The sequence below is a fragment of the Vulpes vulpes genome, chromosome 4, assembly GCF_048418805.1.
Source record: "Vulpes vulpes isolate BD-2025 chromosome 4, VulVul3, whole genome shotgun sequence".
In the NCBI taxonomy this organism is placed as follows: domain Eukaryota; kingdom Metazoa; phylum Chordata; class Mammalia; order Carnivora; family Canidae; genus Vulpes; species Vulpes vulpes.
Window position 1 is genome coordinate 60,849,587 of NC_132783.1, and position 72,089 is coordinate 60,921,675.

The 72,089-nt window shown below is 38.2% G+C and overlaps 1 pseudogene; it reads right to left on the reverse strand.

Moving 5' to 3' along the window:
- Positions 1–13,103: 13,103 nt before the first annotated feature.
- LOC140598747 (elongation factor 1-alpha 1-like) lies at positions 13,104–56,078 on the reverse strand (annotated as a pseudogene).
- Between the last annotated feature and the right edge of the window lie 16,011 nt (positions 56,079–72,089).

Here is a 72,089-nt window from a genome sequence, read left to right on the forward strand (position 1 = left end):
AGTAGTTGGCAGAAAGAAGGGAACATAGCAGCAAGTTAAGTGCAGTGGCTGTAAGATAAAAACTACTAGAGACTTACAGTTTATCAGGAAGTCTTCCTCCAATTAAGGAGGAAGAAGAAAATAAATGCATAGAAGATATTAGAAGAGGGCATTCACAAAGTAAGTAAAGTACAAATAAAGTGCAGAACAGAAGAAATAGGGAAAATGTTATCTTACCCAGAGATGGAGCATCACAAATTTTGAAATACCCACCAGAACAGATGAAATTTAACATTTCTGAATATGACTGCTTATGATTAGCTCAAGTATCTAACCCAGGAATACTCTATATAAATTGGAGTGAAATAATTTTGAGCATTTGAGAGGTCTACAGTTTTAATGAAATGAAAATGACTTTGAGGAGTGGTGATTTAAAAATATTTTATTAAGAAGCACCTGAGTGGCTCAGTTGGTTAAGACTTCAATTCCTAAAAAAAAAAAAAAAAAGACTTCAACTCCTGATTTCAGCTCAGGAAATGATTTTGGGGTCCTGGGATGAAGCCCCTCCTTGGGCTGTCTGCTCAGCAGGGAGTCTAAATCTACGTGAGATTCTCACTGTCCCTCTCCCTCTATCCTTCTCTCAGCTCACGTTTGCACACTCCTTGTCTTAAATAAATAAATAAATAAATAAATAAATAAATAAATAAATTTTTTAATAAAATAAAATATTTTATTATTTACTTTTTGGGGGAGGGGAGTGACAGAGTTTGTGGGAGAGGGAGAGAGAGAATCCCAAGCAGGTTCCATGTTCAGCAGAGAGCCCAACTCAGTGCTTAATCCCAAGACCCTGAGCTTATGATCTGAGCCCAAATCAAGAGTACCATGTTTAACCAACTGAGTCACCCAGTTGCCCCTAAATATTTTATTAATTTATAGTTTTAAGTCTTGCCAGGCACAGTAATGTGAATTATCATTAACATTAATTATCATTTTCCAATTCCCAGTTGTCCACTATTGCTTCCATTAAATTGAGATGGCAGATAAATCAATGACATTTTCTTCCCAAGGTCTGGTTGGACACTCTTTAAATAAATGAGCTGGATGTTACTTTAACTTTGGGGAATGCTAAGGTTAAGTCCACACCTAAGGACAAGAATGCATTTTCATTTACAAGGGAAGTAACAGGAGCACCTGAGTGGCTCAGTCAATTAAGGGTCTTGATTTGGGCTCAGGTCATGATCTCAGAATGGTGGGATCCAGCCCCAAGTCTGCCTCTGTGCTCCATGAAGGATCTCCTGGAGATTGTCTCTCTCTCCCTCTGCTCCTCCTCTGCTGGTGTGCATGCTCTCTCTCTCAAACAAATAAACAAAATCTTACAAAAAGAGAAAGGAAATAATACAAGAAAACATGCAACAAATCACAGTCTTCTTGATGGACTTTGGAAGCAAACCTCATTCTCTAGTTCCCTTTCAGTCAGAACAATATAATTTATTTCTTACTTCTCTGGAAGACTATCTTATTTTTATTTTTTAAAAAGATTTTATTTATCTTAGAGAGAGCATGAGCAGGATGGAAAGGGAGAAGCAGGCTCCCTGCTAAGCGAGGAGCCTGACATGGGGCTGATCCCAGGACCCTAAGCTCATGATCTGAGCTGAAGGCAGATTAACTGACAGAGCCACTCAGGTACCCCTTCAAGACTATTTTAAAGCAACCTTCAGTACTTACCTAAATAAGCTTACTTCCTGCTCAAAACTTAATTTTTTCTAAATCTTCTCAGATTCTGTTAAAACCAGGTGAACATTTACATTATGCTGTTAAACTTAAAAAGTATTCCTTAGAATAACTAGGGTGATAACTAATAACTGATGACTTTTATTTTTATTGATTTCTACATCCCTCAAACAGCATAGAACAACAAATATTCCTGTTATGCATTTTAGGAATTTTCCCAGGATATATGCAGAAATTTGAAATAGTAATTTAACATAAAAGGAAAAAAAAGGCAAGAAAGGAATTGGCATACCAGGTGGTATAGCATACGAAAATGGTCAAGAGTAGAGATAAATATGGGCATATCATTTACTGACTGTGACTTTGGACAACTTTCTTCTTCAGTTTCCTCTTGTGGAAACGAGACTTTCTTAGTACCTAATTCATGGAGTTGTGAGAATTTGATAAGATAATGTATATAAAGAACTAAAATAGCATCCTCTGCACATAAGTACCTATTTTTTTTCTATGATTGCTTAAGTTAAGCAAAGGATTGTTGACTAAATTTTATTGATAAATGACAAAAGAAATCATAATAATTTATAATTGAGAGATCTACGTAGTTATTAACAAAACTAACATTGTTTCTTAATTTGTGAAGAAATTGTCTTCCGTTCAGGCTGCTACAAAAATACCATAGACTAAATGGCTTATAAACAATAGAAATTTTTCACAGTTCCAGAGGCTGGGATGTCCAGGGTGGAGACTGGCAGATTTCATGTCTGGTGAGAACACACTTCCTGAATCATAAACTCTGTTCTTTCTGTGTCCTCATGTGGCTGAAGGGGCTATAGAACTCTCTAGGGTCCCTTTTGTAAAAAAGGTACTGGTCACTCTCATGTGATAACCACCTTCCAAAGACCCCATCTTTAGATATCGTCACACTGGGGATTAGGTTTCAACATGTGAATTTTGGGGGGATGCAAACATTCAGTCTATAGCAATAACCAAGAAAATATGCCTATGTGAATGTGAAGGTTGTCTTGTACAATCATGGTCCAGGGATAGTGCTGCTCAAATTCTGTGATGATTAGCATGTTCTATAGTCTCTACTGTCCAGTACAAAAGTGTGTAGCCTCATGTTGCCCTTCAGCCTTAAAATGCAGCTACTTTATTTTGTTTTAATTTTTATTTATTTATGATAGTCACAGAGAGAGACAGAGGCACAGGCAGATGGAGAAGCAGGCTCCATGCACCAGGAGCCCGACGTGGGATCGCCAAATGCAGCTACTTTAAATGATGAAGTAAAATTTTAATTTTAGTTAGTTTACATTTAGATAACCACATGTATTTCATGGCTATCATATGGAATATTACAGGTATAGAAGATATAATGGGGGGATCCCTGGGTGGCTCAGTGGTTTAGCGCCTGCCTTTGGCCCAGAGCATGGTCCTAACGTCCCAGGATCGAGTCCCACTTCAGGCTCCCTGCGTGGAGCCTGCTTCTCCCTCCGCCTGTGCCTCTGCCTCTCTCTCTCTCTGTCTCTCTGTCTCTCATGAATAAATAAATAAAATCTTAAAAAAAAAAAAGAAGATATAATGGGGAAATTGGAAATAGATTTTTGAAGTTTGGTTTTGTTTTGTTTATAGGTTACAAAAAACTGTGCAATATAGTCAACAAATTTTCATGCCATGTAAATAATAAGGGATTACCAATATCAGACAAATTCAAATTGACAAATATTCTACAAAATAACTGTTTAGTACTCACTAAAATTGTCAAAGATTGTCAAAATCATTAGGAGCTGGCTCAGATTAGAATACAATGTGGAAGGCTAGATTGGGTTCCAGGATAGAAAAAATACATTATGAGGGAAAAATAGTGAAATCTGAATAATATTTCTTAGCTTAATTAATAGTGTTTTGAATGACAATTATTCCCTTGGTATATAAATTGCTAACATGAAGGGAGGCCCAAAGAAGGGAATATATGAGCTCCATAATACTCTATAACTCTTTCATAAATTTAACTTATTTCAAAATTGAAAAGGTATTGCCAAAATACATTGCTTTAAGCATAGGCTTTCAGTAAATTTTCTTGAGCTGAATCAAACTCCAGTCAGTATTATGTACTTATATTCCTACTATTCCTCCCACCCATTGCTGTTTAGCTTAAGGGTAATGAGAACACGTATCACACAAGTTGTATGTCTGCAGGAAGATTGTTTAATCTCTCTGAGGTTTTGTTCCTTCACTTAAAAAATCAAGTAAAAATTGCTGCCTGCCTAACTCAAGGGATGGTTGCCAGATTCAGAACAGGTTTAAGAAAGTGAACTCTAGCCCTAATACCTTTGTTTTCTTGTTGAGCCTGAAACTCTAAACCTTGCTGATTTTTTTCTATAAATATTTAATGAGTTTCTAGTACAGCTTATAAAACCAAAGCTTTCAAAGTGTGCAAATCTAGGGGAGAAGACAACAAAGCTAACAGATAATCAAATCCTTTAGGATTTTCATGATAGGAAACTCTCATTCCAGATTTTGGATATCAAAAAATTTCCCAAAGGTGAATGTGAATATGAAATCTAAAGAATTAATAGGTGCTATCAGATGAAAAAAGATGTTCCCAAGTAAAAGGTTCAAAGATCCAAAGACATATAGGGTAACCTATTTAGGGAAGAAACTTTAACATGACTAAATAGTAATGAAGTGAACAACAGGAACTTTAATTGCTGTTATTTAACTTAAGACAGAAATTATATCATGAAGTCTCTTAAGTACTATGCTAAAGGATTGTTATTTTATCTTTAAGGTTTTGGGGAGGCAATACAGGTTTTACACCCCTTTTTTTTGCAGAGCTTCTCATTATATTTACACTTTGGAAAAATCATTCTTTTAAGATGTGGAAAAGAGATTGATGAATTTGTATGATATAGTAGGCTTTGGTAGAAATTGCGATTATTGGAGAGCAGGGAAGAAAAGAATCCATAGGTTTAAGGAAAAATAATTAGTGTACCTTTTGACTAGGTAGATACTAGGAATGAGAGTAGTTGATAAGTGGAATAAGGACAAACTACAAGGCTTCTGACTTGAATGAATAATGGGGAGAGTCATCAAACGAAGGAATTACATTGGTGATATAAAAATTGGACTTGTCAGAATGTAATAGTTTTAAACTTAAAAAAAATTTAAGATGACTACTGGTCAGTTAATTATGCAAGATTATATATATATATCAGGGATGAAGTTGTGTATGGGGGTGTAGATTTAGATGTTGCCAATCAATATATTGTAGTTGCAAGGAAAGAAAAACAAAAGATTACTAGTGGAAAGTATACACCAAGAAAAGCGATAAAGGCTGGAGGATGAAATCAAGAGTTTAGGGAGGAGTGTCAAGTAGTAGTGGCAAGGGAGAGCAAAGAAATATCAAACGTGGAGAGGGTTTTCAAAAGAAATTTGTTAATAATATCAAATACCGATGAATGGCCAAATTGTTGACTTGGTGCTAGGTTGTTGACTAGTGATCTGGAAAACAGATTTGGTAGAATGGCAGAGATTCAGAATGCATGAAGGATAAGAATAAATGTGACATAGTAAAATCAGAAACGCAACTACAGTTAAATCTTTCAAGAAGCTTTCCTAACTTTATTTTCCTAGTTAAACAAAATTGTTGACCTTAATTACCTTGAGGAACTCTTAGTAACTCTTAAATCCCATGTGAATAATAACAAATGAAGCCTTTGCATCATTTTTCTGTAAGTTGTGTATTTGCACCAAATGATTTGAACACTTCGATGGTATGATCTTGTAAGAACTGTCTTTTTTGAATTCTCTAATCAGCATACACATTAATGATGATCATGACCAAGGAGGCTATTAACATCTTCTTGTTTTTAGTTTCATCAGAGAATTTGATAAGGCTAAAAGATTCAACATTTTCACTATTCTCCATCCAAGTAATGATTATAGTTTTTAGCTTCTTTCTGTTTATTTTGCGTTGAAACATAAATAGAATGGAGTCTGAACTCTCCTTGTTTATTTAAATTTATCTTTAAAATAAAGTATTAGGGATTATTTTAAATGCCTTAAGTTTCTTTTAAAAGTTTTATCATTAAATAGTGAAAATGTGCAAACCCCATGGCAGACTCTGTTTCTCCAGTTCAACTTATAATTTTTCCTTGTAAATTCCTTAGCATATCAATCAATGACAAACATGAAGGAATAGCTTTTGCCAACTAGTATCATTGACAAGAAAGTGCTGGTTTCCTGAAATAGATGATCCAAGGTTTTTGTGTTGATTTCTTTACCCTTTCCTCTCTCCTGTCCTTCTTCTCGTCTTCTTACTCTCCTCCTCCCCCACATATGTACAAAGCCATAAACACAGGTATTTGATCAACTAGTTCATGATATCATGATTAAGCACTATACAGATCTATGTAAATATTTAAAAATGGCTTGTAAAACATTGGAATTTATTTTTATTTACTATTAATCATGTGCTCATTTTCCTTGGTTATGAACACATTTCTTTTTAGAAACTAGGTTATCCTATTCAAACATTTGTGTAGGCTCCATTCTTGCATCTACTTAAAGAAACATACTCTAAGGTTGTAGACTTTTACTAGGCTGCACTCAATTCAAAAGTGATTCTTTTTCTTTATAATTTCTTAAACATTTTTCTATAGATGTTACTAGCATAAAATTATTATGATGATGATAATGGTGATGAAGATGATAGTATGATGATGATGATTGTGATGACAATGGTGATAATGATGATGATGATGATGATGATGATAAAGATAACAAATCTTTGTATTTTACCACAGAGGAAAAATATTCCTATACGTGTCCAAAATAAATAGGATGTAGACTCAGAATTTTTTACAATTTCTTTTAGAACCACTCTTGAATTTGAAAGAATTAATAAATAGTCATTGAAAATATATCATACATAAGACCAAAAGGGATACTGATGCCAGGGCTCCTGGCTTGAGAACCACTTATTAAGAGCCATCACTTTATATTTATTTCTTCTCTTCTCTTAGCCTTTATATGCCATGCAAAAGTCATATTGGACTTCTTGGAAGTACTCAGTTATGTTATTGGTTTTTTTTTTTCCCATTTGTTTTTATTGAAGATTGATTTGCCAACATATAGTATAACACCCAGTGCTTATCCCGTCAAGTGCCCATCACCCAGTTACTCCCACCCCCCTGCCCACTTCCCCTTCCACAACCCTTTGTTCCTTTTCTAGAGTTAGGAGTCTCTCATGGTTTGTTGCCCTCTCTAATTTTTCCCACTCAGTTCCCCTCCTTTCCCTTATAATCCCTTTCACTATTTCTTATATTCCACGTATAAGTGAAACCATATGATTTTTCTTCTCTGATTGACTTCTCATTCAGCATAATACCCTCTAGTTCTATCCATGCTGAAGCAAATGGTGGGTATTCATCCTTTCTGATGGCTGACCAATATTCCATTGTATACATCTTCTTTATCCATTTATCTTTCGATGGACACCCAGGCTTCTTCCACAGTTTGGCTATTGTGGACATTGCTACTATGAACATTGGGATGCAGGTGTCCCAGCGTTTCACTACATCTGCATCTTTGGGGTAAATACCCAGTAGTGCAATTGCTGGGTCATAGGGTAGCTCTATTTTTAACTTTTTGAAGAACCTCCAGACAGTTCTCCAGAGTGGCTACACCAGTTTGCATTCCCACCAACAGTGCAAGAGGGCTCCCCTTTCTCCACATCCTCTCCAATATTTGTTGTTTCTATCTTGTTAATTTGTGCCATTCTCACTGGTGTGAGGTGGTATCTCATTGTGGTTTTGATTTGTATTTTCCTGATGGCAAGTGATATGGAGCATTTTCTCATGTGCTTCTTGGCCATGTGTATGTCTTCTTTGGTGAAATGTCTGTTCATGTCTTCGGCCCATTTCATGATTGGATTGTTTGTTTCTTGGGTGTTCAGTTTGATATGTTCTTTATAGATCTTGGATACTAGCCCTTTATCTGATATGTCATTTGCAAATATCTTCTCTTATCCTGTAGGTTGTGTTTTAGTTTTGTTGATTGTTTCTTTTGCTGTGCAGAAGCTTTTTATCCTGATTAAGTCCCAATAGTTCATTTTTTTGCTTTTGTTTCCTTTGCCTTGATAGATGTATCTTATAAGAAGTTACTGTGGCCAAGTTAAAAAGGCTGTTGCCTATGTTCTACTCTAGGATTTTGATGGATTCTTGTCTCACATTTAGATTGTTCAACCATTTTGAATTTATCTTTGTGTCTGGTGTATGAGAATGGTCTAGTTTCATTCTTTTGCACATTACTTGCTGTTCTTTCTCCAATTCCTTTAGGTGTGAGGTTAGCGTGTGTATTTGAGCTTTTTCCAATTTTTTAATGGAGGCTTGCATTGTGATGTATTTCCCTCTTAGAACCACTTTTGCTGTATCCCAAAGATTTTGAACAGTTGTATCCTCATTTTCAGCAGTTTCCATGAATCTTTTTAAATCTTCTCTCATTTTTCTGGTTGACCCATTCATCTTTAAGCAGGATGCTTTTTAACCTCCACATGCTTGAATTTCTTCAAAATGTCTTCTTATGATTGAGTTCTAGTTTCAAAGCATTGTGGTCTGTAAATATGCAGGGGATAACCCCAATCTTTTGGTATCAGTTGAGACCTGATTTGTGACCCAGTATGTGGTCTACTCCACAGAAAATTCCATGTGCACTTGAGAAGAATGTGTATTCAGTTGCATTTGGATGGAACGTTCTGTATATATCTGTGAAATCCATCTGGTCCTGTGTATCATTTAAGGCCCTGGTTTCTTTGGTGATGTTGTGCTTAGAAAATCTGTCATTTGCTGAAAGTGCTGTGTTGAAGTCTCCTACTATTAATGTGTTATTTTCTAAGTATCTCTCTACTTTGGTTATTAATTGATTGATATACTTGGCAGCTCCCACATTAGGGGCATAAATATTAATGATTTTGGGTCCTCTTGTTGGATAGATCCTTTAAATATAATATAGTGTCCCTCTTCATCTGTTTTACAGTCTTTTGGATAACCTTTAATTTATCGAATATGAGGATTGTTACCCCAGTTTTCTTTTGAGGACCATTTGAATGGTAAATGGTTCTCCAACCTTTCATTTTCAGGTTGGAGGTGTCCTTAGGTCTAAAATGAGCCTCTTGTAGACAGCAAATAGATGGGTCTTGTTTTTTTATCCAGTCAGATACCCTGCATCTTTTGATGGGATCATTTAGCCCACTCACCTTCAGAGTTACTATTGAAAGATATGAATTTAGTGTCATCATAATACCTATTCAGTCCCTGTTTTTGTGGATTATTTCTTTGGGTTTCCTCTTTCTTTTACAGGGTCCCCCTTAATATTTCTTGCAGAGGTGGTTTGGTGGTCGCATGTTCTTTCAGTTTCTGCCTATCTTGGAAGCTCTTTATCTCTCTTATTCTGAACGAGAGCCTTGCTGGATAAAGTATTCTTGGCTGAATGTTCTTCTCCTTTAGGACCCTGTATATCCTGCCAGCTCTTTCTGGCCTGCCAGGTCTCTGTGGAGAGGTCTGATGTTAATCTGATATCTCTCTCCATATAAGTTAAGAATCTCTTGTCTCTTGCTGCTTAGGTATTGTCTATTCATCTTTGAAATTTGCAAGTTTCACTATTAAATGTCGAGGTGTTGAACAACTTTTATTGATTTTTGGGAGGTCCTCTCTCTCTCTTGGATCTGAATGCCCTTTCCTTTTCCCAGATTAGGGAAGTTCTCAGCTATGATTTGTTCAAATATACTTTGTGATCCTCTCTCTGTCTCTCAGCCTCTTCTGGAATCCCAATTAGATGTAGATTCTTCCTTCTCAGACTATCATTTATTTCCCTATCAAGCTTTTCCTCATAGGCTCTTATTTTCTCTTTTTTCCTCAGCTTCCTTCCTTACCATCAACTTGTCATCTATGTCACTCAATCATTCTTCCACCTCATTAACCCCAGCAGTCAGAACATTTAGTTTAGATTGCATCTCATTTAATATACTTTTAATTTCAGCCTGATTAGGTCTCAATTCTGCATAATGAAGTCTCTAGAGGCCTTTATGCTTTTTTTCCAGAGCCACCAGTAGCTTTATAGTTTTACTTCTAAATTGAATTTCTGACATCATATTTAAATCCAAATTCTGTAACTGTGACAGAGTTTTTTTTTTTTCTTTTGTGGTGAATTCTTCTTTTGTGGTCAATTTGTCCAGTGCAGTGTGGCTGTATGAGTGGGCTTAGTAAAAAATATCAACCATGACCTAAGTAAAATATACCTTAGATGATGCTGAAGAGGTCAGAGACCAGAAAATAAAAAAAAAGAAGAACAGAACAAAATAAGACAAAGGACCACTAAAGGGAAAAACACATTTTAAAACAAAGTAAAAATAAAAAGCCAAAAACCAAAACCAAAGAAGATGATAAAAGAAAAAGGGGGAAAAAAAAGTAAAGAAAAGAGTAAAAAAAAAAAATGGAGGGGATGGTGGTGGTGAGGATGGTAGTGGAGAGAGAATGTTGTCTACCTGAGGAGTCTTAGAGGGTGATCCTCTTGGTTCTATGTGTATTAAGTTCTATATGTTTGAAGATGCTCAATCCCAAATTTATATAAATCAGAAATGCTTGTAGAGAGCCCCAACACTGACCACCAAAACATAAACAAGATAAAAGAGGGGGGCAGAATGGGAATGAAGAGAGAACATAATCTCACAGAATGAACCAGCACAGTGTTCCACTTGGTTCTGGGTGTATGTTGGTCGTATTTTAGAAGGTACTAACTTCCAGCATTGTAAAACAAAATGAGGCAGAAAAAGCAAAGAACAGGACAAAAACCCATATCTCATGTACCTCCCAAAAGTAAATTGAATATGTTGAAGGAAATCCAGAAATGAAAAATATATCTAAGACATGTAATTGTAGAAATATGAAAGTCAAAAAGGAAAAAACTTAAAATTGAAGAGCTGGTAAAATATTGTAGTTAGGGTGGGAAAAGAGGAAAAATATTCGAAGTTTTTAGTCTGATAAAAAAATGAGTCATAATGGAAAGAGGAAAAAAAAAAAGAAAAATAATAAGAACCCTCTGTCCTATATACTATTTTCCCTTGGTCCTGGAGCTTTCCAGCATTGCTTGGTTAATAAAGTTGCTCTTGGGGGATCCCTGGGTGGCTCAGCGGTTTGGCACCAGCCTTTGGCCCAGGGTGCAATCTTGGAGTCCCGGGATCAAGTCCCGCGTGGGGCTCCCAGCATGGAGCCTGCTTCTCCCTCTGCCTGTGTCTCTGCCTCTCTCTCTCTCTCTATCATAAATGAATAAATAAAAAATCTTTAAAAAAAAAAAAAGTAAAGTTGCTCTTCCCCTGTCCTTCAACCTGGGCTTCTGTGGGAGTGGCCTGTTGCGCTGATTCTCAGGTGTGTGTGCCTGCGCAAAGATGCCCATCCCCCACCAGGTGCCGGGCTTAGTGTGAGCTGTTTACCCTATGAGGCCCTCCTTCCCTGGAGTCACCACCTCTCCCCAACACCAGTGAAACAAAGAGGAAAACCACAGTGGTGACAGATTTCCAGCTCTGGAGCCGAGCTCCCCACAAGTAACTAACCGCAGTCTCCCAGTCCGCACTGGCCTAGATGCTCCCAGGGCCAGTGTGGGTGCATAGCTTGGGGGTGCCTAGTGGCAGGAGAGTTCTCTCTGTCCTGTGCCCTCCCCACTTCTGCCTGTCCCAGAGGAACACAGGATCACGGCTTTGCCTGCTCGGGCACCCTCGGATCCCGGACCCTGAGCTGCTGGACCCGTGCTCCCGGGAACCATCTCTTCCGAAGGAACGGGGTTCAGCCACCTCTGTCCTGCCACAGCCTGTCTGACCGATTGGCTTCTCCCAAATGCCCCGAGGGCTGTGGCGCTCCACCCTTTTACCAAGATCAGCTCGCAATTTGTGGTGAGCTTCCCCCCCGCCCCCACACCCCGGCGCCCCTCTTCTTATCGTGGCTCCAGGAATCTGGAGGCTTCACTGCCCCTCCTGCGATTCTGCCCCATTTCCCTGCTGAGCACTTTTCTGTCCAGGAAAACTCCAGCGCGGATTTTTAAAGTTCCCGCTTCTGCAGGGCTGGGCTTTCCTGCCCTGGGGGCTTTCATTGCTCAGCTTTAGTCGGGCTCCTCATGGTTCCCCTCCCTTACTTGATTCTTTTTTTTTTTTTTTAAGAATCATAAAGTTTACTGTTTCTTTTCTTTTTTTTTAATTTTATTTATTTATGAGAGACAGAGAGAGAGAGAGAGAGAGAGAGGCAGAGACACAGGCAGAGGGAGAAGCAGGCTCCAGGCAGAGAGCCTGATGCGGGACTCGATCCCGGGACTCCAGGATCATGCCCTGGGCCCAAGGCAGGCGCTAAACCACTGAGCCACCCAGGGATCCCAGGTTTACTGTTTCTTTCCCATCATTTGGCACATATCCAAGGCACAATAGAAAATTAGAAATCAAATTACTTTGTAGAAAAATAATCAGCCCCTCCCTTCTATACATACACAAGTATTTCCAAGAACATGCACAAAACCATTTCCATATTACAAAGTTATTCGAAAAGGTAGGTACTCAGGACAAGCCCATATCTGCGGCTGTAGACCAATTAGTAACATAAAAAAATAAGAGTATAATCTATAGAAATTTATAAAAAGGAATAAATGGCAATAAGTTCTAACTGAAAGTAAGTCTCTGACCTGGTTTGTGCTGCAAGTTTTGAATCGGAATCAAAAGACTAAGAAAAGATGTGCCAAATCTCTCTAGTTAAGTAACCATCCATCAGGAGGGACATCTAAGGGAGGTTTTTTTTTTTTTAATTTTTTATTGATTTATGATAGTCACAGAGAGAGGGAGAGAGAGAGAGGCAGAGACACAGGCAGAGGGAGAAGCAGGCTCCATGCACCGGGAGCCCGACGTGGGATTCGATCCCGGGTCTCCAGGATCACGCCCCGGGCCAAAGGCAGGCGCCAAACCGCTGGGCCACCCAGGGATCCCCTAAGGGAGGTTTTTAACGGACGGGGATGTCTGGAGAGACGCTGACACAGGTGCACGTGTGCAGTGATCAAATATCTGTACTTACTCTGTTGGAAGAAAAGTCACACGCAACTTTCCCCACATACACAGCGTAGTAGAGGTCCTCAATGTCCTTTTCACTGAAATGAACATCACAATGGCATTAGGCATCTTTGGGTTCAAGTGCTGCTTTGCAAAGGGACGTGTCCCAGGTCCTCTTGTCCGTTCCCCCGTGTGCTTTGGCCCGGCCTCCACACCATGGCACCTGCGCTGCTTCCCCGCAGCTTACCCAGGAGGAGGAGCTCTTTCCGCCTGTGGTTTGCTCACCTGTGCACATCACGGAGGTTAGCACCTTCCGTCAGGAGGAGGTCAGAATCTGGTGAGGAGGCCTCGCCCGGTCGCCAGGGAACCCTACTGCTTCGGTGGAAACGTCCGCCTGCTCTCGGATCTGGACCCCACTGGAGCTGGTGTGTGTTCCCTTCCCAGGGAACGCGTGAGCTGAGGAGAGGGAAGACCGGGTGATCGTTTTCTTGGTTGCATTCTTTCCCTCGGCCACAGAAACACTTTCAGGAACTTTCTGCTCTTCTTGCAAATCCAGCAGAAAGCCCTTTTCTCGTTCTCAGCCATGTTCCCGCTGGGCCCCTCCTTGCAGGGGACCCACTTCTTGGCAGCCGATGTAACAACTGCTATCACCGTTAAGACTGCGAAGCGATATCGGCCTCTGGGGACGTGCTTGACTTGTTTAAAGTGCAGTGCAAAATAAATAAATAAATAAATAAAGTGCAGTGCAAAATAAATAAATAAATAAATAAAGTGCAGTGCAAATGAACTGCTTGAATGGCACCGTTTCTTCAGCCAGGGAGGCAAACAGTCACAGGCGGACAGAGCAACCTGCCAGACCAGAGAGCAGACCTGAGACTGCTGACAGAGGAGGCGGTCCTGGGAGGCCTGGACCGAAACTTGATTCTTTTTTATTTTTTCTTCACCTTCCTACCTTGTGAGAAGTTTACACTTTTCCCTCTGTAGCATTCCAGCTGTTCTCTCTTTAGATCTTGAATTTGTAGGTGATCAGGGTGGTTTGAAAGTTATCTAGGTAAGTTGGTGGGGCCAGGTGAGTTGAGGACCCTACTCTTGCACCATCTTGCCCCTCTCTCTATGCTATTGGGTTTTATCTCTAGGCCTTATAGTCTTCTTATTCTACCTGAAGAACAATTATTATTACAATCTGAGTGAAATCGAGAGTCAGAGGCTTACTGGACTGAGCCACCCAGACGCCCTGTATATTACTGTATTACTCTTAATGGTATTCCCTGACTCATTCATTTGAAAACTCTAATCACAACTCACAATTTTTTTTTCAGCTGTTGTTTTAGAATGAATTCAAAAGCAAGTTTGTTGTGGTTTGTCGAAAGTATCTAAAACAATGTAAAGTCCCTAGAACCTAATAAAAATTTTCTTAAAGAGACAGAAAACATCACATAATGTTATAGTAAATTGGACACTGAGTATGTGTTACCTTGGTAAAACTACCTTTGTTTCTAAATGGTAAGAAACAACATTACCTAAATGGTAGGAGGAAAAAAAACGGAACCGTAAATCATATGAAAAGTTCTTAATTATAAGAAACTTACATGCAGAAAAATTGTGATTAAAGGGTAAAGGACTAGATTGTTTTCAGCTTAGAAGTTTTGCCAATGAGTAAAATGAAGACGAGGGAGACTAAGTCATTTGCTCTAAACCACAAAGCTATTTACTTAATGGCACAAGTTGAAACAGAATATTACTTTCTTTAACCCAGAATTATAACTACTTTTTCATTAAAATGCATTTCATTTGCATCATTATTCTTCCAAATTATGGTTATATTGGTGACAGACATTCATCTTTTCTAAATAAATATATTTAGCTTAATATGAATATTCATAGGTGAAAAGGGATTAGGTTTTCCCCATTAATAAGAGATTTAAGTGTAATTTTTGTCTAATAGGTAAGAAAACTACACGAAACCAAGTACACTTTACTGAAAATAATATATTCATTAGATGCAAACTCTAGAGTACATACATTACACTGAACTCTATAATGTATTGTACTGCACAACTCTACAATACATTGAGTAGAAGAACCATGAAAATATACTTATGAACACTTAGTATTTAAGAGTTGAAGCTTAATTGTTCTTTCTATAAAATGGAGGCATTGGACTACATGTTCCTTAAGATTTCATCTGATTTTTAAAACTTTCTAGCAGTTACCTCTGATATCAATATTGATTTTATGACAAAGCATAGAACATTAAATGTTAAATAATGGCACAATGTGTCTTTACAGTAGGATTGTAGAAAAGCTCATTTCTTCCAGCCTCTTTCTTCTTGCCATGGGCCTCTACAGCTGGATCTACCATCCACACTCTCAGAGTTTATAACTTTCTTAAAAAAAAAAAAAAGAACATAAAATAGAGAGGAAGAGAATGATATCAACACTTGAAAAATGCATACCTTGAGGTCCGCCTGGCATCTCAGAAGGCAGATGTTATTATTAAGTCTAAAAATGGAAGGATTGTTCCAGAGGGAGCAGTCAGACTTGTATGTTCCTTTGAAAGCTCTTAGAATTAACTAGATAGTATTCATTCTACCTACACCATTAGGGTGTCTGGATTTTCTTTCTGAAGAACTAAAATCTGAGAAACTTCAGATTTAGGATTATCAGGTGAAATGAAAGAAGTGTTTAGGTTCAGGAATATAAATGTTAAATGGAAGTCTAAAGCGTGGAAGAAAGTACTCCTTGCCCTCTTGCTTTACATTCTCCACAAAAATACACATAGCCAGGATAATCTTCTCCAGAGGAACATTACTGTATATATTAACATTTGGTATTCCCACTGGAAAATTAGCTCCCTGTTCATCTACAGAAAGGGTGGCATGTTAGTAAGTCTTGCCCAGACACATGATTTCTGGTCAACTCAATTACTTTGTAAAAAACAACAAAGAAATCTACATCAGGAAATGTGGCCAGCTAGTAAGTTACTCCCTTTCCCCTATAAACACATAGATATTCTTGATTAGGGATATTGCATGTTAAATTTACTCTGTTGTCCTTTCTTATTAAATGTATATTTTATTAGAATATCAATCAAAATCTCAAGTGACAAAGAAGGTAAGCAAATGTAGAACATTAAGGAAGAGCTGACGTCAAATAACCCAGATGGATTGGGCTCTGCTTCCAATTTTTTGTGATCATTTAGGCATAAATGTGATTCTGTTAATAGCATCATGTACATAGTAGTCCACAGTAAACATTTCTTTATTATAACAGATATGCAATAATAAACCTTGACCTAATATAATATTATGTATTTTATTTTATAATACTACAACATAATAAATATATATGTAATAATGTATACAAACATATACTAATTAAAACTATGTTATTGTAACTATGATGATTTCTATTCTAATGATGTATTTATGGAGTTACTTCCAGCAAATAGTCATGCCTCATTATTTTTCTTCCATATCAAGAAAAAAGTGAGAAATGCCATCTATGTATAAACTATTATCTTGACTGTTAGTCATTCTTTTTTGTTTTTTAACTTTAGCCTTTCTGTTAAATTATTTTGATGATCCTCCTTGTATAAGGCTAAACCACATAATTATAACTATGGTGTAAGAATTGAAGTTTGGTTTTTTAGCTAGAGAAAAAGTTATTAACATAAATCTTTTTCAAACCATTAAAAGTGAGTTTAGAAATGTTAAAATACTGATTTCAAGAAGATTATAAAGTTTAGTACTCTAAGTTTTCTGTATATTATTTTTGTTGTTATAAATAGCTTATTAAATAGGTTGAATTCATAGAGGGTATAAATGCCTTAATTTTTCTTCAACTACTGACAACTGTCATGAACACTCATGTCTTCCTGCTCTGGATTACATTACAGGCATACACCTTATTTTTCTAGAATTGAAATAAGTGAAGGAGTCAGGATAGGAAAGGAACAGGTTACCTGTTTGCTTGTTTGTTTATTCATGTTGTTGTGTATTCACATTCAACTGTCCTATTCTTGCCGGTTTTTCTTTATTGGTCATAAATGCTCAGTAGCAGTCATCCTACATGCTATTAGGGGATACAAGCATATGTTCTTTGGTGGGCCTTTGAGAAACATTATTAAGTATTATGACATAGATAATGGTTAACGTCTTGCCACCCACTTCCTATTTTGGTTCTTTGCCAGAAATAAAACTCATACCCCCTAAATAGTTGAGTCTCCCAATCTTGACATTATGCTTACTTGTAAAAATTCCTTTAAGGTGACTCAGCTCAGGGATGCCTGGGTGGCTCAGCAGTTAAGCATCTGCCTCCTACTCAGGGTGTGATTCCGGGGTCTGGGGATCAGCCTGCTTCTCCCCCTGCCTGTGTCTCCGCCTCTCTCTCTGTGTCTCTCATGAATGAATACATTTTTTTTTTTATAGGTGACTCAGCTTATGTACCAGCTATCATTCAGGGCATCCATGTGCTAGTGGACTCCCCCATCTTTCAATGTCAATCCAGGATACTCCCTAGCTTCCTTCTCTTGGTGCCACTGGGGTGTGCCTGAGAGTTTCTAAACTCAGTTTCCTCTCCTTTCACATATTCCAATCTCTGGGAAAGATATTCGGGGGGCCCTGTTTACTTTGCATGGCCATAACATTACATAAAGCTTGATACTTTATGAGATAAACCATCCACATTCATCAGCTTCAAAATTGACTTTGCTATTTTTTAAAAAAAATTTATTCATTTATTAATGAGAAACACACACACACACACACACACACACACACACACACACACAGTGAGAAAGAATGGCAGAAACACAGGCAGAGGGAGAAGCAGGCTCCATGCAGGGAGCCCGACGTGGGACTCAATCCCGGGTCCCCAGGATCACACCCTGTGCTGAAGGCTGCGCTAAACCGCTGAGTCACCTGGGCTGCCTGAAAATACAATTTTTTAAGCATTCTTTAAATTCAAGTTCTGAGAATAGTTGTCCCAAATCTTCAATTTGGCCACATTTTAGTAAAAAGATGGATGCTGGAAGAGATTGAGAGATCATCAAGTCTAATTACTTCATTTTTGGGTGAATACTCTTAGATATGCAGGTTTGGCTACTAGCCCAATGGAATACCTCTTATTCCTCTGCTTTTTAAAAAGAAGGTATTCCGAAGTAATTTGACTAAAGTATAATAATTTAGTCTACGTTTGTTCTATTTTAATAATGGACGTTCATTTTTTTTGTACTGACACTTTATTGAGAAATGCCAGAGCAGGAAAAAACAAACAAACAAACCAAAATAAAACAAAAAACAACAAAAGAAAAAAAAACCCAAAACAGGGCAAGGAAGAGTGAGAAATAAAGGCATGAGCATTCATCAGAAGTCCTTGCTTCCTGGAGAGACGCAAGCTTTTCCTGTTACTCACAACATCAACAGATCAGCTATAGAGAAAACCCCATGCTCTGAAATGGACATGAAAGGGAAAATGGAGAGGGATTTTTCTGTTTGTTTCCTCTTCCATTGGTCAATGTTTGCTCATGGAGAGTTCCAGTTTGTGGCTGACAGCATGCATGAGGAGTAGCTCTCCTCATCAGCAGTTAGAGATGAGCCAAGCATCAAGGGCTCCAAAAACAGGCAAAATGAAACTCTGAAGCAGCGCCAAACAGGTGTCACATAGTTGTCATCATTCCTGCATCAGATTTGCTTGAGTATGATGTGGTACCAAGTTCCCTTTCTTGAACCTCTTATGCTCTCATTTTTAGATTTCAAACAGACATGGGTGACAAAGGTCTTTCAACATCAGAACATCTGTGTAGAACTATCATAACACACTCTGAGGCATACACTGCAGATAACTGAATGTTGAAGGTAGATATTGACCTTCCAGTCTCGTTGTCTAGTCTTGAGCCTCACATAGAGTCACAGTTCTGGGTAATAGATTCCAGGACAGCATCCCTGGTAACACAGAGTTGTAGGCTCATACTAAACTTGAATGGGTGGTTTATGGTTAACAGAAATTGTTAATGTTCACCCTAGAGACATTCCTTTCAGTTATAAAGAATATCTTCTTAAAGCACATAGAACCCTGAGAGGTAAATACAGACAGGTTAAGAAGAGGTGGTAATTACACAGTAAATTATGAGGCTAGTCATTAGGGAAAGTAAATACACGATTCCTTTATATTTTCTCTTAAGTTGTCAAAAATGAAGGATGTTCTCTGAACTGTAACTTAGTTATTTTAATACAGCTTAAATGAATCAATTTCAGAAATGATTTGAAAACATTAAGTCATCATAATTGAGTCTCTCCCTGGATTTCTCTTAGTTTTCAACTATGGATTATGAAAATGAATTTGTCTAAGTTTTATCTATCTCTCCACTGTGCTCCAGTACAGGAGTCACAAAGAGTCCCTTCCAGCCTACTGACTTGCAGAAATAAAAACCCCTAAGCCAGATGGAGCTCTTTGGATAAAAGATGCTGGATATGCCTTGCATTTCAATTGGAAGAGGATTGCTGTAATTTAAGCTTTATGGAGAATCACCTCATTTCTTTTTCTTTCAAACATAAGTCATGGTTTTCCATTAGTTAAAAGTAAAGTGTATATATCCTGTCATTTTCTGTGAGTGAAATTATATAGTCTTACGCCTTGAAGAGTCCTTGGGATATTTTCTTTACTTTTATTTCCAGTGCCCCTGTGCTTCCCAACCTTTTCCATGTAATGAAACACACAGAAAATGAAATATTTTAAAGTCCACCGAATATGGCTGGTGGAGGAGGTTGCTCACAGCCCAATGTCTACCGAATCATAGCTCTGATCCAGGGCTCCTGGCCAGCTGCCCTGATGCCTGAGGGAATCAATGAATGGATACTTGTAGTCCATATGTCACAGCACAAATGATTGAGAAACTGTGCTAAACAGGACCATATGAATCATTTCACAAAGATGAAATGATGCATTTTAAGACTACCTCAACATTATTGCTTCAATAAACATTTTTAGCATCCACTGTCATGAATGATGCTGAGGCGGACTCTGTGTTCCTCTGCTTGGCTTCCCCTTGGGACCACACACTCATTTCCTCTATTTGCCGATGAAGTTGGCTGTTGGCAGTTCACAGATGAGTCTGTCCCCAGGGAATTGCCTCAGCGGAAGGGTACTGCTTTACTCAAACTTCTTTCCCTGGTGATAGCTCCAACCCAATGTTTTTTTTTTAAGATTTTATTTATTTATGCATAAAAGACACACACAGAGAGAGAGAGAGAGAGAGACAGAGACAGAGACAGAGATATAGGCAGAGGGAGAAGCAGGCCCCTACAAGGATCTGGAAGCGGGACTTGATCCTGTATCCCAGAATCAGGACCTGAGCCGAAGGCAGATGCTCAACCACTGAGCCATCCAGGCATCCCTCCAACCCAATGTTTGTTCAGTAGAAGTCTAAGAAGCCCGTGATGTGAGCCAACTCTGAAGCATCAACCTAGCCCCAGAGTTCAATGAAGCATCCATCTTCACCTCTGTGCAACTGCCACGCAATCTAACTTCTCCCTCTGCCCCATTCTACTTTCCACATTCCCTTAGAGAACTTGTTCCACAATATTCTCCAACAAACCTTCTACCAGCATATCTTTGCTTTGGTGTCTATTTCCTGGGGGATAAACCTAAAATGAAAAACAAAGCCAAATAAGGCTTAGAGTCTATCCTCAGACTCCAAAGGAAGGAAAACATCAGAATAAGTCAATATTATCATCATAAAGGAAGTTGTGGTATATGTATTAATGGAATATAACAAAGCACAAAAGAGGCGATAGGGAGGGGGGGTCTTCAGGGGGCATCTGGGCTGCTGATCATATCTTCTGGGTCATCGTTCTCACTGTCCAGGGGTGACACTGCATGCTAAATAAATGTTTACTGAGTTAATAAATTTGTGATAGTCTTAAAATCTATCATCTTATTATTTTTTAATAATAATTTTTTTTATTGGTGTTCAATTTGCCAACATACAGAATAACACCCAATGCTCATCCTGTCAAGTGCCCCCCTCAGTGCCCATCACCCATTCACCCCCACCCCCCGCCCACCTCCCCTTCCACCACTGCTAGTTCCTTTCCCAGAGTTAGGAGTCTTCATGTTCTGTCTCCCTTTCTGATATTTCCTACCCATTTCTTCTCCCTTCCCCTCTATTCCCTTTCACTATTATTTATATTCCCCAAATGAATGAGAACATATAATGTTTGTCCTCCAACTGACTTATTTCACTCAGCATAACACCCTCCAGTTCCATCCACGTCGAAGCAAATGGTGGGTATTTGTCGTCTCTAATGGCTGAGGAATATTCCATTGTATACTTAGACCACATCTTCTTTATCCATCATCTTTCGATGGACACCAAGGCTCCTTCCACAGCTTGGCTATTGTGGCCATTGCTAGAAACATCGGGGTGCAGGTGTCCCGACGTTTCATTGCATCTGAATCTTTGGGGTAAATCCCCAACAGTGCAATGGCTGGGTCGTAGGGCAGGTCTACTTTTAACTCTTTGAGGAACCTCCACACAGTTTTCCAGAGTGGCTGCACCAGTTCACATTCCCACCAACAGTGTAAGAGGGTTCCCCTTTCTCCGCATCCTCTCCAACATTTGTGGTTTCCTGTCTTGTTAATTTTCCCCATTCTCACTGGTGTGAGGTGGTATCTCATTGTGGTTTTGATTTGTATTTCCCTGATGGCAAGTGATGCAGAGCATTTTCTCATGTGCGTGTTGGCCATGTCCATGTCTTCCTCTGTGAGATTTCTGTTCATGTCTTTTGCCCATTTCATGATTGGATTGTTTGTTTCTTTGGTGTTGAGTTTAATAAGTTCTTTATAGATCTTGGAAACTAGCCCTTTATCTGATAGGTCATTTGCAAATATCTTCTCCCATTCTGTAGGTTGTCTTTTAGTTTTGTTGACTGTATCCTTTGCTGTGCAAAAGCTTCTTATCTTGATGAAGTCCCAATAGTTCATTTTTGCTTTTTTTTTTATTTTTATTTTTATTTTTTATTTTTTTGCCTTCGTGGATGTATCTTGCAAGAAGTTACTGTGGCCGAGTTCAAAAAGGGTGTTGCCTGTGTTCTCCTCTAGGATTTTGATGGAATCTTGTCTCACATTTAGATCTTTCATCCATTTTGAGTTTATCTTTGTGTCTGGTGAAAGAGAGTGCTCTAGTTTCATTCTTCTGCATGTGGATGTCCAATTTTCCCAGCACCATCTATTGAAGAGACTGTCTTTCTTCCAGTGGATAGTCTTTCCTCCTTTGTCACATATTAGTTGACCATAAAGTTGAGGGTCCACTTCTGGGTTCTCTATTCTGTTCCATTGATCTATGTGTCTGTTTCTGTGCCAGTCCCACACTGTCTTGATGACCACAGCTTTGTAGTACAACCTGAAATCTGGCATTGTGATGCCCCCAGCTATGGTTTTCTTTTTTAAAATTCCCCTGGCTATTCGGGGTCTCTTCTGATTCCCCAGAAATCTTAAAATAATTTGTTCTAACTCTCTGAAGAAAGTCCATGGTATTTTGATAGGGATTGCATTAAACGTGTAAATTGCCCTGGGTAACATTGACATTTTCACAATATTAATTCTGCCAATCCATGAGCATGGAATATTTTTCCATCTCTTTGTGTCTTCCTCAATTTCTTTCAGAAGTGTTCTGTAGTTTTTAGGGTATAGATCCTTTACCTCCTTGGTTAGGTTTATTCCTATGTATCTTATGCTTTTGGGTGCAATTGTAAATGGGATTGGCCCCTTAATTTCTCTTTCTTCAGTCTCATTGTTAGTGTATAGAAATGCTACTGACTTCTGGGCATTGATTTTGTATCCTGCCACGGCTACCAAATTGCTGTATGAGTTCTAGCAATCTTGGGGTGGAGGCTTTTGGGTTTTCTATGTAGAGTATCATGTCATCGGCGAAGAGGGAGAGTTTGACTTCTTCTTTGCCAATTTGAATGCCTTTAATGTCTTTTTGATGTCTGATTGCTGAGGCTAGAATTTCTAGTACTCTGTTGCATAGCACTGGTGAGAGTGGACATCCCTGTCTTGTTCCTGATCTTAGGGGAAAGGCTCCCAGTGCTTCCCCATTGAGAATGATATTTGCTGTGGGCTTTTTGTAGATGGCTTTTAAGATGCTGAGGAATGTTCCCTCTATCCCTACACTCTGAAGAGTTTTGATCAGGAATGGATGCTGTATTTTGTCAAATGCTTTCTCTAAATCTATTGAGAGGATCATATGGTTCTTGTTTTTTCTCTTGCTGATATGATGAATCACATTGATTGTTTTCGAGTGTTGAACCAGCCTTGTGTCCCGGGAATAAATCCTACTTGGTCTCATCTTATTTTTTATCATTTAAATCACTTCATTACTTCAGAGGAGACGCTGACAATATAGTAGATGTCAATGGTGTATATTAAATAATAAATAGGCCTTCATTAGAAAGTGATAAATCACATTTCAGGTAGAGAAAATAACATTTCAACAGCCCAGATTGGTGCACAAGTATTTTGGTATGATTCCAGGAAGGAGAAGATACAGCTGGTGTAGGAGGTAAGGGCTAGACTGGCAATGCTGGCCCTATGGCCTCAATTTGTAAGCCAACAGATGTTTTTTCCATTTTTTCCTTCACAAACTTCTAAAATTATATACTGAATGAAGTAACAGTGTTGGTTAAGGTCATTGTTTGATATAGTAATATAGAGTTCTCAGAATAAGCTGGCTTGCATGAGATTGAAATATTTCCCATATTCAGTTCAGAGTCAGTAGTACAAATGGGCAGAATGTCTAGCATTGAGATACACAGCTTCCTTCAGTCCTTTTAACTCTTCCTTTCCCTAATTTATACAGTGGAATCTGGGTACAACCATATCTGTGATCTAGCATTGGTAAGAGGAAATGGTGGAAGAATAAAATTTAAAAATGTTTTAAGGTTAAGTCTAAAGTTGGCAGTCACTTCCACTCATATGCCTTTGGCTTGAACTTGTAGCGTATCTATTTGTAGGGAGGCCAGGAGCTGGATGGCCAGGAGCCTAGCTTAGCAAGGTGGAGAGAGGGAGCATCACACGAATGTAAGAGGATGAGGAGCACTGTGAATGTTTAATGGGTTCTATCATAGTTGCCAATGTTTAATGACTAGGAAATTTCAAATCCTAAGCAAAATTTCTGGCCCCTGTGGATAATGTGGGCCTGCATTTTTTTATGCTTATTTTTTTTTTTTTTTTCAAAAGAGTACATGTGGGCAGGGATGGGGAAGGGTTGAGGGAAAGAGAGAGAGAGACTAGAATCCCAAGGAGACTTCATTCTCACTGTGGAACCCCAGACAGGGCTCTATGTCAGGGCCCTGGGATCATGATCTGAACTGAAACCAAGAGTCAGATGCTTCACTGAGCCCCCCAGGTCCTCTGTGCCTGCATTTTTGTATTGCACAGGTCAGGTAGTTCTGCTGGATGTCCTCAGCCTCAGGGCAAACATTCTTGGTTCAACATGGACATTTCTAAAGACAGAAGTACTAAGTAAAGAAAACTCTGGTGTACTTAAGGGCGATGTGCCCACCTTTTGAAAGAATGATACAGGTCGCAGTGTGCACTGGGCCCGGTGCTCGGGGGCGCCCGGCGGCAGGCGCGTCCTCCCTGTCCTGCCCCCCCCCCCGCCCCTGCCTCCGCCTGTCCCCGGAGGGCTGGGGAGCGCGGGGTCCTGGGCTGCGTCCGCTCGGCGCCCTGGGCTCGGGTCTGCGCTGCTGGTGCTGGGGTGGCTCCCGGGGCCGCGGCCTCCGAGGCAGCAGGTGCAGCCCCGCCCGGAGCCCCCGCCCGCGTCTCCCCCCAGGCCCCGCCGGCGCTCGGCGCGCTCTCCCGGGGCGCCCCTCCTCTGCTGGAGACCCGAGCCCGGGGGCCCCAGCGCCCCCCGCCGCCCCCCGCCGCCCCCATCGCCCCCCACCGCCCCCATCGCCCCCCGCCGCCCCCATCGCCCTCCACCGCCCCCCGCCGCCCCCATCGCCCTCCACCGCCCCCATCGCCCTCCACCGCCCCCCGCCGCCCCCCGCCGCCCCCATTGCCCCCCGCCGCCCCCATCGCCCTCCACCGCCCTCCACCGTCCCCACCGCCCCCCGCCGCCCCCCACCGCCCCCATCGCCCCCCGCCGCCCCCATCGCCCCCCGCCGCCCTCCGCCGCCCCCCGCCGCCCCCCGCCGCCCCCACCGCCCCCCGCCGCCCCCATCGCCCTCCACCGCCCCCCCCCGCCCCCCGCCGCCCCCCGCCGCCCTCCGCCGCCCCCATCGCCCCCCACCGCCCCCATCGCCCCCCGCCGCCCCCATCGCCCCCCGCCGCCCCCATCGCCCTCCACCGCCCCCCCCCGCCCCCCGCCGCCCCCCGCCGCCCTCCGCCGCCCCCATCGCCCCCCACCGCCCCCATCGCCCCCCGCCGCCCCCATCGCCCCCCGCCGCCCCCACCGCCCCCCGCCGCCCCCATCGCCCTCCACCGCCCCCCGCCGCCCCCCGCCGCCCCCCGCCGCCCTCCGCCGCCCCCATCGCCCCCCGCCGCCCCCATCGCCCCCCGCCGCCCCCACCGCCCCCCGCCGCCCCCCGCCGCCCCCATCGCCCCCCGCCGCCCCCATCGCCCCCCGCCGCCCCCACCGCCCCCCGCCGCCCCCCGCCGCCCCCATCGCCCCCCGCCGCCCCCATCGCCCTCCACCGCCCTCCACCGCCCTCCACCGTCCCCACCGCCCCCCGCCGCCCCCCACCGCCCCCCGCCGCCCTCCGCCGCCCCCCGCCGCCCCCCGCCGCCCCCACCGCCCCCCGCCGCCCCCATCGCCCTCCACCGCCCCCCGCCGCCCCCCGCCGCCCCCCGCCGCCCTCCGCCGCCCCCATCGCCCCCCACCGCCCCCATCGCCCCCCGCCGCCCCCATCGCCCCCCGCCGCCCCCATCGCCCTCCACCGCCCCCACCGCCCCCCGCCGCCCCCCGCCGCCCCCCGCCGCCCCCATCGCCTTCCGCCGCCCCCATCGCCCTCCACCGCCCCCCGCCGCCCCCCGCCGCCCCCATCGCCCCCCGCCGCCCCCATCGCCCTCCACCGCCCTCCACCGTCCCCACCGCCCCCCGCCGCCCCCATCGCCCCCCGCCGCCCCCATCGCCCCCCGCCGCCCCCATCGCCCCCCGCCGCCCTCCGCCGCCCCCCGCCGCCCCCCGCCGCCCCCACCGCCCCCCGCCGCCCCCATCGCCCTCCACCGCCCCCCGCCGCCCCCCGCCGCCCTCCGCCGCCCCCATCGCCCCCCACCGCCCCCATCGCCCCCCGCCGCCCCCATCGCCCCCCGCCGCCCCCATCGCCCTCCACCGCCCCCACCGCCCCCCGCCGCCCCCATCGCCCCCCGCCGCCCCCATCGCCCCCCGCCGCCCCCATCGCCCCCCGCCGCCCCCCGCCGCCCCCCGCCGCCCCCACCGCCAGTCCCGGGAGCGCCTTCCCGTCCGGGAGAATCCGGGCGGATCCTGAGAGTTCCCGCTGCTCGGGGCGGGCGCTCGGGTCCCGCCGCTTCGCCCCCCCCCGCCCCCCGCCCGGCTCCTGGGGCCCCTCCCCCATTCGATTCTTTTGACTTTTTTCCCCGCCTTCCTACCTCGTTAGAAGCGAAAACGCTTCTCTCCGAGGCGTTCCAGCTGTTCTGTCTCCATCCCCGGTGGAATCCGCAGGTGTTCAGGACGCTTTGCCAGTGATCAAGGTAAGCCGCGGGGCAGGCGATGGGCCCGTCCTGGCCAGCTCGCCCCGCGCATCTTCCGAGCTTATAAGACACACTGCAACTAAAATTGTGGTAAATAGGGAAATTAGCTTTAATAAAAATTTTATGAGTGAAAAGACTAGAATTTCAAGCAAGTGTTTTTTTATTTATGATAGTCACAGAGAGAGAGAGAGAGGCAGAGACACAGGCAGAGGGAGAAGCCGGCTCCATGCACCGGGAGCCCAATGTGGGATTCGATCCCGGGTCTCCAGGATCGCGCCCTGGGCCAAAGGCAGGCGCCAAACCGCTGCGCCACCCAGGGATCCCTCAAGCAAGTGTTTTAAAATGTTATATTGTTAAGTAAAAATAACGTGAAGATACCTATTCTTAAATAATGGAGTATTTGTAATAGTTTTTTTTTTTTTTATTTAGTTTCATTTTTATTTTTTATTTTTTTTATTTATTTTTTTTTAAATTTTTATTTATTTATGATAGTCACAGAGAGAGAGAGAGAGGCAGAGACATAGGCAGAGGGAGAAGCAGGCTCCATGCACCGGGAGCCCGACGTGGGATTCGATCCCGGGTCTCCAGGATCGCGCCCTGGGCCAAAGGCAGGCGCCAAATCGCTGCGCCACCCAGGGATCCCTAGTTTCAAAGAGATTTTATATCCTTAGCAGGAATAGGCATTTGAAAATATAAGTAAAAATAGAAATGTCATTGCCCAGAATATGAAGATACGGCTAAATTTTTACTGGACACGTTGGTGAAATATTTAAGCTATCTGCATCATTTGCTCTTATAAATGAAGACAGTATCAGTTTTAAAAATGACTGTCACATATACTCCACATAAATTGAGGGTGCTTTCATGTTTGGATTGCCATTTTCATTCATATGAGCATGGGCCACAATCTGGCACCAAGTTCACGTTAGTTTTTTTTGCAAAAATACAGAACAGGGATCCCAACATACCTGACAGCTTCAGGGGTATTGTCTTCAAGAGGAATCCCTACAATACTTAAGGCCTGCAAACTCAAATGCAGTTCATAAAATATAAATCTTCTTCTTCTTTTTTTTTTTTTTTGCAATAAACATCACTGTTTGGTAACAGAGCTTATATGCCACAGTTACCTTAAACCATTAAGTTTTTGGGGAAATGGTGCTAGTAGAGGTAAGTCTGAGGTCATTCTGTCCAAAGAAAAAGCATTTAGACTTGCTGTTAGCCCTTCTTCTCACACATTCACTTAACGATATATGTATATTTATAGTTGGGATGATGTTAACAATACTTTAGATATGGTGTCTAAGAGGCATGCCTGGGTGACTCAGTGGTTGAGCCTCTGCTTTTGGCTCAGAGTGTGATCCCAGGGTCCTGGGATCAAGTCCTGCATCGGGCTCCTTGCATGGAGCTTGCTCTCTGCCTGCATCTCTGCCTCTCCCTCTCTGTGTCTCTCATGAATAAATGAATAAAATCTTAAAAATATATATAGGGTACCTAAGACAACCTGGACAACATAAAGCATCTTACAATTTTGATGAGAAAAATCTTGAAAATATGAGGATACATTGGTCAATATTTTGGGTTTGGATCAATAGTCCTCCTGTACCTCATTACCTCATATTACTTGTGCAGATCATTATTGCTGGCTTTTTTATTTTATTGTACTTGGTAGATAGTGGTCATTATGTTACTTAGGATTAGGATCAGAGTACATATGAGTCTCTCTAGTTGACAGTAAAGCTGAACTATTTCATTCTCTACTTAATCTCACTACCTTTGTTCCTTGTGTGTGTGTTTATGTATGTGTGTACATGTGTGCATAGTTTTATGTGCTTGGTAACTGAAGACAATACTTAATAAAATAAAGGAAATTCAGGATTCTTCACTACAGTTTTAGCCATTCTTTGACTTATCAGATGACTTCTGGCAAATGGTATCCCAACTTCAATTGGTTCCTTGGAATAAATTTTCAGGAGAGTTGATTTCAGCTGAAGAAATATATCTCTATATCTAAATCACAGATAATTGAGAGACAGACAGTATCTTAGTCTGTTTGAGAAGCTATAATAAAAATAGCATCAATTGGATGACTTAAATAACAGAAATTTATTTCTCGCAGTCTGAAGGCCGAGAAATCTAGGATCAAGGCTTATTTTGTACCTGGTTTAAAGATGGGAGATTTCTTGTATTCTCATATGATAAGAGAGGGAGAAAAGAAAAGCAAGCTTGCTCATGTTTCTTCTTCTAAGAGCACTAATTCAGGGCTTGTGGGTGGCTCAGTCAGTTAAGCAACTGCCTTTGGCTCCGGTCATGATTTCAGAGTCCTAGGATTGAATCCCAAGTTGGGTTCTCTGCTCAGTGGGACTTCTGCTTCTCCCTCTTCCTCTCCCCCTGTGTGAGCTCTATTTCTTGGATAAATAAATAATATCTTTTTTAAACAAATCATTAATTCTATCATAACGTCTCTCCTTTTACAATCTAAGGACATCCCAGAGTACCATCTCCAAATATCATTACGTTGAGGATTAGGGTTTCAATATATGAATTCTGGGGGGACACAAAAATTCACTCTACAGCAGATATAGATGGTGAATGATAAATAGATAGATGATGATAGATAGATGATAGATAGATAGATAAATAGATAATGATAGAAAAATCCTAAGGAAAACATAGACAACTCCCAAATTAATATGCCTACACTAAAATTTTTCTGAACTGCACACTCATGTATATAACTCAGTATCTGGTCTTGGATGTCTAACATATATTCTAATATAACAGATTTAGTGGTGAACAGTAGATGATTCTTCTTTTAATCTGCACCAATCCTATATCCTGCACCAATCCATTATCTATACTTCTTCCATATCATTTAAAGGCAACTTTATCCCACTAATTGCTTAGGTTAAAAATCTGAAGTTATCTTTTTTTTTTTTAAGATTTTATTTATTTATTTATTTATTTATTTATTTATTTATTTATTTATTTAAAATAGAGAAAGTGTGCACACAGGGAAAGAGGGAGAGGGAGAAGGAGACTCCTTGCTCAGCTGGGAATCTGATGAGGGGCTCAATCCCAGGACCCCAAGATCATGACCTGAGCCAAAGGTAGACACTTAACTAATTGAAATACCCAGGAACCCCTGAAAGTTATCTTTGACACCATATTTTCTTTCTAATCCTATAGAAAATGGATTAAGTTTTATCTTCAAAATGTATTCAGATTCCCACTACCAGGTACAGCCCTGATCTGAACCACCATCTTTATTCTCTTAGATTACTGCAGTAATCCCTTAATTCATTTCTCTGCTTCCATCCTTGACTCTGTTGACTATTTTCTTTTCTTTTGTTAAAGATTTATGTATGTGTTTATTTATTTATTTATTTATTTATTTATTTATTTATTTATGATAGAGAGAGAGCAGAAGCAGTGAGGAGAGTCAGAGGAGAGGGAAAGAGAGGGAATCCTCTAGTAGATTCCTGTGAGTATAGAGCCTGACCCAGGACTGGATCCCAGGACTCTGAGATTATGACCTGGGCTGAAATCAAAAGTCAGCTGCCTAACCTACTGAGCACCCTATTTTCAATATAAATGCCTCCATGGTCTTCTTGAAACATAAGTCAGATCATGACACTTCTCTGATGAAACTCTTGCAATGAGATCCATTTCACTCAAAGCAAAGTGGCCCCACTGGTAAAGATCTGTAAGATTTTATCTGATTGTTTTCTACTTGGCTCATTCAACACATTTTGTATGATACAGGAGAATAAAGAGTTCAGAAGTAAATTCATACATTTATGGTTCATTTATTTTCTGCAAATATGCTCAAAACCATTCATTGGAGGAAAGAATAGATTTCCAACAAATAATGCTGGGAAATTCACTGACTATCACATGCAAAAGAAAAGGGTTGGAACCTTACCTCACATCATATACAAAAGTTAACTAAAACTAGATCAAGACCTAATACCGATGTACATATATCCTTTTGAATTAGTGTTTTTGCATCCTTTGGGTAAATACCCAGTAGAGCAATTGCTGGATCATAGAGTAGTTTAATTTTTAACTTTCTGAGGAATCTCCACTGTGTCTTCCACAGTAGCTGCACCAGTTTGTCTTCCCACCAAATGAACATAAAGCTTCCTTTTTCTCCATATCCTCACCAACATTTGTTGCTTCTTGTGTTTTTTATTTTAGCCATCTGACAGGTGTGAGGTGATATCTCTTTGTTTTATTTTATTTTATTATTATTTTTTATTTGCTTTTTCCCGAGGATGGGTGATGTTGAGCATCTTTTCATATGTCTGCTGGCCATCTGTATGTGTTCTTTGGAGAAATACCTATTCATGTCTTCTGCCCATTTTTAATTGGATTATTCATTTCTTATGTGTTGAATTGTATACGTTTTTTATATATTTCAGGTACTAGCCCTGTTTTTTTGGATATGCCATTTGCAAATATCTTCTCCCATTTAATAGATTGTCTTTTAGTTTTGTTGGTTATTTCCTTTGCAGTGCAGAAGCTTTTTATAACAAAGATGTTGTTATGGCTGATGTCAGAGACATTATTGCATATGCTCTCTACTAGGATTTTTATGGATTCAGGTCTCACATTTACATTCTTGATTCACTTTGAGTTTATTCTTGTGTATGGTGTAAGAAAGTGGTTCAATTTCATTCTTTTGCATGCAGGTGTCCAATTTCCCCCAACACCTTTTGTTGAAAAGATTACCTTCTTCCCATTGCATTCATGCCTTTTTTAAAAGTTTGAAGATTAATTGACCATATCATCAGAGGTTTATTTCTGGGATTTCTATTCTCTTCTGCTAATCTGTGTCTATGTTTGTAATTTCACCTTGTAATTAGCTACCCTATTGGTTGTCAGGAGGACTTGTCAGTCTTGTCAGTATCCTTTGGGGACATTCTGAAGATAGGTGCTTTCTGAAGAAAGGAACTTTATATCTGCAGATGATAAAGATTAGAATATTGATCTAGTCTGTAAAAAAAATACATAGCCAGATTTTTAAACGTCAAGGCAGAATGGGTACTGTGTGATGAGTACTGCTATTGTTAGACCATAGGTCTTCTCATTATTATTTTATAGAGATTAGTGCATGAAATCTGGCAATAACTAACATATTAAGGTCAAAACTCCTGGGCAAAGGAAGATTTTCAAGATTTTCTGAGAGCTGGGCCATTTTGAGTTCATAGTATTGTTTGTATGCTCTATTTTTTCCTGAAAATGTGGAAGATGGAGGCAATAAAATTTTTCATCGATTGCTAATGTTTTGCAAAATTCCTTCATGATGATTCCAACAAATTGAGTACTTGTATGTATTAAGGAAAATAATGTCCAATAGTTAATTTGCCATGGTTACTCCAATAGTCTTTTTGAGTTTGAGATTTTTTAAAACATTCAGAGAGTTCTAAAATAATCATAAGCACATATACATAAAATTGTGATCAAGCAACTGGATAATTCTATCCTGAGTGGTGCAGATATACTTTGGATCTGGCTCAGAACTATATCCCATTTTTATGGCTTTCATTAGACTATTATTATAGCTGGTGAGGCATGAACCAGCCCCATCTCCAACTACAGAGGTGAAATTCCCCAGTATGTATGGGTATGCAATGATTATTCAGGATTGCAATAATCTTATATCTACCAGTAAAATCTAATTGATGTACCTTCTGCAGGCACAATTAACTGGCTGTCTTAGTCAATCTCATGGCCAGGAAAATAGCCAGACTTCCTGATATTAGCCAATGTTTCTTTTCCGAGTCTGGGGCCACATTACTTATGTTTGAATTACCTTGTGTATATAGTTAACAATTTCTAATATTATCATTGTCTCAAGCAACCTCTTTGCATGGAGGTAAAATCACTGTTTGTTTTTCATAACAATATTCCAGTACATTCTCTATGGATTCTTCAGTGTTGCTTTTGCTGTGTACCACAACATGTATTATAAATAATTCCATTGAGGGATCCCTGGGTGGCGCAGCGGTTTGGCGCCTGCCTTTGGCCCAGGGCGCGATCCTGGAGACCCGGGATCGAATCCCACGTCGGGCTCCCGGCGCATGGAGCCTGCTTCTCCCTCTGCCTGTGTCTCTGCCTCTCTCTTTCTCTCTGTATGACTATCATAAATAAATAAAATTAAAAAAAAATTTTAAATAATTCCATTGAAAGCATAAGCCCTACAAAATATCTTCTATTGAGTCTCTAGTTTTATAGGCCAAGAGTGGTAACTTAAAATATTTAATTGAGCTTTGAAAAATGCTCAGTGGATTATCAATAAAATAGTTTCATCAACATTAAAACCCATCAATTCCCTGATGTGGCAAGGACAGTATCTGTAGGAATATTTACCATTGTTTAAGCTGTTTTATGGGCATAAACAAGGAAGGCAAGCCCAGCTCTTGGATCTGGAGAAACATTCATATAGGATATGAATTGCTAGTGGTCACCACGTTGTAGAGTTAGAATCCCTAATGCACATTCTAATTTTATGAGCATATATATGTGTATATATATGTACATGTATATATGTAATTTCAGATAGGTGTGGTATAGGGGACATATATAATTAAGATTGAGAAATGGCTGGCTGATTCAGCCTCAGCAGTCCACAGTAAGAGTTTTCATTTTGTTTTATTTTTACCCTCTGATAGTTTTGTAAGGAGGTTGAATTATGCTGAAAAAGTTGGGATTTTGTCACAATATTCTGTAGATCTCAAAATACTTCAATTTTCCTCACAATGATGATTTCGGATATTGCTTACAACCTTGTTACCATTTTGTGGCTAGAATATACCTTCCAGCAAAGAGATCAGGACCTAAATAGTATACATGACAAAATCCTTTTTTTTTTCTTTTTGATTAAAGATGTTTAGTCAGCCATGAGTTTTTTTTTTATGAAGTAGATTGAGTCTCTTGGGGAGATTTTGAGAACAGACGTAGACAAGAGATCATCTATAAACTGACTGAGGGTGGAAGGTCTTGGAAATGTTATGTCCTTTGTATCTGAAAGTATCTAAGTACTGAAAGAAATATGAGTGCATCTTTGTGAATCCCTAAGTCATTACCATGTCAGTATATTTTTGGTCATTCCAATGGAAGGAGTTTGGTTATAAAGCGTAAAATAAAAATAAAAGCATAACCATAAACACTGCTTATGTTTATATGTAAACATGTAACCCCATTGGAAGTCCTGTGTACAGGCAACCCCATTGGAAGTCCTGTGTCGATGTATCTGCATTGGAAGCAGTGTACCTGAGCCCCCAAGAAGGGTATTCCAAACTCCATTGCACTCTTCCTTCATCAGGATGATATTCTTGCTGACCTACTGTTGCCACTAATTCAATAAATTGAGAATTGGGGCTTCTAATGAGAGAAGTAAGATAAATTGCATGACAATTTTATTTATATGTTTAGGGAATTAGCCAAATGAGAAACAAAGAAGAGTCAAGCCAAAGAGTCTGGGCCATGGGTCCTCTTTTCAATTCAGGGACCACAGTCACGGTGATGAATTGATAGCTCTGACAGAGCAGAAAGATACACCTGGAATGTCCCTCTTCATCATGACATAAATCTAACCTATGTTAATTTCACCACTTTATGTGCTGGGAGGGTTGGAGAAGCACTCCTTGAGTGCATTGCCAGCCTGCACACGTGTATCCATGCAAACACAATTTCACAGTCCTCTGCTTTCTTTTCAGTACATTATTGGGTCCCCATATCCTGGTGCTTTATGCTGAAGTCAGCCTCTCCCTTGCAAGATGCTGGAACAATTTTATCATTGATTCTGAGTATCAGAATGATAATGATAGTACCTCATTCTTTCACTCTTTTTGCCTTTTAATTTTCTAGGAGAACTACCCAAAGAGAGGATCTGTTGCTATCATAAGTATGCTCTTTCAGAACACAGCACATGAAAGCAGGAAGTAAAGTACCCTGTGGTACTTGAATGTCTATGAACTCTTTCTTAAATTAAGTCCTAATAAAAAGAAGACTACACAAGGGGATGGAATCAGGTGAGAAAGAGAGATCAATACTATAACATTCTTTCCTTCCTACAGTATTTCCTTCCCCGAGCACTGAGACTTGTTTCACCCTTACTCAGAAACAGAAAAAGGGATCTCAGTGATCACTTTATTTAACTTCTGAATCAGTCAGGTTAAGTTTACTGCTGTAGAAACAATCACAACATTAAATGGGTTGATACAACAGAAGTTTATGTCTTGTTTGTGTGAAGTTCCAACACTGGTGAGAGGGAAAAAGAGGCTGTCTCTGCTCAGCATAGTCATCTAAAAACCCAGGCTTATTCTCCATGTCAGTACTCAGAGAAAAGGCCTCAGAGAGGAGAAAGGAATGGAGACTTGCATGAAAGGATTTTCTTGGGAGGAATTCCCAGGCCACATTTGTGTTTACAACATAATCAGGGGAAACTGCAAGGATGTTGGAAAATGTGCTCTAGCCTCACATAAATATTTCATACGCTTTTTTTTTATTCCAAAAAAACCCATACCATAAACAAAGTATTGTAAAATACTTTAAAAATACATTTGAAGTCTGTAAAAATCAAAGTTCAAGAAATATTTCTTTTGGAGGTTATGTGTAATTTTTGCAATAGATTTAATATGTTTAATACATTTAATGATGTAAATATAAGGTGGTGGATATATTAAGGAATCTTAACATAAAATTATACTCTGAAAAAGATATTTTAACCAGATACTAAAATTACATACACATTAAGGATGCTATATAAACAAGTCTGGTTAGAACTCTTCCTGAGATTAAAAAGCAAAATAAAAAGTGCTAAAAATATTATAGGGAGAAAGTCCAGTCAGATTAACAGTAAAAACTGTAACATGTTTAGGATTATATCTGAAAATGATGAGTGTATCTGATTTAAATGATGTGTGCTTAGCAGTGCAACATGAATTCTTTCTAAAATCCTAATTAAATTTCTTCTGAAGGCATAGGGGGCAAGAGACAAGAATTCCAAAGTACAGAAGGTAAAGACTGCAGAACACCTACAGCTGGAATCTTGGAAGATTTGACAGTAATTATAAGGTAGACAAATCTGGAATGAGAATAATCTTCTAAGACTGGAGTACATAGCGTACTTTGACTCTGCTTCATGAAAGAGAGTCTACCTGAAACAGGTAGGAGGATGTTGAGTACCTCCTTCACCAAATGTTATCAAGCTTAATTACGCAGGATGAGCAACAAACCTGTATTCCATACCTGTGGAAATACTTTTCAACTCAGGGAAAGAATAAGAGGGTCATAAAATAACTAAGTGGAGACTCAGTAAACTGGTGGCTTATTCTGGAAGGGTAATTTCTTGAGGCAAGGCATGCATATGCCTTCAGGAAAAACCCTGAGAGCAATTCATGCTAGGAAATTATAGTTCTTCATTTACTGTATCTATCCAGAGGATTGGAATGTTATACATCCCATTGGGATGTTGTGGGAAACGAGGCTCTTTGGAGATTGCCAGAAGTTCCAGTGGAGCAGGACTTTTGTTTATTTACTGCTTCAACACTGCCTTGAACAGTGTCTGGTACAGAGTAGTTATTAAATACACAGGGATACAGAGAATTGACTGGAAATGTGGTCTTCAGCTTCATTTCACTGTCAATCCGAGGGCAGATCTAAGGGGTATGGGACAAACAAAATAATCATTATTATTAGAAGCAACATAATTTAGTATAATTATATCTAACATTTATAGAGTTCTATACTTAACTGCCAGACACCCTGCTAACATGATTTTATTTGATGTTATTCATATGACAATGCTGGGACATAGGCAGCAGTATTATCTTCATTTGAAACAAACCTGCCAAAGCTCACTAAAAGTAGTAAATCTAGGATTTGAACTGAGGCATTGGCTCTGTAATCTAAGCTCTTAATTGAATTAAAAACAAAGAAGACCTATCATGGGAGGTACTCCTCTTGGAATATATTCCTCCTCATACATAGTGTAATAGACCCCCCCCCCCCCCAGTAGTCTTCTGGCATATGGAAGCCAGAAATAAAAACAAATTTTACAGGCTTTGTTAAAAGGGGGTGTGTGTGGAATCATAGAGTCCCATCTGATGTAATGAAACGCAGGTGGTCTGTACAATATTTCAGCGGAAAATATTCTCCTTTGCTCCTTCCTTCTTCCCAGTGGTGGCTCTGTGGGAGCAGCCTTGGCAGCAAGCACTTCCATGGTGAAGAGTTCTCTTCCCTTATGCAAACTTCCTAGAAGGCAAAGACCAAGTGATTGTATTGTCTTTCTATCCAAAATTGCTATTTTAGAAATATATGATGCAGCTTTTTCGAGGAAAGAAAAATGGAATAAGAGATCAGGATCTAGTATGTGTAAGATTAGCTTTTAGGTTAAAAGGTATGTCTAGACAAAAATATTTGGCTGTGGTTTCTTGTATACTGGGCCAAACAAAATAATCAATAGGTTTCAAAAAGAATTGAAGTGAGTGAAAAGTTGTGAGCATAGCCTACAGAAATTTGTGGTAACTCATCATTTAAGATAATCAATGTAGTGGGCTCCCAAATCTGCAGGTCACAAAAACTCTGGATGCTATAGGATGAGCATTTTCAGATGTGTCCAATGAAGGGTAATGGACAAAGAACAGCCTCCCAAAGACAGAGACTGAACCTACAGATGAAAATTGGCGTATCCCCTGTGCAAGGGTCTGTGCTTATGGATGGATATATTTTATCAGAGGCCGATGGTTCTTTCCAAGTTTCTAGTTATCCTTCTTCACTAATAGGAACTTAGAATATAAATTGGACATAAAACTACCTAGTATAAAGCTGGTATTTTCCAAGTTACCTTAAGGCTAAATGTTGCAATGTAACAGTGTTCTAGTCAGGTCAGTGCCATGTAAGTAGAAGCAGTGTGTATAACTTCTGACAAATCTTAACAAAGGCAGTGTCTCAACGTTCTCTCTTTCTGTTGGGTTGAATGCCAATGTGATAGTTGGAGTTAGCACAGCCATCTGGAACTATGGGGTAGAAATCTTGTGCAGAGATCTTAGATCTCTAATGATATTTAAAGCACAATATTTGTCTTAGAAATTCCATATTATATGACAGAAAGAAACTTTGTCTTTTTCAAACCTGTTAAAACCACTCTTATTTATTTTTAGAATTTCTTTTCTTTTCTTTTTAAGATTTTATTTATTTGAGATAAGGAAATTGAGAGACCTCAGGAGCAAAGTGGAAGGAACAGAGAGAGAGAGAGGAGGAGCAGAGGGAGAGGGAGAAGCAGGCTCCCTTCTGAGCAGGAAGCTAGGTGACATCTGAATCAGGACCTTGGAATCATGCTCTGAACCAAAGGCAGTCACTCAACCAACTCTCAACCATGTAGGCACTCCTATTTTTAAAATTTCTATCCAAACTTTATCCCTATAAATTCATGTTGAATGGCAATTAAATGAGACTCTTCCTTGATAAACCCTGAGAATATGTGATATGTGAAGTAAATGATTAGAAAAAATATAAGAAGAGAAATATATGAATAATTTTGAGTGCAAAGAACTAAATTGATTTGCTGTTTTTCAAATACTGTGGATAAAATGATTAGAGAAATTTCTGGGCACACAGCTCTAGAAATAGTGGTTGAGGTATAAAAATATATTTTCCTACATGTGTGACTGGGCTGATATGGAAGAAAGGAAATTCTTCATAAGTGACAAATGCATTGGGACAAGAAAGTCTTGGAACTATTGCTTGACTAGGACATAATTTGTTCATTTCTAGTGACACAGAATCTAGGTGTCACTGGACTAAAGAATTGGAGAATGGGAGGGCAAATGGGAGGTCCATTCAATAATGCTGGAACCACTAAAAGTCAACATTCATAGTGAGCTGACCAGGTGAAAAGAAAAGAAAAAGAACTCTACAAAGGACAGTTGTAGGATCTATAATTATCTTGGCCTTGGCTCTAAATACAGTGGGAAAAAATTTTCACTTGAAAACTTCTAAATGAAAACCTGTTCTTACTTGGATTTAGGGCAGTTCATATTACCTATGTGACCAGAAAAACCTCAAACTAAAATACATATTCTAATTGTCCCCATGTGGTAAGTGCTTTTAGGATATTAGTAAAAGAGGGGATCCCTGGATTGCTCAGCAGTTTGGTGCCTGCCTTCAGCCCAGGGCGTGATCCTGGAGTCCCGGGATCGAGTCCCAAGTCAGGCTCCCTGCATGGAGCCTGCTTCTCCCTCTGCCTGTGTCTCTGCCTCTCTCTCTCTCTCTCTCTGTGTGTCTCATGAATAAATGAATAAAATCTTTTTAAAAAAGGAAATTAGCAAAAGAAAACTAAAAAGAAATCTTTGCGGGAGGCATTTTAAAAACACACCTAAAATATATTCTAAATGAACTGGCAAGAAACATAAAGTTATAATCAAAAACCTTTAAATATATAAGGGGAAAAGTGGTCATCAACAAAACCAAAAAAGTGTACAATTGCAGATAAGGAAATTTATATATAATGAATATAATGGTGATTCTTTTTGTTAAACTGTAAAAAATAAAATCAGAATCATGTGAGAAAATAAAAATCTATTAATGTGACCAGGCTTATTAGATTAAAAACAAATAGACCTTTAAGAAATTAAAAATGTAAAAATTGATTTAAAAAACTCAGAGGCACTTGGGTGGCTTAGTTGGCTAAGCATTGAACTAGGTTTGGGCTCAGGTCCTGATCTCAGGCCAGAGATGAGTCCTGAATCAGGCTCCATGCTCAGTGGGGAATCTGCTTCATCTTTCCCTCTGCCCCTCCTCCTGTTCATGTACACTTTCTCTCTCTTTAAAATAAATGAATAAATCTAAAAAAAAAAATTGATCACTGGGTGGGGTAAGCCAATGATAAGCCACAGTTGGGGAGAGAGTGAACCAAATGACACCTCTGAGAAATAGAATACCCAAGATAAGTGATATAGAGATAGATGCTAGGAAATGTAAAAGAGAGGAAAATTGGAACAGAGAAGAAAGCAAGAAATATTTTCATACAAAATCCAAATTATTTTTACATATAAAAGATATACTATAGCCAAAAGAGGATGACAAAAAAACCTTCTGTTTTTCAGAAGGTGAAATTTTCAAAACATAAAACAACTGATACTGCTCCAGCATTGATGGAAGGCATGGGTCCTTCATTTCAGAAGTCCTGTGATTCCCAAACAGGAATAACAAAGAGATATCTATACCCAGAGACATAACCATGAAATGCAGAAGATACTCCAATTAATGAGAAGAGTGTAAAAAGTCGCCATACCACCCACACGGGAAGGGCAATTAGCGTGATGATCGTGATGATTTGTTTCTTAGCAATAATGGTGCAGCCAAGAGACATTGGAATGATGTGACTTTGAATTAGAATCCTAAACCCAGGGACACTATCTTTTAGGAATAAAGACTTTTACAGGTCTATTATTAAAATATCCTCAGGGTGTGTGTGGGGGGCTCAGTCGGTTAAATGTGACACTCTTGGTTTTAGATCAGGTCATGATCTCAGGGTGATGAGATCAAGCCCCATGGGGGCTCCGTGCTGGACATGGACCTTGCCTAAGATTCTCTTTCTCCCTCTGCCCCTACCCCTGCAAAGTGCACTCACTCTCTTTCACTATCTTAAAAAAAAAAAAAAACGTGGAGAAATATTATAAAGGAAGGGAGGGATGGAAGGAGAGTGGAGCACTAATGAAATGTTATACTTTGGGACACCTGGGTAGCTCAATGTTTGAGTATCTGCCTTAGACTCAGGGCATAATTCTGGGTACTTGGATCAAGTCCCCCATTGGGCTGAATGATTAAATAAATAAATAAATAAATATTAGAAAAAAAAGAAATGTTATACTTTGCATAATCCTAAGAAAAAAAATGATAGCTTTAGGTTTCTATGAGTCAATTTCTTAAAATCCATGGAGCCACCTTAATGAAGCTTAAAAACAGATTAAAATTTAAGAATTTTTATTTTATTTATTTATTCATGAGAGTCACAGAGAGAGGCAGAGACATAGGCAGAGGGAGAAGCGGGCTCCATATGGGGAACCTGCGAGGGGGGACTCTATCCCAGGACCCTGGGATCATGACTTGAGTCAAAGGCAAACCTCAACTACTGAGCCACCCAGGTTCTCCTAAAATTTAAGAGTTTTAATTGCATTTTTAAATGTATAAAAGCTACAGGTAGTTCTAATATACAGCATTTTTAAAAAACTTACCAAAAAGGAAATGAAGATTTATTGACTATAGATGAGAACAAGAAAGGCAAGGCTTAGAAAGGTGGTCTATGTGGATTACATCATTTAAAATAGAAATAAAATGGGATGACTATCATAGGTATTACCGCAAAAAGAAGACATATGTACCATTTTTCTCCATAGAAGTTTTATATAATGTAAAATTATAGATAATAGTAATATACAAACAAAATATTTTAAAAAGAAGTAAGCATGGTATGAATGCAACATAGACTAAAGGAAGATTTGATATTTATCTAATTCACTGAGATAGAAAACTGTCTTATTTGATCCTAAAGTGGTAGCTTCAGATAATAAATGCCTATGAAAATGTGAAATATAGTTATTAATCAAAGCCAAAACACACTTTTAAAAACAGAAGAATATGAATGATGCTAGTAGTCAAGTTGATATCATAGAAAAATTACAAAGAAATGGGGCAGCCTGGGTGGCTCAGCGGTTTAGTGCTGTCTTCAGCCCAGGCCTGATCCTGGAGACCCAGGATGGAGTCCCACGTCAGGCTCCCTGCATGGAGCCTGCTTCTCCCTCTGCCTGTCTCTGTCTCTGTCTCTCTCATATGAATAAATAAAATCTTAAAAAAAAAAAAAGAAAAATTACAAAGAAATAGAAGCCAAAATAATGAAAAGAACAAAATATAATGCAATAAATAAAATCAAATATACCTCATGTATCACTTAAATTTCTGGCTGAAACAAAAATAAGGAATTTTTTTATTATTGTCTTTTTAAACATTTTATTTATTTATTCATGATAGACAGAGAGAGAGAGAGAGAGAAGCAGAGACACAGGCAGAGGGAGAAGCAGGCTCCATGCCGGGAGCTGGATGCGGGACTTGATCCCGGGATTCCATGATCACTCCCTGGGCCAAAGGCAGGGGCTAAACCCCTGAACCTCCCAGGGATCCCCTATTGTTGTTCTTTAATTCAGGCATCCTGTGATGATTTGCCAAACTAAGAATTTTTTTTTTTAAGAAATCAAGCAAAATTGGTAAGTATAATAAAAATAGGAACTATTAAAATACTTATCTTTTATATACCAATCATAGAATCTAAATGGTTAAGATTTTTATATTGATATTTATAAATATATTTAAAGTAGAAAAGCCTAAATACATATCGTTGATATCATCCTGCCCTACATATGATTTGTTCCAAATGTTAAAAGAATAATTTTTTTCCACAAAGAAGCGTCAACTGATTCCAGCAAAAAAAATCAAATAAGCCACCATATGTTATATTAATATAGTCTAGCCATCAATTACAAAAGAGAAAAAGATCAAAATTACAAAATATATAGAAATACTAAAATAAGAATTGTTTAGAATCTCTAGAGAAATAAGGATGCCTGGGTGGCTCAGAGTTTGAGTGTCTGCCTTTGGCTCAAGGCGTGATCTGGGGTCCTGGGATGGAGGCTCACATCGGGATCCCTGCAGGGAGCCTGCTTCTCCCTCTGCCTGTGTCTCTGCTTCTCTGTGTGTGTCTCAGGAACAAATAAATCAATTTTTAAAAATCCTTAAAAAAAAAAAAGAAAAGAATCTCTAGAGAAACAATTACCAAATTTTGCTGAGGAATATAATTCAATACATGCAAAATGATTTAACTCACCTGGGATTTGATGAAATTTGGATCAAACTAGCAAGATTTTCATTTTCTTTAAAAAATAATTCTCATGGGATCCCTGGGTGGCGCAGCGGTTTGGCGCCTGCCTTTGGCCCAGGGCCTGATCCTGGAGACCCGGGATCGAATCCCACGTCGGGCTCCCGGTGCATGGAGCCTGCTTCTCCCTCTGCCTGTGTCTCTGCCTCTCTCTCTCTCTCTCTCTCTCTCTGTGTGACTATCATAAATAAAAAAAAAATAATAATAAAAAAAATAAATAAAAAAAAATAATTCTCATATCAATGTAGACAAATAAAGAAGACAGAATAGCCAAGAAAATTTAGGAAAAACTCTATTTTTTAAAAATTATCTAATATAAAATTGACCTGCTAGATATTAAGTCACATTAATAGAAAGAGTAAAATAAGTGGGTGCCAAATAAATTTCGAGTAGAGAAGTGTGAAATAGATTTTCAAAATGTACATTTCTGATCTGTAATAAAGAGCACTTTAAATCAATATGCCGGATTATTTTATTCCTTTTATCAACTTGGGAAAATAGACTAAATCATTTAATGGCTCAACTCCTCTCATACTATTTACTCAAATAAATACTGGATAGACCAAATATTTAAATGCAAAGAGAGAAGTTGTAGATATACTTGAGGGGAATGTTAGTGTGGTGGGGAAGGATTTTGAAGCATAAATTCAAAGAGAAAGCTTTAAAAACATACAGATTAAACTTCAGTAAGTGAAATCTTCTAATTCATACAAATTCAAATACATGTTAAGAATTAAGAAAAAACTTAAAACATCTGTGTCACAAACAGAAATTGATGTACTCTTCCAAAAGTTCTTACAGAAATAAACTAAAAAAAGATTAGGGTGCAAATGATTCTGAAGTATATGGTGATGTGCAATTAAAAAAGTAATAAAAAAACAAATTACAACTTTAAATGGATTTTTATTTTTTATTTTTATTTTTTAGGATTTTCAATAGTGTTTATTTATTTATTTATTTTTATTGAGGTTCAATTTGGGAACATATAGTATAACACCCAGAGCTTATCCCATCAAGTGCCCTCCTCAGTGCCTGTCACCCAGTTACCCCAACTCCCCTCCCACCTCCCCTTCTGCAACCCTTTGTTTGTTTCCCAGAGTTAGGAGTCTCTCATGGTTTGTCTCCCTCTCTAATTTTTCCCACTCAGTTCCCCTCCTTTCCCTTATGATCCCTTCCACTATTTCTTATATTCCATGTATGAGTGAAACCATATGATGATTGTCCTTCTCTGACTGACTTACTTCACTCAGCATGATACCCTCCAGTTCCATCCATATTGAAGCCAATGGTGGGTATTCATCCTTTCTGATGGCTGAGGAATATTCTATTGTATATATATAGACCATGTCTTCTTTATCCATTCATCTGCCAAAGGACATCGAGGCTCCTTCCACAGTTTGGCTACTGGGGACATTGTGCTGTGCATATTGGGTGCAGGTGTCCTGGCATGTCACTACATCTGTATCTTTGGGGTAAAAACCCAGTAGTGCAATTGGTGGGTCATAGGGTAGCTCTATTTTTAGCTTTTGAGGAACCTCCACACTGTTTTCCAGAGTGGTTTTTAGCAGAAATGAAAAATATTTTAATTATCTGTATTGATGAGAGAATATATAAAATTCCCTTGACTATATATCTGTATATATATACATATATGCAACATGTATGCATATATATCTTATTGAGGGAATTATACTGGTGTAATTTTGTGCAATTTGTTAATAAAAGTCAAAACACTTGGATAACATATGTTATTTGACATTTGACTATACTTATTAACTGTAAGTAGCCACAGTTTTATTATCCATAACATGAGAATAAGGATAATAATTTCTGTGTATATGTATTGTATATGTTGACATAGAAAGAAATTAACTTGTTATAAAACGAAAAGAAATTATCTAATTGTATATATCCAGGTTCCTGATTATGTACCTTAATAAATGGGTGGCATATAAACAAAAATTATTGTCCAGTGATTGTATTAGGTGATTTTTTTACTATAACAAACTCATATTAATTGTGTAATTAAGTATAAAATATAAATGAAGCAAAAAGCTGAGTAGGAACATAAAAGCAGAAATTGTATTCCCTTGCCCTTGAGTGTAATCAAATGATAGTGCCTTTTCCTAACCAACTTTATTAACACTTTCCCTATTGTGTTACAAATTGTACTTACCAGGAAATTACTCCAGGCCCCTATTTTGGATCTAGCTTCTAGAAGTCAAGTATGATGATGTCCCAACTTTTGTTTTTGCACCTGTGTTTTATTCTGTTGGAGCTCCAATGTTTCCCAAAGCTCATTGGCCTTAACCATGGTACACACCTCATCTGTCATCTCCCAGAGAGTGACTTTTTCTATTAATTTATTGCTCCTTTTCTACCTTCTTACCATGTTTTCACATTCCTTTGAACTCTTGAGTATTCTTAGGCTTATTCTAATAGATTTTGTGCTAGCCTTCTTTTTCAACTAGTACATTAACAAACCGAACAACAAAGTCACATTAAAGAATTTAGATGTCTTTCACTATCTGAATTATCAAGTGATAAAGGTGTTTGGACAGATAAAAATAATTTTGGTGATCATGACTTCAGTTTTTTAGCTGAGCCTTTTAAAATATCTTGTCTCCTTGTTAAAAAATAACATGTTGCATGTTCAAAATAGTTGTAATATATGTCTAACACTGCCGGTTGAAGTTCTATCCATTATATGCAAAGAAAAAAAAAGTGTTATAGATGAAGAGTCAAGTTCAGTGGCTTCAGCAGCTGTTACTTGCCATTTATTAAATTTGTTTAAGCAATAAAGCATGAAGCTGTGCAACTGTAGTGAATCTCCATTGGTTTCAATACAACATACAGCTAATTAAAGTTTTTATTATATATATATATCTTCTTAACATTTGACTTTCAGCTGTATAAAACATATTTGTCAGTTGCTGCTTAATAAAACTCAGAATACTAATACTTAAATATTTTATGAAGTTTCTTATGGCTGGATGGTGACATTTTTCATCAATTATTTTTAGTTGATGAAATATATATAAATCTATAATAGCCTGATTTATGGGGTCATTTTTAAAACAATATGTGAATGACATTTTAAATACAAAATGTTATTGCTTAAAAAATTGGAATAGCAAGATGGGATCTAGGATTTTTTTTTCAGCTAGTGAAGAAAAATGTGATAAAGAAATCAGAAGATAGTGACAAAAGGAACTTGATTTTTTTACTGTGTGGGCAAATTCTTTTCTGTTTCCCATTAGTAAAATGAAAGTGGCAGCCTTAACTATTAACAGAGCTCTTGCTGAGATTTTTCTTTTTTATTTTTTATTTTTTATTTTTTTATTTTTTTTTTTTGAAGATTTTTCTTTTTTAATGAACTCTTGATTCACATTCCCCCAAAGGGTGGGAAGAAAGGAAGTTGGAGTAAGTCCTATTTCCAGCTTGCTGCTCTAATTTCTTTATAAATGCCTGCCTGTGTTCCTGGATTTGGGTCTCAAAGGACAATGCTAGATTTACCTTCTAAAAGAAAATATTATCAGCAATCCCACACTTCTGAGCAGCACTAGTGTCCACATAGAACCTTGACACTGTTTCTTCAGTGTGGTTATTCAGTGTGCAATGACTTTTAACAAATCCAGAAATCCTTAATTACATGACTGTGAGTTATAGATAGCAGTAAACATTTGACAAGAGGCAACCATCATGTTTAAACTTCAAGACTATTGCTTAGTAGTGTTTTATGTTTTTTCTCAGTTAATTTTAATGGAAATATTTTTGGAAGATACAAGTAATTTTATGAAAAAAAATCTGTTTATGGAATAATTTTATATTGAAGAAAAAATTGTATCTGTCCATTGAATTCCATGTTGAGTTGATTTAATTCAGAAACAATTTATGAATTATCCAGCAGCTTTAATTTAAATTTTTTTTTTCTAAATAGCTTTTACTTCCTTTAAGACTCTTAGTTATAAATTTAAATTTTGTCTTAATAATGGATATTTAGGATGTGATTGATACTTAAAAGTATGTTTACTTTTTGTCTTCAACTAGAGCTTATCTAAATTTTTTAATTTTTTTCAAAGATTTTATTTATTTATTTCATATATAGAGAAAGCATGAGCAGGGGAGAGGGAGGATAGAGGCAGAGGGAGAAGCAGACTCTCCACTGAGAAGGGAGCCCGACCTGGGGCTCTATCTGAAATGAAGGCAGACACAACTGACTGAGCCAATCAGGCGCCCCTAGAGCTTGTCTAAATTTAATAAATGCTGAAAAGATCCTCAAATTGAGGTATAAGAATATACTCTAATAGAAATGACAGCAGTAATTTCTAATTACCTATATTTGATGTCAACCAAATGTTATCTGTGCCTATTACCAGATATTAATAATCTACACATAATACAAACAGCTTTTCCTATTTTATATATATTTGAATGATCTCTAGTGAGTTAGTTCTCAAACTAAGAAAACAGAAAAATCTGTGTTTTTGGCTCAATATTGTATATCACATTATAATTCAGAAAATGTATCCTCAACTTCTTGCACCACCTGTATCCTGAAAGGTAAACCACTCAAAAGAGACTTTAGCTTAAAAAATTGTGTTTATTACATAATCTCATATCTGAAAGAAAAACACCACTCTGGGATGCCTGGGTGGCTCAGTCTGCTTTCAGCTCAGGGCATGATCGTGGGATCCAGGATCGAGTCCTGCATCAGGCTCCTTGTGGGGGGGCTCACTTCTCCCTCTGCCTGTGTCTCAGCTTCTCTCTCTCTCTGTGTCTCTCATGAATAAATAAATAAAATCTCAAAACAAAAAAGAAAAACATCATTCTTTCTTCCTGTCAATATTGTCCAAATTTTCTATCATCAGTGTACATATAAAATAACACACATACCATTTTTTCAAATTTTTAGTTTCTTATTTTGTATTTTTATTCTCAGTAAATTACACCTAGTCAGCTTAGCTTGTTTAAACAGACTTTCATAGCTTTTACTTTAAATGTTGCACATTATTACTTAGTGATATTATGACTGGAGCAACACATCACAGGCCCAATCCCACCCTTTCAAAGAGGAACATCTTGAGACATTGAAATAATGAAAATGACAAGAACATCAATTGTGACAATGGTATCTAACTTTCATTGTGAAAAGAAAATCCACAAAGTCTTTAGTTAGCTAAAAAGGAACTGTATTTTTTGTGAGGTTACTTATTCTGAGTTTACTATACTCCAAGAAATAGACAACTTGAGCTTTAAAAAATCTTTTAATCCTCAGAGAAATGACATGAGGAAGATACTATTTTTATCAATCTTTGATCTTTTCTGCTCTGATTGCTGGAGGATCACTCCACTGAGCAACATCCCCCCCCACAACCCCCTGCCCCGAGGTTGGGGCAGGGACAGAGAGAAAGAGAAAAGGAAGGAGAGAATCCCAAGCTGGGCATAGAGCCCCATGTAGAGCTCCATCTCATGACCCTGAGAGCATGACCTGAACCAAAATAAAGAGTTGGACGCTTAAGGGACCCAGCCACCCAGGCACCCCAAGGAACCCTTGATAAGGTCAGGAAAGACCAATTTGTCAGTAAATCAGATAAGTGTGTCCTGTCCTTTTGTACTCAGGCTGATCCACACTGCATTCTCCCTCCCCCTCCAACCTTCTATCCCGTCTCATGTCTCCCCTATTTGCTTTTCTCATTCTTCTCTGCTCTTTAGCTTTCTTGCAGAACAATGAATCTGAGCCACTCTGCCCTTCTGAAACACAAGAGTAGCAAAATTAATACTAAAGTCACTTTGATTTCTCTAGTGCACCATATACCTGCCTTTTATTTACTCCAAAGCAAGTTTATTTATCATTTAATGTCAGGGGATATCAAGTTTGGTTTTGCATTTTTAAAGAGCCTTATACACCTCCGTCTTCTTTCAGCATTTTTTTTTTTTTTTTTAGTGAAAAGGAAATATAAATTGCAGGCCAGTATCATTACCTATGGATTAGGTACTCATTTAAGTATTGTTTCAACTGGGACGCCTAAGTGCCTCAGTGGCCTAGCATCTGCATCAGACTCCCCGGAGGGAGTCTGCTTCTCCCTCTGCCTGTGTCTCTGCCTCTCTCTGTGTCTCTCATGAATAAATAAATAATTTTTTTTAAATCAAAATAAACATTAAAAAAGTGTTATTTCAACCTACATTTAAAAGCACCTAACATTTACTAACCACAGGGCTGGTCTTTGGTCCCTGGAGATGCAATGATGCAAAGACAAAAAATTTTGTCTCCCGCACAGGCCTTATAGACTTTATTCAAATCATCCTACTAACTGAGACAAATTGCAAGAAAGGAGCATAAAACAAAGCAAACTAACTCAGACTTGAGAACTTCAGGGGACTAAGAGAAATTGGCTCTGAAGAAGCTGTTTTTGAGTTGAGGTCTGGAGAGTGGACTGAGGAGCTTTCCAGGCAGTAGGAAAGTCTTGGCATTTCCTAGACCTGTAGTCTCTCTTCTAAATATACTTATCAGACCTTTCTGAACTCCCAGGTTAGCAGTGAGTTCTTTAGAGCTAGCATGAATATATGTGAAGCATCCCATCAACTCTTGTCATTCTCTTCTCTCAACTACAGCTCTAAAATTCTAACTACTTGATGGGTAACTTAGACACAGACATTTGCATACACACATGCACACACCTGAATAAAATAATGGGATGCTCCTAAGGAAGGAGTAAAGGGTTAACTGAATTGTCAAGTTATGATGCAAAACAAACTATGACTTCCTAACTGTGTTCTAAATTTTATTGCTTTAAGTTAAGAGGAGTGGCTATTGCAGGGAGAGATGCTAGATTATTTTATTGAATAATCTCTCCCCACTGAGAGAAATAGATAGGACAGGTTTCTTAATAGCTATCCAATTTTAAATTATAAGATAAATTTGTCATTTATCACTCATGTTCAATCTTTGTATGCTAATTTAATTAATCATGGAATTTCAGCATTTTCTCTTTCATGTTCTCTCTCTTATATTCTACACTTTTATATTTGAAACTTCAAAATTGCCATCAGTTTTTGTCATGACAAAACCATTTTGAGGAAATAGGTTCTTGAGCATGAAAGCACAAAAGAGGAGTTATATTTCTCATCTCTTAATCTACATTTTGTACTTTGAAAATGCAAGAAAGGGAACAGCAAGAGGACATGGTCTTCCCTAACCCCACATATCACAACCTTTTGGTAAACAAAGTTTGTCAATGCCGAAGTGGCTGAGTGGATGAGTTGACAGCATTTATACAAGTGCTTTTAGGAATGAGTGGGCAAACCCATTTTGAACTGGGACTAGAGCCAATACACATCATCTCTCTTTTTTTGTTCTTAAAATGTTTGACAAGTGAAATACTGTAATGTCAGGAGAGATGATTCTTGTCATATTTCCAAGTTGGCTGAGTTGAGGAAGCATTACTGATTTTTTTTTTTATCCTATCAGGATCCCACTCTAAAGACCCAACTTCTAACTTTTTCTTTTTTCTTTTTTTAACTTTTTCCTTATGCTTTTCTGTTTTGTTGTCATTGGCTTTTGTTTTTATGATGGCCAAAACAGCCTTGTCAGATTTAATAATTTTGGGAAAAATATTTTAAGGTAGCCATACAAAAGAGTTCATGTATCACCTTGATATCGATAACATGCAAGGACACACAAAGAAAGAAAATATGTTATATTTTGGTCTCACAAAAAAAAGGTGAGTTTTGAAATAATGAGAAACAGGTGAGTCCTGAATAGAAGCAGAGAATTTTTTTATATTCTCTGGATGAATGAAACAGATAACGTTTGTCCTTCTCCGATTGACTGACTTCACTCAGCATAAGGCCCTCCAGTTCCATCCACGTCGAAGCATATGGTGGGTATTCGTCGTTTCTGATGACTGAGTACTATTCGACAATGGGCAGATTTAAGTTCAAATATTTCCTCTACCACTTAGGAGCTGCATGACTTACAAGCAATTTAAAAAATGTCCTTGATGTCTCACCTCCTCATGTTTAAATTAAGAATAATGTGAACTTCTACATGTTCCATGATAGAGAAGATTAAGTGAGCTTACATCTAAAAATTACATGCTGTGGTATATGGTATTTGTTTTAAATGCTATCTTTTTTGCTGTTATTATTATTATTATTATTATTATTATTATTATTATTTCAAGATCCTCAGATATAACATGGGTGGTACCTCTAGTGGCTGAATGGTGACCAGCCTGTGATTTCAAGCATCTTCCTGTCAGAATTAATTTCAGATTATATGAAGATTCATACATTAAAAGAAATGAAGCATTATAGAGGAGATGAACAAAGAATGGATCAAAACACCACAATAGAATTAAATAAGGTGGTGAAGGGCCATGGACAAATTTTCATTGAGCAGTCAGCCCTTATCAGAAGAAAATATGTTACAACTTGTATTATTTTACCTAACATCTTCTCAATATAAGATTCTCAATATAAAGTCTACCATTATGGAGGAAGGTATTCTAAAATGGTATTCAAATGAATGCTGAATTTATATTTAAAGTATTTTGACTAATAGAAAAGCAGAAATTAAAGTCTTGGTTCAACTGGAAAAATAAAACCTCTTCATTTCATGCCTGTATGTCTTCAAGTCTGGTACCTGATATGGAATACATTTTTTAAAATATTTTATTTATTTATTCATGAGAGACACACAGAGAGAGGCAGAGACACAGGCAGAGGGAGAAGAAGGTTCCATGCAGGGAGCCCAATACAGGACTTGATTCCAGGTCTCCAGGATCATGCCTTGGGCTAAAGGCAGTGCTAAACCGTTGAGCCACCCAGGCTGTCCATGACCTTCCTTCTTATGTATTATGATGTCAGGTGGAATATTCTCTTTCCTCTTTTTTAAGTAATCTCTACACTCAATGTGGGGCTGGAACTCATGACTGCAAGGTCAAGAATCACGTGCTCAACTGACTAGGCCTGAGGGGGGCCCCAAGAATATTCTCTAGAGATTTGTGAAAGGGTAAATGAATCAAACTGGAGCTTCTATGTGCATCTTTTGTTTGTTCATGCTAAAATACACACAGTTGCTTTCTTTAATTTGTGCTTCTCTGCTGCTCTGTAAGTATTTCAAAAATCTTTGGCCGGGTCTTGTCAGTCATTGAGTTCTTCCAATAGTATCTTGTTTTGAGCTTCTGTCAAAAAACTTGGTGTCTTCCAATTATATTTTAAAGCTCTAGTTTGATTTGCTATGACCCCATGTTGATACAGAGTAAAAGTTGGTTGACATAGTTCAGTTTTTCTATTCTTTCTTACTTTGGAACAGTAATTGTATGTGACTAAAGGATTGATTCTCTAGGAGAACATTATGTTTTTGACAATTACCTGCACTTATTCTATTTTACAAATGCTCCTTAGTGCTTACTGTTGTTATTCTATTATAATTCTTTCCTAGAAATATATAGAACTTTTTTTCTAGATTTTGTTCAAATTTGTCATTAGTTTGTAGTTAAATGCATCATTGAGGAAGGTAATTTAAGAATTGCTTTCAATTAGGGTGCCTGGGTGGCTCTGTCAGTTAAGTATTTGCCTTCAGCTCAGGTCATGATCTCAGGGTCCTGGGATCAAGCCCTCTGCTGAACTCCCTGCTCAGTGGGAGCCTGCCTCTCCCTCTCCCTCAGTGCCTCGCTCTCTCTCTCTCTCTCTCAAGTAAATAAATAATTCTTTAAAAATATTTTTTCTTTCGATTATAAAAATGATCAAATTTTAAAATATTTTATTATTTTAAGTAATCCTTAACTTTGAGCAATTAATAGTATTATCCTTTTGGCTATAAAAATCCGTCAAATGCTAATTTTATTCTTTTCTTTACTTATGTAAGGTATTCAGCTTTCCTGCATGTTCTCTAGACTAATCTAAATTGGACTAAGCTTATAAACTTGATGAAACCAAGAAAACCCTAACTCATGTCCATTTTTCAATGCTGTCTTTTTTACTATTTATTCATTCCAGCAGCTGCAACTCCTCTAAATTAATATTACAGAAATTATTCCTTGATTTTATTTATTTTTTTAAGCACAATTGTAAAGAAAAGTGCTATCTTGTCCTGCTCAGTAGTAATCTGGCAATTTAAAAAAGAAAATATTTGAAACTATAGTGGAAATGACTTAATGACTCATCTAGTATTTGATCTAGCAAATGATCTATGTTTAAAAAAACCCTCCTCTGTTGACAATCATAGGACAAAGAAAAGAGGCATTTCAAAGGATACAAAATCATATATTCCATACATTTTTAAAGCAACCAAATATGTAGTTGAGAAAATAATTCTCTGAAAATAGACCAAAGAATTTCTGTAAAGCAGTTGTGATCAGGGCCACTGAAATGAAATATGGAATCTTAAGCCTGAGTGATTTTTTTTGTCAGTTTTAATTAAATCGACCTTAATAGTGCTGATATGTCCCTGTCTTTAAATTGAGCAGAATTTACTATGTACATCTTTACACTAATGGCCTCTTAACATTCACTTAAAAGTTCTTTTCTGCATGCTATATTAAATGTCTTTATCTTAGGGAACTTATTCTACTCTATTTGATTCATTTTTCCCCTCTCAACTCTTATTCACCAAAAATCAAAAGTTTAGTCTGATTGATTATAGAAAAATATGTTAATGTATATTAAATTGTAGAATAAATGAGGATGTCTTAAGATTTTTTTCTTGAAAGAAACTCTGTAGTTAATAATAATCACTAATAATCACTTCTATGCCCATAGCTGGAACCACAACCCAAGTGTGGATGATTTTGCTTCCACAAAACCAACCTCAAACATTTGCCTGTGATTACTGATTGCTTTACTTGTGACTGCTCTGTGGGAGCAGTCAACACTAATGATCAAATTGCAGAGCCTTTTAATCTCATCAAATGTCTCTCCTAATTATTTCTCAGAGTCCCTGTGGATATTGCATGTACTTGTAGACACATGTCTACTCCTGGCCATCAGTTTCCTCGTCTGCATCCCCATGAAAGAACCTTGCCACCTCTGCTGCCAATGCCAGCTTATCTAGAAACTTGGGCTGCCCTGGCCCAGGAGCTCCTGCTTTGCCTTCAGGAAGCCCCCCTGTACTGTGATTTCTGGAGCCCAAACCCCTTTGTTTTGTCAATTCTTCACAAGTTTATTGTTTCCTTGTTTAAAAGGTGTAAAAACTGACCCTTCTGGTCACTTTGGAGGATCTCATATTTTTATGGGCTCCCATATGCACAAAATTAAATTTGTTTTTCTCCTGTTAATCTGTGTTATGTCAATTTAATTATTTGACCAGCCAAAGAATCTAGAAGGGAAGAAAGGAAGTTTTCCTTCCCTATAACAGATGTTTAGACTTCTATAGATGCAGTTCCTTTGGTTTTGATGTTTCTTTTCATCACTCTCAAAAAATCACTCTAATAAATGAATCAATTAACATTATAATTAATCTTCTCATACCTCTCCTACACAAAAATAATTTCTTGCATCAAAACAATAATAGCAATAAAAGTAAACAGTGTAGGAAATCTTGAGCCTAATGTTTTACCAAGAGGCAAAATTAGTCTCCCATGTGGACTCAGATTTTGTATCCTACTTCTTGGTAGTATGGATATTTTTGTAGTTGCTTAGCCTTAAATTCTGAGCTCTTTGACTCCTTTTCAAATCAACTGACGTATACAGCCAATCATTTTCAGCATAGGGACCTTCTGTTCCCCTCTCTTCTTTTCTTTTTTCTTTTTCTCATAAAACTTTTGTTATAATGGGTCTCAAAATTCTGTGATAGATTTTTGTTCAAGTTGTTTCCATTAAAAAGTACTGATTTTAAAGACTAATAACTTAGGGCAGCCTGGGTGGCTCAGCAGTTTAGCTCCACCTTCAGTCCAGGGTATGATCCAGGAGACCCAGGATCGAGTCCCACAACCGGCTCCCTGAATGGAACCAGCTTCTCCCTCTGCCTGTGTCTCTGCCTCTCTCTCTTTCCCTGTGTCTTTCATGAATAAATAAATAAAATCTTAAAAAGAAAAACTAATAACTCAAAAGTGCCATGTACAAAAAAATGGTCCACAAAACATTCTCCTTTCCTTCTGAAGGTTTTATGATGCATTGTTATCATTAACGAGTCTTTTACTATTAAATTTAAATGGCCAATTGACACAAAGAGTTCTGAGACTGTTCTTCCACCACTGATTAAGACTGGGGTGGCAGGTATTGGGGATAATATTCTTTTAACCTTCTGAGCTTTCTGGGCAGAGCTTGACTTGGCCAGCTCCAGGTGCCTTCTTGTCCACTGCTTTGATGACACCCACAGCAACCGTCTGTCTCATGTCACGAACAGCAAAACGGCCCAGAGGAGGATAGTTAGAGAAGCTCTCAACACACATAGGTTTGCCAGGAACCATATCAACAATGGCAGCAGCCCCAGATTTCAAGAACTTGGGGCCATCTTCCAGCTTCTTTCCAGAACGACGATCTATCTTCTCCTTCAGCTCAGCAAACTTGCAAGCCATGTGAGCTGTGTGACAATCCAGCACAGGTGCATATGCAGCACTGATTTGGCCTGGATGGTTCAGGATAATCACCTGAGTCATGAAGCCAGCTACTTCCATTGGTGGGTTATTTTTGCTGCCACATTGCCACGACAAACATCTTTGACAGATACTTTCTTGACATTGAAGCCCACATTGTCCCCAGTAAGAGTCTCACTCAAAGCTTCATGGTGCATTTCAACAGATTTGGCTTCAGTTGTAACATTGACCAGAGAGAAGGTGACCATCATGCCAGGATTAAGAACACCAGTCTCCACCCCACCCACTGGGACAGTACCAATACCACCAATTTTGTAGACATCCTGGAGAGCAGATGCAAGGGCTTATCAGTTGGACAAGTTGGTGGCAGAATGCAATCCAGGGCTCCAAGCAGTGTGGTTCCGCTGGCATTCCCATCTTTACGGGTGACTTTCCATCCCTTGAACCAAGGCATGTTAGCACTTGGCTCCAGCATGTTGTCACCATTCCAACCAGAAATTGGCACAAATGCTACTGTGTCAGGTTTATAGCCAACTTTCCTAATGTAGGTGCTGACTTCCTTGATGATTTCCTCGCATCTCTTCTGGCTGTAGGGTGGCTCAGTGGGATCCATTTTGTTAACACCAACAATTAGTTGTTTTACACCCAGTGTGTAAGCCAGAAGGGCATGCTCATGGGTCTGCCCATTCTTGGAGATACCAGCTTCAAATTCACCAACACCAGCAGCAACAATCAGGACAGCACAGTCAGCCTGAGATGTGCCTGTAATCATGTTTTCGATATAGTCTCTGTGTCCTGGGGCATCAATGATGGTCACATAATACTTGCTGGTCTCGAATTTCCACAAGGAGATATCAATGGTGATACCACGTTCACATTCAGCTTTCAGTTTATCCAAGACCCAGGCATTCTTGAAGGAGCCTTTTCCCATCTCAGCAGCCTCCTTCTCAAATTTTTCGATAGTTCTTTTGTCTATCCCACCACATTTGTAGATCAGATGGCCAGTAGTGGTAGACTTGTTCGAATCTAAATGTCCAATGATGACGATGTTGATGTGAGTCTTTTCCTTTCCCATTTTGGTTTAGGTTTACCGGTGGTTTTCATGTCACCTGTGTTCTGGTGGCAAACCCGTTGCAAAAAAGTCCCCTCTTCTTAAAGTTGACATCCTATACACCTTGTTTTCCCCTGACCAATGCATTAGTTTTCAGGATATGTCTGTGTGGGGGTGTGTGTGTGCATACGTGCATTCATGTTTGGGATCTTGCAGTGACATTATGACAGTGCTTTAAAAACAGAAAAGGAAGAGGGGATGATTATGAAGAAGATTAACAGGTTTAAGAGGGAGGGAAAAAAAGAAAAGAAAAAAAAAGAGGGAGGGAAAAAGTAAACTAGTGGTCAGAATTAGGAGGTCCGTGAAAAAGTGAAAAATGAGCTAGTCTAACATACTATTTTTTTCACAAACCCAGGTAGGTGAAAATACAATGATGACAAAATGACGCATTATTTATAGGATAGCGTGGGTGATGATCCAATTTGAACTAAAGGCAAACTAGGCTTATAAAATTTTCAGGTAAGGGAAAATATAGAACAGCCAGCTGGAAAGTGGATTAATTTCGTGCAATCAGGTGTTACTATTTTATGCAGACAGTTGGAAATAGATTATACTGTCAATGTGTCTGCATCTGAATAGAATTTTAATATTAAGCTAAAGGTAGAGTAGTGATTTACAAAGTAAGGATCAAGAGAATTACGGATGCCTGGGTGGCTCAGTGGTTGAGCATCTGCCTTTGGCTCAGGTTGTGATCCCGGAGTACCAGGATTGAGTCCCACATCGGGGTCCCTGCATAGAGCCTGCTTCTCCCTCTGCCTGTCTCTGCCTTTGTGTGTGTGTGTGTGTGTGTCTCTTGTGAATAAATAAATAAAATCTTTTAAAAAAAGAGAGAGAATTGATGATGGTGTAGAAGCCAATTTTTGAACTTGTATTAATATTCATTTTAATGCAAATAATAAAGAAATTAAGACTTACTAATATTTAAATGGATTTTGAATTTACAGATGACACCAGCCCTCCTATCCTAGTCTGAGTGTCAGATGGTCACATATCATAAATGTTAAAATGTTTATCACATTTCAACATTGATATCCTAATATTCCTTCATGTGTGTCTGATTTATATTATCTACAGATTACATTTCCTAGAGCCAACTAACTTAACTTTCATTTATAAACATTCAAATATTTTCCTCCCACAAAGAGGGTTATGGTGAACTTTGATTCCAGTTTGCAAATATCCTTATACTTTCCAATAGTTTTTGTAAATTTTACAAAATTTGTAAACTTTTCTGATTGGTTGCTGCTATCAGTTAAAAGTTTAGCATATGTATTAAATAATTACTATGCATTACTATGCCAGTATATTTTGAAATTTAAATATGAAAGAAGAACTTTTAAAAACTATTAAAAATGTAGTATTTTACATACTTGGCTATTTGCGATGGTTTTATACTTTTATTAGCTTACATCTTAAAGGCAAACTGCTCATCATTAAGAGTAGTGGTTGCAAATCAAAACTGCAAATATTTTGGAAAATGTACTAATATCTTATGCCAGTGTATTGTCATATCCAATTTGATCCTCCTGGTGTCTTCCTCCTCTTAGCACGTAAGCATCAGGGGGGCTTTTAAATTCTGATTGGGTCTCTGCTGTTGTTATAATGTTCAGTCAGTGATACAGTGAGAAGTATGTGTAAGACACTTTAGTAAGGCATAATTTAGTTAATGTATGAAAATGTAATTTGTGAAACTCCTAAATCTCACTCTTGAAATCTTTAACACTTTATAACAATTTCTAGAAAAGATAAACTAGTCAAATTAAAATTAGTATTTTCTACCAAATTTATAAAGAAGTCTTCAATCCAGATTTAAACAGGCTATAACTTGAGTCTTGCTATCACACTTTAATTTAGCCACTTACTACAATTCTTCAAACCCTCTTCTATTTCTATCCCCTTCAACTCAAGGGGATCTCTTTATCATTCCTTGGTTACATTTCTGCTTTAAGGCTTTGGTTCAAAGTATTCTTTATCCTTATGAGACCATCCCCACCCTCAGATCTCTGAGTGTTGAAATCCTATTATCTTTCTGGACTCCCTCAAATGTGACCTCTGTTATGAGGTCTTCTTTGATCACACCAACAAGAGGCACCACTCCCTTCTTTTATCCCCATGGCACTTTACAACATCTTGTATAACAGTTACTTTGTTACTGCTTTGTAGCAAAATTGTTTATGAATACTTTTCTCCAACTAAAATATACAACAACCAAACTTTGTTACTTGCCATATGCCCTTCCACTCTGAACAAGACCCTCTTGGTAAGTAAATGTTAGCAAGATGAATAAATAAAACAAGTATCTATATTACCATTAAAAAACAATGGTTTAGAAGCAAGATTTCTTTGCACCTTGGAACCACAGAGAAATACTATTGGCAATTTTTTGAACCCATGTCCCATATAATATTTTGGACACTGTTAGAATTGTCATGTATTTGCCCTCCATGCATGAGAATCTTCTCATTTTTACCTTTTTAAATTTAGATTTTAAAAAATCCCTTCAATTTAGTTTATTTCTACTCTCACCTGGCTTTCTACAGTATTGGCTTCTTTTGTATTAAGCTTTCCATTTCACTTACTTTTACTGAGATTTAATCCCGGTGTACAAGTTTATGTTATATTAAATTAATATAAGAGTTCAAAGTCAGGCTTCCTTTAAATTTTTATCTTTTAATGGTTTATTTATTGATTATAGAGAGAGAGAGCATGCGAGCAAGGTGAGGGGTAGAGGGAGAGGGAGAGAATCCTCAAGCAGACTCCTTCTTGAGCACAGAGCCTGATGCAGGGCTTGAGCCCATGACCCTGAGATTATGACCTGAACTGAGAGCTAAAACCAAGAGTCAAACCCTTAAATGATTGAGCAAATAATTTGTAGTTACCTTTAATCTAAAGCAGAAGAACAACTCTTTTTAATAACTTGAAAGGAAGAGGGATGCCTTGGTGGCTCAGCTGTTGAGTGTCTGCCTTTGGCTCAAGGCGTGATCTGGGTCCAGGTATTGAGTCCTGCATTGGGCTCCCTGTGAGGAGCCTACTTCTCCCTCTGCCTATATCTTTGCCTCTTTCTCTGTGTCTTAAATAAATAAATAAATAAATAAATAAATAAATAAAATCTTTTAAAAAATTGAAAGGAAGAATTAATTGGTAAGACTAAATAAGCAGGACCCCTAGGTGGCTCAGTGGTTGAGCATCTGCCTTTGGCTCAGGCTGTGATCCCAGGGTCCTGGGATCAAATCCCATATCAAGCTCCCTGTGGAGGTAGGTAGGGACCATGAGGTGAAGTTTTTGAGAGTTTTTGGAAAGGTATAAGATACTGGACATGATGGTTCATGTCCTCCTGGAAGTAGACATCCAAGTGGAATTGGATGTGCAAAAGAATCATTTGGGGGGATCCCTGGGTGGCGCAGTGGTTTGGCACCTGCCTTTGGCCCAGGGCGTGATCCTGGAGACCCGGGATCGAATCCCACCTTGGGCTCCCAGTGCATGGAGCCTGCTTCTCCCTCTGCCTATGTCTCTGCCTCTCTCTCTCTCTCTCTCTCTCTCTCTCTGTGACTATCATAAATACATAAAAATAAAAAAAAATTTAAAAAAAGAATCATTTGGGGGTAATTCAGTGAATGATGAAGGACGGTTAGAAGGGAGAGGTTTCAGGCCAAACACAGATAAGAACAACTATGGAAGGAAGTAGGAAAGGAAGGGCATTTGAGTAGAAGTGACTGAGGCACAACTCTGAGAGGGTCTCAATCAGGGTGATGGGGTCCCAGAGTGAAGAGTGCACATTTGAGTTTTCTGTTGGACGGAACAGCACTCTATTCCTTCTGCCACATACAATCACTGGTAGGGAGCAACTCAGGGAGAATGTATCCTGTGTGGGAGGTGGTGATGGAGCCAAAGTGGTGGCAGTCCATAAGCCAGCTACATTCTGGGTGGGTTCCTCTTAGGGAAGAATCTGAGCAGTACACATCTATGGCTGCCATGTCAGGCTTGAGAATAGTTGAGACGGTATGAATGATTGTTGTTCTCTAAAATGGGAGAGAATCCATCCAGGAGACAGTAATGAATTCTATGATTGACACAGCTAGGTTTAGTGTCCACAGATTTTGAATACAATAGACCTCCTCTAGATTTCTTTTGCTTAGCCCTCTGGATTCAACATTAAACTTTCATTCCCTGTTTTTCTCATTCCTTTAGTGCTCTTGTCTTTTGTAGGTCTTTTGTAGATTATCATACAATTGAACTGATATGAAAGAGAGATTTGATGATTTTAAAAAGTACTTTCCATTTTTTTAGACAAATTAGATTGATTCTGCTAAAAATATTCAAACACGTGTCCTCTGAAACAAATGGCGACTAAGTGAGAATGTACCTATGAGTGAAATTTTCAGGTCACAGAAAAAAGAAATGCTAAAGTTTAGAAGATCAAGAAAAATATTTTCCAAAATATGGTACTAATTGCCAATTCTAGCTGCATAGAGTCTAAGAGTTTCTGTTGCTAAACTTGTTTGCTAATATTTGGTATTGTCATGAACTTGCTTTTGTTTTGTGTTTTCTTGGTACTTTTTTTTTTTTTTTTGCCTTTCTGGGGCATGTGTAGTAGAATTTAATTATGCTTTAATGTGCACTTGTCTGGTTACTACTAATAAAAATGATTAAAGGTTTTTATTGAAGACTGGAACATCACCTATTGTATAGCACTTGTAAATCCCTTGCACATTTTATTACTTGATTTTCTGTCTTTTACTGAATTCTGGGGATTCTTTATTCTGAGAAAATCAGGTATGTTCAGGATGGTATGGCCATAGACTCTCTGCATTCTGAATGTGAGATCTCAGTTAGCTCTATGTATTTCAAAATACCTTCCACTGGTCTGTGGAATTTCACATTTTAAGGAAGGCTTTTGGTAAATGTCTGTCAATGTTAAAATAGATAAATAAATGGTGTTATATTCATATTAGAATTCTGTACAGCTAAACAAAAAAAAGGTAATCAGTAACTACTTACAAAAATGCATGGATCTTAGAAACAAACTGCTTATGAAAGAAATGATCTAATAAAAACAATACATTCCTTGTGATTCCACTTATCACAAGTTCCAAAATAAGTAAAGCTAATCTCTTAGAAGTTAGAGGTTAGAAGTCAGGGTTGTGCTTGGAAATGGATATGGAAGAGGCTTCTGGGGTTCTGGCAATCTTCTCTTATTTCATTTGAGTTGTATTTACATGATCATTGGCTTTATTGTTCATTGAGTTATAGGAATGTGCTCTCTGTAGTTGTAGGCACAGAATGTATATTATATTTCACTTTTAAGAAATAGTTAAAAATGTAAAATGCTAATTTTACCAAGAAAGTGTCAAAATTACCAAGAAAAAGAAAATGACATTCTTAATGCATGATGTATTTCAAGGAAATCTCAATGAAGATGGGTACAAAAAGGCATAACACACTCAGAGATTTATAACCTTGACCTTCATAAGTGTTATCATTTATAATGTTACTGTAGAATTGTTTTATATCTTGTATCCTTTCAGTTATATGTTAAAATCTCAAATTCAGATTTTTGCACAACACGAACTAGTATTTCAAATAAGAAGTCTGGGATTAGGGGAGCTCCAGGACGTGTTGAATCCATGTGCTGAATTCATGTTGAAACTCTACCTCCCCCCCCCAAAAAGAAACTCTAATTCCCAATGTAATGGTATTTGGAAATGATGCCCTCGGGATGGCTCTACCTTCCTGTCCTCATGATGGCATTAGCATCCTTATGACAAAAGAGGAGAGAGCTTATTTCTTCTCTTACAAGTGAGAATACACTGGGAAGGACTGTCTTCAAACCAGGGAGAGTGCACTCACTAGACTTTTAGCCCCTAGAAATGGGAGAAATCAATGTTTGTTGTTTACATAGTCTATGGTATTCTGTTAAGCAGCTGACTGAAGACACCATGGTTCGATAATGGCCACAGGAACCCATACTTTCAAAATCTTTTCCTTTGCAATTTTATATCAGATTATTCTAGATTGATTCATCTGTCTCAAAATATCTCGTTTAGTCCCTATAACATCCAAAGTTTTAAAAGGAACTCTTAAGTAAAAGCAAGGGCACATTTCCTAGAAGCCCCTCAGAAGTTATCTTTTGTCTTATTAGCCAAAATGATGTCCCAGAGCATTTTTTTAAAATCAACTTTTGGTAAGGACAATAGGAACCATTATGACTGAGTTACATCAATCAAAATCCATTGCTAGGCTTGAGATATGGCATATTTGCTGTGAATAATAAGGGTCAAAGGTAGAAGAAAAGAAGGAAGGAAGGAAGGAAGGAAGGAAGGAAGGAAGGAAGGAAGGAAGGAAGGAAGGAGAAGATGTGCATACAATATGTCACATATACATTGTAAATTTCACATTCCAAGGAAAGGACATAGACATCATTAGAAAGAAGAAAATAGGGTAAGTATACCACCTGTATTTCTTACATGATGCTAAATTAAGGCAATAAATGACATTATCAGACAAACTGTGTATAGATCATTTCATGGTATCCTATGAAATTATAGAGTATCTCCCAGAGAACTTCACTGTGGTTTTTAGTTTGCTTCTGCCTCATATATACTGTTTTTCTTTCACTTTGATATATTAATTTCCTTCCTACCTACTTATATTTTATTTATAAAATTTAAAATTCAGTTAGGATATATTAAACCACTGTCTTGTTTTCTTTAAAATATTCACGGTGTTATCCACTATTACACTGATTTATGGCTATTTTACTTTTTCAAAGTAAATCTTTTCTCATTGTTCGTGATGTGACAAGCAAATATTTTTAAATTTCTATTATTCAGTTTCAGAAAGTTAAATTACATTATTTTTATTACAACATGTATAATAGCAATGTCACTCAAATGCTTCATAATTTTTAATATACATATTACAGTTTTCCTAGTTTATGTAAATTAAACTTTTCCAAGATAGAAGCAAAAGGGATTGCTCCTTTTGTTTTGAGGTTGCCTATTCATTTTTAAAATTTTTATTTATGTAACTTTTTTATTTTGATCACTTAGTGCTCCTCACAAGTGTACTCCTTTATCCCCTTTTTCATCCATCCTGCCACCCACTTCTGGTAACCACTAGTTTATTTTCTATAGAGTCCATTTTTTGGCTCACTCTCTCTTTTTTTCCTTTACTCATGTTGTTTCTTAAATTCCACACATAAGTGAAATCATATTTGTGTTTCTATGAGTTATTTCACTTAGTATAATACTCTTGTGTCTTTTGATCGGAGCATTTGGTCCATTTACATTTAAAGTAATTTTTGATATATGTATTTATTGCCATTTTATTACTTTTTTGTGGTTGTTTCTTAAGATTTTCTCTGACCCTTCTTGTTTTTCTTTCATGGTTTGCTTGGGATTTTTAGTGATGTATTTGGATTTCTTTCTCTTTATTTTTGCATATTTATTAGTAGTTTTTAATCTGTGGTTATCATTGGGTTTGTATATAACATCTTCTGCATATATAGTGGTATATATTAGGTTGATTTTAGGATTGAATCCAGTCTTGAGTCCTCTTCTCCCCACCTTTTAGGTATATGGTGTCATATTTTACATCCTTTTATTTTATGAGTTCCTTGACTGATTTTTTACAGAACTATTTATTTTTACTGCTTTTGTGTTTCCTACCTTCATACTGTCACTTTTGGTCTTTCCTTTCCACTCAAAGAGTCCTCTGTAATATCTCTTGCAGAGCTGGTTTAGGGATCATGAACTCTTTTAGTTTTTGTTTATCTGGGAAATCCCATCTTTCCTTCCATTTTGAATGATAGCATTGCTGGACAGAGTATTTTTGGCTGTAGGTTTTTCCCATTCAGCACTTTGAATAGATCATGCCACTCCTTTCCAGCTTGGAAAGTTTCTGCTGAAAAAATATGCTGATAGGCTTAAGGGGTTCTTTTATATGTAACTGTCTTCTTTTGTCTTGCTGCTTTTAAGAATTTTTTTTTATCACTGTATTCTGCCATTTTAACTATAATATGTCTTAGTGTGGATCTACTTTTGTTGATTTTGTTGGAGGTCTTCTGTTCTTTTTGGATCTAGATATCTATTTTCTTCCCATGAAAAGGGAGATTTTCTGGTATTATTTCTTCAAATAAATTATCTCTCTTTTCTTATTCTGAGACTCCTATAATACAAATGTTATTACATTTGATGTAGTCACTGAGTTCCCTATTCTCATTTTGCATAATTCTTTTTTTTGTGTCTTTTGTTCAGCTTGATTACTTTCCATATCCTGTCCTCTAGGACATTAATTCACTCTTCTTCTTTCAGCCTGCTGTTTATTCCATCAAGTGTATTTTTCATTTTGTTTATTGAGCCCTTTACTTTGCTATGTTATTCCCTATCTCTGTGTTAATGGTCTCTCTGATGTCCTCCACCCTTTTCTTAAGTCCAGTGAGTATCCTTATGATCACTGCTTTAAATTGTCCATCAGGCATGTTATTTAAGTCTGTTTTGCTTAGATTTCTGGGTGTGGCCTTGTTCTGTTCTTTCATTTGGGACAAATTTCTCTTTCTCCTGATTTTGTGTAAGTCTCTGTGCCTCTTTCCATGTGTTAGAAGTCAACTATGTCTCCTGTTCTTGAAGGTTATGGCTTTATGAAGAAGAGGTCCTGTATTGCTCTGTTCCTCAGGGCCTGGCACTTTCAGGAGTGTCTCCAATGTGTGCTGCATGTCCTCTGCTGTTATGTCCTGGCTGCTTTATTTTTTTAGGCCAGTTATCTGCAGAGGCTCTTGTTGCCTGTTGAGGGCAATGTTTGCTCTCTGGCCTGAAAGTGGTGTGTTCTAACCAGGTGTGCTCTGATCTGCTTGTGAAATGAGACTTATCACTGTCACCACTAAAACCAAGGCCTTGCACAGCTCCTGAGTTGGAAGGTGCTGTGTTGGCAGGGGTTTGGGCTGTCTTCTGGGGGAGGGGGCCCACTGCACTGGGACTGAGACAAGTATGACTGGGGAGGGTAGTTCTTGAGTATGGAGGGCAGGGCTTATTGTAAGCCAGTTAGGTAGCCAGTGTCAGCACTGTAATGGTTTCTGTAGTGGTTCTGTTTATGCTGAAAGATGGGGGAAGGAAATGTCACCTGCTGGTTCCTTTGTTCCTGGAAAGGTATCTCTGTGATAACTGCCTCTCTGAGACATACTCCACGATGAATGAATAACCTCCCCACTGCGTACCCCATGTGCTCTTCAGTTTGCTGTTTCCATGCTGTTTGTCCACAGGCTGTTTGGCCTCCTTTACTCCATCAGCAGCCCAATGTCTTCATAACTCTCCCAGAGTCAAGCACACTGACCTTTAAAACTCCAGGTTTTAAGTCCTGCTGGTTGCAAGAAGTCATGAAATTCTGGCCCTCTTCTTTTCCAAGCCAGTTGCTACGAGGAATCATCTTCCTTGTGTGTGCTGCCCTGGGTGCTAGTCTGTCTGATGCCTTTCTCTGCAACCAGCTGCCTCCCCACCATAGCAACCATGATCCATTTCTCTCCTAAGCCACCTCTCCACACTTCCTACCTTCTTTGATGTGGCCCCTTCTCTACCTTTTGTTGTGGAGTTTGTTCTCCCAGTCTTCAGATTGATTTCTGGAGGATTTAGGATAATTTAATAGTTATCTAGTTATATTCATTGGCAAACCTAGGGTCCTTCTACTCTGCCACCATTTTCCCCCTCTCTCTTAAAAGAAATAATTCTTGATGATTTTTAAGTATAGCTCATGCTTATAAAAATTCATGTAATAAAACAATGTAAAGTGAGGTAATAAATAGCAAAAAGCAATGTAGTAAATTTAGAAAACATCATAACCATTTACAGTAGTAAAGAAAAATTTCATGGCTCAGAATTTTGAGTTATATATTTCAACAGAATTGTTTGTCTCATTCTTTTAATAGGTATCTAACATACCAAGCACATAAAATACAACAATGATGAGAAAATTATCATGCTCTTAGGGAGCTTAATCTAACAGGAGAGACATCTGATTCAACTGAAAAATCCCAAATACAGGCATTATTTGAAATGAAAAAGAGGAACATAAAAAAAAAGGGAAACAATGAATTCTATTTGGGGGCTTAGGAAAAATGTTTGACAAGTTTCATGGCAATTGAACTCAGTGTTATAAGATTTTGTGGATATAAATAATAGTATGAGTATCTTAAAAATGTGAAAGTTCTTGGAATTCCTTGATTAGTATACATTGCACATATATTTTTTGATATCAGAATTTTACAATTTTTAAAAATGTCGTACATAAAATACATTGTACATAATTTATGTTGTTACTAAATAAACTCAGATATTGAAAAGCATACTTTTGTTAACCAGAAGTTAAACTAGCATTACTCACAGATGAAATACAATGCAACTTAGTTTGTCTTCCATGTCTCTTTAAAATATACTCAGTAGAATTTTTTTTTCCATTGCTCTGGATGAAAATTATGATAGTGGCAGGATTTTGTAATCCTATGTCACATGTTCACATTATAAATTAAAACATTTTATTTCACAAATTAAATTGTCTGGCACCATTATATAATGAAATATTTGAAATTGATTTTAAATATATCTACCATCCACAGGTAGGTACTGCAGGAAGGGATAATTTATCAGCAAATATGTGCTTTTTGACTTTTGGCTTCTTTCTTTACTTCTCCAGCTTGTTAACTGTAGTTTCTAAGAAATGTGAGGGAATAGAGAAATTAAAGAGGAAGGAAAAGTGTTTTCACTTGTACTGCTGATGTTTAATTGCTGTTATGAACTTTATTTTAATTCATTTGTTTTTTAAGCCATTCTAAAGCTACTGTTTTTCTTGTATTTATTTTATAGCACATCACCTTATTGGAAGCTCTAACAAATCTACCAATGTGACAGACACTTCTTTTGGTTATTCTAAACCAACAATAATAACATTAGCATAAAGATACCTGTTATATCTCTTTAATTCTGATATTTGTATCTCTTTTATTTTTATGTCTTAAGACTATTATGTAGAAATTACAGGCAAGTATTGAATATTACAGATGATCTTGAGCATCCATATTTTTCCTTGATATTCATTTAAATGTTTCTAATATTTTATTATTTGGTATAATGTTTGCTATAGATTTTTGAAGATATCACTTCCATTTTTTAATAGAAATTGTGTATATATATATATATGTATTTATATATATGAAATTTTTGAGATGAGTCTTGGTTTTTGTTTCTTATTCATATGACAGCTTACCAGGGAAGGAATCAAGATGCAAAAAGAGACAGCCACGGGAGGTCCCAAGAAAATTTGTCCCTCTAGACCCAAGAGATGGTGAGTGTATAAGGGAGACAACAGTAGGGCAGTGATTAGTAGACTAGATTTTGATCTCTAGATTTTTGAATTGATCATTGATGAGGAAATATTGCTTTAGAAACACCTAAATAAATTTTGAAGAATATTGTTTCCATTGTTCTGCCTCTCAAGACTTTGGCTGAGTACAGTTTCTAACATGGAGTGGGCATGTTGGCGCAGACATGAGGGTTGTGTGGGACCTCATTGCAGAGTCTGAAGAGAAACTCCTGGGTGTACACATGCCTTACCCAGAGTGTGAAAGCATCTGGAAGTTTCTACTTACCCTAGCAAGAAAATGCACAAGTTTTGAGAATGGCCCATGGATACCCAGAGGCCTATCATAGAGAAGAGGACTCAGAAAGCATGAAGAAATAGCTAAGACATGCACTTGGATGCTATATCTCAATATAACCCTTTAAAATTCCGAGTGGGATCTGCCACACTTGGGAGTTGCCAGCCCAGACACAGGTCAGACGCAAATTGCTTATTTCTTTATTAGAAAGATGTTGAATGTTATAAGATGCATTTTAAGTGCCCTGTGAGAAGATTGTATTTCTCTATCTTATTTTATTCTTTTACTTTTTAAATTTTATTCATTTATTTGAGATGAAGAGAGTGTGAGAAACAGAGAGACCACAAGCCAGGGGGCAGAGATAAAGGGAGAAGCAGGCTCCCCACTGAGTAGGAAGTCCAATGGGGGGTTTCATCCAGGACCCTGAGATCATGCCCTGAGCCGAAGGCAGATGCTTAAAGGACTTTGCCACCCAGGTGCCCCTGTATTTCTCTATTTTGATGTGTTAATGTAGGATAATGTTTGTCAAAAATTTTTGACTCATGGCTCCCTTTATACTCTTAAAAGTAATTGAGCACCTGAAGGAGCTTTAGTTTATGTGGGCTATTCTATTAATATTTACCAACTAAAAATTAAAACTAAGAAAAAATGTTAAACCTCTATTAATTCATTTAAAATAGCAGTAATTCAGGTCATGATCTCAGGGTTATGAGATCAAGCCCCTCATTGGCTCCATGCTGGGTGTGGAGTCTGCTTAAGATTCTGTCTCTCACTCCCTCTGCACTTCTCCTGCCCCCTGATTGATCATGCTCTAAATAAATAAATAAATAAATAAATAAATAAATAAATAAATAAATTTAAAACAGAATACTAAACATTATAGGTTAACTTAAGTAACATTTTTGTTTCAAATAATTGTATTTTGTAAAATAGACAAAAATGGTGAGAATGACACTGGTTTATATTGGTGCAAATTGCTTTAGTGTCTTGCTAGATTGTTATGTTTGTTCCTGAATTCATTTTTTCAGGCTTTATGTATTTGATTCATGTATCATACTTCATGCAGCCTCTGTAATTTCCACTCTACACTTACAAGAGAATGACAGTGAAATATACATACAGTGTATTAGTATCATTATGAAAATAGCCTCTGAACCACTGAAATGGTGTGAATTTATAGTTTATGATCAAGGTTTATGGCCTTCCTGTAGCAAGAGCTAGATATCAAAAACATCTCAAAAGTAGGGAACATATTCATTGTACTGAGTCTTCTGTTGTCCACCCCATTCCCTTACCCAACCTCTGGTCTCTCTTCTGGATTCCTGTGATCTACATGTGATACAGTGTGTCCGTGTTCCTTCCTGGCCATGACTCTCTAGGACTCCACTCTAGCCCAGGCTGATTCCTGAATGGTTAGAACCACAAAATTCAGCTGACTCCCTGTATATCCTGTATCTGTGTAGCCAGTGGCTACTTGCCTCCAATCCTGCTATAATTTAAGTTATTGTTACATTGTGGAAACACTCAGAAACTCAATCTATTATTTACACACATATTCAGGATCAGATTTTTGAAATTGCCACACTGAGCATTGACTGTTTTATTATGATGGCATAAACACAACAGCAAGTAAAACTGTGGGCTTTTATTTATTTATTTTTAAATGGTTTAGATTTAAATGGTTTATTGTATGGTTTTTTATTTTATTTTATTTTATTTTATTTTTTATTTTATTTTATTTTATTAAATGGTTTATTTTTAAATTTGAAGACTTTGTGGCTTTTTGTGTATAAGGGTTGTGTCTTCAGACTGTACCAAGTTTGGAGACAAACTTATGAAATTAGTGTTCTCTAAAGCAAATCTGGCTCCTGTGATAGAAAAAAAATCACTCTTTCATATGCTAAAGCCTGCAGTAGCATGGTGGAAAGCTGTTTGTTTTTATTTTTATAGAGCCTAAGGGATGTTTTGCTCTATATTAGCTTGTGTGCCTGGGAAGTTAATAATGAGAATACCAAAAAGGAAGTTTCTTTTGGATAAAATTGATGATTGCCCTCATACAAAACTAATTTAACTAAATTTTGATGACTTAGACATCAATTACTCTTTTTTATTGTTTTTAAATTATAATCCGAGTATAGTTAACATCAGTGTTATATTAATCTCATGTGTACAATATAGTGATTCAACAATTCTATACATTACTCAGTGCTCATCATGATAAGGGTACTCAATCTCCTCTCCTATTTCACCACCTCCATCTTCCCTCTGATAACCATCAGTTTATTCTCTATAATTAAGAGTCTGTTTTTTTTTCTTTATTTTTTAATTTTGTTCATTGTTTTGTTTCTTAAATGCCACATTGGAGTGAAATCATATGGTATTTGTCTTTCTCTGACTAATTTATTTCACTTAACATTATACCCTTTAGCTCCATCCATATTGTTGCAATGGCAAGATTTCACTATTTTTATAGTAGATTAATACTCCATTGTATGTGTATATATATAGATATCTATATCATCTTATTTATCCATTCATCAGTTTATGGACATTTGGACTGCTTCCATAATTTGACTATGATATAGTGCTGCAATAATCATAAGGGTACAGATATCCTTTTGTATTACTGTTTTCATATTCTTTGGGTAAATACCCATTAGTGCAGTTGCTGGATTGTAGGTTAAGTCTATTTTTAATTTTTGGAGGAAACTGCATACTGTCTTACACAGTGGCTGAACAGTTTACATTCCCATCACCCATGCATGAGGGTTTCTTTTACACCAACTACTCTACATGAAGGCATTAACCTTTCAGACAGCAGATATAGAGAATACTCTACATGAAGGCATTAACTACAGATAGCAGACATAGAAAATACATCAAATATGATTTAAACCACATAAAATTGCTATCATTTTCAGATTAAAAAGGAGTCCCTTATCCTCCACTGCAAGAATTAATATCTCTCAGTACTTCCAGTTAATTTCTTAAAATTCAGAAGCTCAAAAAATTTATTAGCACACATTAAATTCAGGAAATGTATGTTAGTCTTTATCTCAATCAAAAAGAAGCCACAGTACTGGAAAGAGATTAAGCTAGTTCTAAAGTAGATAATTAATATTTTTGTATCGAGTCCTTTAGCAAACTAGTAAAGTCTTTGACTCTTCTCTCCAGAATAGAAAAATTAACAAATCCACAAAATGTTCCATAAAATTTCACTGAGTTCATGATCTCCATCTATAAATGTTGAAAGGTTTCATGGATCTCAGAGAGTTTAAGAAACTTTACAATGGAAACACGTATAAATTTTAATGAAATGGAAATTACCAGCGGTACTAATTTTGATAAATGTTTCAGTATTTTAACCTTAATAATTGTTATCTATTGGTATAGCCAAAGCTGAAAATCCAAAAAATTATTATTCCAGACAACAGTCATGCATGCTGCTCTTGAATTAAAATTTTGACAAATTCACGGTGGTGTTTTCTGACTTGTGCCTTCCCAATGCAAAAACTCACAGAAAAATTCAGTTTGTTGAAAAAAAAATCAGTGAAGTGGTATCAATAAGCTAAAAAGCATTTTGAGTTAATTTGTCACATTGTATTGTAAGTCATCAGATGACCCATTACTATATTACTGAAAAATTATGGTTGATCAGGAGTTTTGCATTCTTTCCTTGTACAGTAGATGTCCAAATGAAATATAATGGGAGCCACATATGTATTATTCAGTATTCTACTATTTTTAAAAACTGGTGATATTAATTTTAATAATATAATTTTATTTAACATTATATATCCAAAATATCATTATTCTGGCATGTAATCAATATAAAATAAATGTACATTTTACATGTTGGGTTTTTTTTTTTAATTTTTATTTATTTATGATAGTCACACAGAGAGAGAGAGAAAGAGAGGCAGAGACACAGGCAGAGGGAGAAGCAGGCTCCATGCACCGGGAGCCCGATGTGGGATTCGATCCCGGGTCTCCAGGATCGCGCCCTGGGCCAAAGGCAGGCACCAAACCGCTGCGCCACCCAGGGATCCCCATGTTGGGTTTTTTTAACTAAGTTTTTGAAATCCAATGCTTATTTTATATTTACAAAAATCTCAATTTGGACTAGACACATCTCAAGTTCAATACCAACATGTAGCTAGTGCCTACTGTATTGGACAATGTAAATCTAGAGACTGATCTAAAGCAATCACCATGTTTTTCTACATCTTAAGGTCTATATGCTGTTTGTATTATCTCATGTTAAAAACATTTCTTTAGAGCTAAAATTAGTGATATTGAGATTCTTTATTTGTAATTATCTGTCACTGTGCAGGTTTTATAAATTTTAAAAGTTA